The sequence below is a fragment of the Manihot esculenta genome, chromosome 16 (genome assembly GCF_001659605.2).
Source record: "Manihot esculenta cultivar AM560-2 chromosome 16, M.esculenta_v8, whole genome shotgun sequence".
In the NCBI taxonomy this organism is placed as follows: Eukaryota; Viridiplantae; Streptophyta; class Magnoliopsida; order Malpighiales; family Euphorbiaceae; genus Manihot; species Manihot esculenta.
Genome location: NC_035176.2, coordinates 6,966,406 through 7,031,781, shown reverse-complemented (window position 1 = coordinate 7,031,781; position 65,376 = coordinate 6,966,406). Strand labels below are relative to the sequence as shown.

Genomic DNA, 65,376 nt, shown 5'->3' with positions numbered 1-65,376 from the left:
TTCTCTTTTTATACTATAAGAAGGTGGTAATGAATATGAAATTTTTCAATAATTTGACGGTAATGTAGTCGACTACTTGATAAGAGATATCGTCAGCTAATAAGTTGGTAATTTTGCGATTACAAGCGTAATGGGATATGTCGGGTCGTGCTTGATAACGGTAATTTCATGCCATAACTCGCCTTATCATGGGAAGGGAGGGCCTCAAAAAATGAACTGAACATTAAAGTGTTCGAGTTTTCCTTTCCCCGGACTGGTCCGTATTTTTCTACTTATCAGGTTTTTACCACATGATTCTGTCTTAACTTACCTAGGGCAATTGTTATATAGCATCAGAGGTTTTCCTCCGATTTTTTATTATTCCTATTCGAAGGGGATAGCTGTTCTCGAGGTTTGGGACATACAGCCTCCTGAACTTGCCATTATTTTTACTAAGTATTTATATGCTCTGCAAATAATCTCTTTAAAATATTTCTCAAGGGGTTAACATCCAATCGTGATGCCTAGTTATTAGCTCAACTAGTGGCCATGAAATAAATAACTTAGTAAATTTACAGAATGGGACTAACACCCAAGCACGTGGTATGGCGGATGCCCGCTGATAGCGGTTGTCGAAGCCATCAAAAATAAAACCTATTAAACAATCAACAATTAACTTGTAGATAGTGGCAATAGGGTCAAACCACAGGGATTTGACACCAAAGATCTTCCTAATAATGACTAAGGCAAATAAATGACAAATAAATAAAAGATGGGGGTTTGTTTTGATGAATTAAATCTAAAGAGCAAGAGAAAGTAATAACTTAAATAAATGAGAATTTCAATGGGAAAAAGATTCTAGTTGAAGTATGGATCTATTTCAGCTTGTTTAGAATTAATCATTGATTATTTAATACTCTTATTTTAATTCAATAAATTAGTTTTGGTTGTGGAAGACGCTTCTCACAACCAAATTCCTCCTTAGTTCTAGTTTGATTAGGAAACATTCGCTAATCAAACACTAGTCAACGAGTTGCCAAGGAACGTCCTTAGGGCTTTTAGTATCGAACAACTGTTGACTGCATTAAGACTTAGAGAAACCTAATTCTAACCTTGCCAACCGCGTGGTCAAGTTTAGATTATGCAACTGACTACACTTGAGTTTAAACAACCTAAGCAATTACGGACTTAAATCATTCAAACAATATATTACTCAAGCAATTAAAAGCAATAGGCCTAAATTGATTCCAAAAGCAAAGCAATAATTATAGAAAGATCAAGTTGCATAAATATTGAAAGCAAATAAGAGTTCAATGTAATACCCGGCTAGACTCCGGTATCGGAATTCCTACCGTCCGGTGGAATCTCGGATGTCGGAAGCCTCTGGTAGGGTAGAAACATGTTTTCATAAAATGTTTTAAAGTATTTCATGGTTTTAAATATGAAAATTTAATGAGTTTTACATGAAAAGTCTTTGGAGGAAAACCCAGGTTCGGCCGCCGAAAGTGAAGTTCGGCCGCCGAACATGCATGCGTTTTGGAGGCACGTTAGGCCCCCGAAAGCATGAGTGAGGGAAGTTCAGGTTCGGCCGCCGAAGGTCAAGTTCGGCCGCCGAACATGGCATGCATGCGGAGGCAAGTTCGGCCCCCGAACGTGGCCTGGCCAGCCACTATAAAAGGGTCACTTGGCCGAAATGGGCGAGCTTTCTCCCATTTTCGGCCACAGCTAGCTTCCGACCTCCCTCTTCCAAATCTAGTGTTCTTCCTTCAAATCCCCACCATTTTTCTTGAGTTTTAAGCTTGCATTGAAGGTTTTGAACTTTTGAAACAAGTTTTGGAGCTTTGGGAACTCAGAAGCTCATTTTCGTGGATCTCCAAGTTTAGGTCGTCTCCCTCTCGATCTTCAAGAGGTAAGAGCCGATCTTAAGCTCCTTATATGTTTTAAAGAAGTTTTAAGAAGTTTTATGGGGTAGAAATGCATGTTTAAGTTAGTTGAGCTATGTTAGGTTTTATGTGATTTTTGAGCAATGAGGCATGTTTGAGTATGTTTGAAGTGTTGTAGTTGGGGTATTTGTTGTTTTGAGGCCCCTAGGAACTTGTATGCTTGTTTTGGTTGAGATATATGCATGATTGGTGAGTTTGGAGGCAAAAATGCACAAAGGAACCGAGTTTCTGCCCTTTGGCAGAAACCAGGTTCGGCAGCCGAAGGCACTTTCGGCCGCAGAACATGGCTGGGGAGGCAGGCCTTTCGGCTGCCGAAGTTGCCCCCGAAAAGAGACTTTCGTCTCTGTCTGGGACTTTCGGCCGCCGAAGGTGCCGCCGAACCTACCTGAGTTTCGTCTCTGTTCAGGACTTTCGGCCGTCGAAGGTGCTGCCGAAAGTGCCCTGTTCAGCCACTTCATGCATATCTCTATGTGATATTTTCAGGATGTTTTAGGGGGTTTTTGGGGAATGTATTAGAGTTATGTTTATGTATGTTTGGTGCCTCATTGGAGTCCACCTGTGTAGGTTCGGACCTGAGGAACCAAGGACCCCAGCAGTGAGCCAGCTGCTACAGAGTTTGTCAGAGTCAGCCAGAGGTGAGTGGAACTAAACTTAACCTTTTAAATTGAGAAATGAAATGCTTTTATCATGCTTCATGCATCATGATCATATTATAGGTTGTTTGCATTAGAATTCACGACTATGCCGCATTGTATTGTTGTGATAGATGATAGTGGATGGACATTAGGATGATTCATTAGCCTTCTAAATACGAAGTCTTGTGGTGCCCATAATAGGGCCGGGCAATACGAAGTCCTGTGGTGCCCATAATAGGGCCGGGCAATAACTCCGAGTACGAAGTCCTGTGGTGCCCATAATAGGGCCGGGCAATACGAAGTCCTGTGGTGCCCATAATAGGGCCGGGCATGGAGTTGAGGGATTTTTGAATCAGTCCATCCGTGGTGTGATTTATTTGTGCAGTGACGCATTTCATGATAGCATGTTTTAAATATTCTTTTTACAGTTCTACTCACTGGGCTTTGTAGCTCACCCCTCTCCCCTAACCCCCAGGTTTGCAGGTACGGGATAGATAGAGAAGGCAAGAAGAAAAAGTCATATGTATGTAATAGTTAGTTTGTGGACATGACAATTGTATTATGATGAAATGTAAAAATATTCAGGATGTTATGTAATGAGGTCATTGAGGATAGAGTTGTGCTTGACCATAATATATTGTTAATCCCTTTTGTATATACATGATCTTATGTTATGATGTTTATGTAAACTAACTCAACACAGGTTGTTTTGCCTAAGGCTTGATGAGATCCCACAGAGGGACTATGTTACGTATATGTTCAGAGTATGCACAGGTTGAGTTAGTTGATGACAGTATGTATGAAGAAAAGTTTAAATTTTTATGCATGTTGTTGATCATGTATGGGATTATACAGGTTTACAGGTTTTATGTCAGGCTTGCTACGGGTCCCGGCGGCCTTAAGTCGACCCGGATCCTAGCGCCGGTAGCGGTCCGATTTTCGGGCTGTTACAGAATGGTATCAGAGCCCTAGGTTCATATGGTCGGACCTAGGGTGTCGGGCTCATAGATGTTATAGAAGGTCAAGCACAATAGGAAAGTCATGTCCACTAGGATAGGATGTTGAGTCCTGTCTTGCATGATGATGTGAAATGCCATGATTTTGTGCATGTGCATTAATGATATGCTATGCTATGTGATGTATGTGATGAGGGCTCATGTGTGCCCACATGAACCATATGATGCTAATGTTTGTATGATGTGTACTGTTTTTCAGAAAAACAGAATGAGGGGAACTCGTCGATCTGCACGATTGACTGGAGTGCCACCTGAGGATGAGGGCACGAGCGCCCGTCCTCCTACATTGCCTAGGGTAATGTCTTGTAGAGCCAACAGAGATAGAGTGTCAAGGGACCCTAGAAGGTCTTTTGATGCTAGCAGAAGGGGGACTGATAGAGGAGGAAGTTCTTCAGATGTGAGGGAGGTTATGGAAGAGGATCAGAGGAGGGATGGGAACCTGGATGTGAGCATGCAGGAAGAAGGGACAGGGGAGTCTCAGGGAGGCGTCCAGGCCTCGGGGTATGGTTTTCCACCCCATTATCCACCCTTCCCACAGGGTTCAGGGTATCCGATGGGAGGCACATCGGATTACTCCAGCTTTAACCCCTACCCTACCTACATGCCTTATCCACCTTTCTACCCACCCTACACACAGTACCCAGCTTATCCACCCTCACCTTTCTATCCAAACCCGGCAAACCCCACCTCGGGGAATGCTGCACCTCCACCTCCACCACCTACAGAACCAGCAGCCCCAGTTACTCAACCTCCTAGACCTAGCTCAACAGATGGGAGCAAGGTAAAGATGACAGATTACCTCAAGCTGGATGCTCCCAAATACAAGTCAGGGGATGACCCCTTCGAGTATCTGAGAGTAGTGAAGACAATAACTGATGAGCTAGGGGCAAGCGACAACAGGGCCATTCAGATGGCAGGGTTCACTTTAAAGTGCAAGAAGGCACGGGAATGGTTCAAGTGTTATGTGGACCCAAGACTAGAAGGGATGACATGGGAAGAATTTGCGAATGAGTTCGCTGGATGGGCTTTTCCAGACAGTTCTAGAGAACTGAAGATGATTGAGTTTGAACAACTGAGGCAGTCAGAGCACATGGGTGTAGAGGAGTTCACGGATAAATTCTTGGAGCTATTGCCTTTTTCAGGGCAAGCTCTAGATTCAGATACGAAGAAAGCCAAGAAATATGTTATGAAGCTGCATTCCAGGTACTCCTTGTTGGTTCAGTCAGCTGAGAGAGAAAGTTTCCACACTGTGGTGGATATGGCTCGAAGAATGGAGGCAAGTGCTATAGTTGAGGGGTCAGTGAAGCAGTCAGTGACCCAGTCTTCAGGGGTTAAGACCCCAGCAGAGGAGGACCAGGTTTCTCTTCTCAGAGCTCAGGTAAGAAGAGGTGGGATAGCACCACCAAGAAGCCGAAGAAGAATAAGTTTTGGAACAAGTTGAAATCCGGTCTGGGATTCGGCGGTGGCTCGAGCTCAGGCTCAGATGGTACAGAATGCCAGAGATGTGGAAGACCGCACAGGGGAGTGTGTCGAGCTGGGACTAATGCATGTTTCAGATGTGGACAGGAGGGACACATAGCTCGGGATTGTCCTAGAGCACCTTTTATGGGCCAGCCCCAGCAGACAGCTTCTGGTAGTGTGGCACAGCCAGCAGTTCCAGCCACGACTTAGGGCAGTGGCAGAGGTAGAGGGAGAGGGGCAGCCTCTTCTTCTGGTTCCCGAGGTGAAGGTCCATCAGCTCCAGCCAGGATCTTCACCATGACACAGCAGGAGGCTAACACATCCAACACCGTGGTGTCAGGTAATCTCGTCATAGGGTGTTCTGATGTGTATGCATTAATGGACCCGGGTGCATCTCATTCATTTATTGCTCCAAGAGCCGTTGAGAGGTTAGGTCTGATAGTCTCTGGTTTAGAGTGTCCCCTATGGGTCAGTGGACCCAAGTGTGACCCGTCAGTGGCAGTGTCAGTCTGCCAGTACAGTCCAGTTTTTGTTGAGGGAAGATGCCTCTCCGCCGACCTTGTGGTTCTAGATTTGACAGACTTTGACGTCATTCTAGGGATGGATTGGCTATCTACCCATGGTGCTACCTTGGACTGCAGGGACAAGGTAGTCAGGTTCAGAGATCAGGACGGGTCAGAGGTCGTCTTCAGAGGAGACAAGAGGGGTACGCCTAGAGGTCTGATATCAGCTCTTCAGGCTCGTAGGTTGCTTAGGAAGGGATGTCAGGGGTACTTAGCTCATGTGAGAGAGCTAGACAGTCAGGTCAGGGAGCCGGCCTCGGTGCCAGTTGTCAGAGAGTTTCAGGATGTCTTTCCTGATGAGCTTCCAGGTTTACCACCTGCTAGGGAGATAGAGTTCGAGATAGAGTTGGTGCCTGGCACTAGACCGATCTCTATCCCTCCCTACAGGATGGCTCCAGCCGAGTTGAAGGAGTTGAAAGAGCAATTGCAAGAGCTGGTAGAAAAGGGTTTCATCCGACAGAGTACCTCACCTTGGGGTGCTCCGGTCTTGTTTGTGAGGAAGAAGGATGGATCCCTTAGACTTTGTATCGACTACAGGCAGTTGAACAAAGTCACTACCAAGAATAGGTACCCATTGCCTAGGATCGATGATCTATTCGACCAGCTAGCCGGAGCGGGTTGTTTCTCCAAAATAGATCTAAGATCGGGGTACCATCAGCTAAGGATAAGGGATGAGGATGTGCCAAAGACGGCTTTCAGGACCAGATATGGGCATTTTGAGTTCCTTGTGATGCCGTTCGGGTTAACTAACGCCCCTGCAGCATTCATGGATCTCATGAACAGAGTGTTTAGCCAGTACCTGGATCACTTTGTTATTGTCTTCATAGATGATATCTTAGTGTATTCCAGGAATGCAGAGGAGCATGCCCATCATCTGCGGTTGGTCTTGCAGACTTTGAGGGAACATGGCTTGTATGCCAAGTTCTCTAAATGTGAGTTCTGGCTGAGGAGCATTTCGTTCTTGGGGCATGTAGTGTCAGAGAATGGTATTGAGGTAGATCCCAAGAAGACAGAAACTGTGGCTAACTGGCCTAGACCCACTTCAGTGACGGAGATCAGGAGTTTCTTGGGTTTGGCAGGTTACTACAGGAGGTTCGTTCAGGACTTCTCAAAGATAGCAGCTCCTCTGACCAGACTAACCAGGAAGAATCAGAAGTTTCTGTGGACCGACCAGTGCGAGGAGAGTTTCGAAGAGCTTAAGAAGAGGTTGACTTCAGCACCAGTGTTAGCTCTGCCATCTAGAGATGAGGACTTTACAGTCTTTTGTGATGCGTCCCGTGTGGGACTGGGTTGTGTACTGATGCAGAATGAGAAGGTGATTGCTTATGCTTCTAGACAGCTGAAGAAGCATGACTTGAATTACCCCACGCATGACCTAGAGATGGCAGCAGTAATCTTTGCACTCAAGATGTGGAGGCACTACCTCTATGGGGTTAAATGTGAGATCTTCACGGATCATAAAAGCCTGCAGTACATCTTGAGTCAGAGGGATTTGAACCTGAGACAGAGGAGATGGGTAGAGCTGCTGAGTGACTATGATTGCAAGATTCAGTATCATCCGGGTAAGGCGAATGTCGTGGCAGACGCCCTAAGCCGGAAGTCACTAGGCAGTTTATCCCACATATCGGCAGAAAGGAGACCAGTGGTGAAGGAGTTTTACAAGCTTATTGAGGAAGGTCTACAGATGGAGTTGTCTGGTACAGGAGCCTTGGTGGCCCAGATGAGAGTGGCACCCGTGTTTCTGGAGCAGGTGGCTCAGAAACAACATGAGGACCCGGAGTTAGTGAAGATTGCCAGGACTGTTCAGTCAGGCAATGATAGCAAGTACAGATTCGACAGTAAGGGGATCCTCCGCTATGGGAGCAGACTATGTGTACCAGATGACATTGGGCTAAAAGGAGACATTATGAGAGAGGCTCATAATGCAAGATACAGCATTCACCCCGGAGCCACCAAGATGTATCAAGATTTGAAGAAAGTTTATTGGTGGCCAGCGATGAAGAAAGAAGTGGCACAGTTTGTGTCCGCCTGCGAAGTATGTCAGAGGGTGAAGCTGGAACATCAGAAGCCGGCTGGAATGCTTAACCCGCTACCTATCCCAGAATGGAAATGGGAGAATATAGCTATGGATTTCGTAGTGGGGTTACCGGCGGCGTCCAACAGAGTGGACTCCATATGGGTGATTGTGGACAGACTCACCAAATCTGCTCACTTCATTCCTGTCAGGAGTGGCTACTCTGTGGACAAGTTGGCGCAGGTGTATGTGGATGAGATTGTCAGGCTGCATGGGGTTCCTGTTTCGATAGTGTCAGATAGAGGGCCCCAGTTCACCTCCAGGTTTTGGCGGAGTCTGCAGAATGCCATGGGTACTAGGTTGGATTTCAGTACTGCCTTCCACCCCCAGACTGATGGACAGTCAGAAAGGACCATCCAGACTATCGAGGATATGCTCAGAATGTGTGTGCTAGACTTTGGCGGTTCTTGGAGGCAACATCTACCTTTGGTGGAGTTTGCCTACAACAACAGCCATCATGCTAGCATCGGGATGGCTCCATATGAAGCTTTGTATGGAAGGAAGTGCAGATCACCTGTTTGCTGGGAGGAAGTTTGAGAAAAGGCCTTGGCAGGGCCTGAGTTAGTAGAGATCACCAGCAGGGTGGTACCCATAATCAGAGAGAGAATCAAGACTGCTGCAAGCAGACAGAAGAGCTATGCAGACGTCCGTAGAAGACAGTTAGAGTTTCAGGAGGGGGATCTGGTATTGCTCAAGGTGTCTCCAATGAAGGGAGTGGTTCGCTTCGGGAAGAAAGGTAAACTAGCCCCACGATACATCGGACCCTTTGAAATCTTGCAAAAGATTGGAAATGTGTCGTACAAGCTGGATTTACCTGCTTCGATGGAAAGAATCCATCCGGTTTTCCATGTTTCGATGTTGAGGAAGTTTGTGTCAGATCCGAGCAAGGTTCTTAGTGAGCCTGATGTGGAGATCCAAGAGGATCTCACCTATGTTGAACAGCCAGTACGGATCATAGACACCCAGATCAGAAAGTTAAGAAACAAGGAAATCCCGATGGTGAAAGTCCTGTGGAACCACCACAACTTGGAAGAATGCACTTGGGAGACACGGGAGTCTATGCTCCAGCAGTACCCTCATCTCTTTTAAGGTTGGATCTCTTTGTGTTTATGTGCTATGTATGTATGTTATGTTTTATGCCATGCTATGTGTGCTAGTTGAGGTACATTCGGGGACGAATGTTCTTAAGGGGGGGAGAATGTAATACCCGGCTAGACTCCGGTATCGGAATTCCTACCGTCCGGTGGAATCTCGGATGTCGGAAGCCTCTGGTAGGGTAGAAACATGTTTTCATAAAATGTTTTAAAGTATTTCATGGTTTTAAATATGAAAATTTAATGAGTTTTACATGAAAAGTCTTTGGAGGAAAACCCAGGTTCGGCCGCCGAAAGTGAAGTTCGGCCGCCGAACATGCATGCGTTTTGGAGGCACGTTAGGCCCCCGAAAGCATGAGTGAGGGAAGTTCAGGTTCGGCCGCCGAAGGTCAAGTTCGGCCGCCGAACATGGCATGCATGCGGAGGCAAGTTCGGCCCCCGAACGTGGCCTGGCCAGCCACTATAAAAGGGTCACTTGGCCGAAATGGGCGAGCTTTCTCCCATTTTCGGCCACAGCTAGCTTCCGACCTCCCTCTTCCAAATCTTGTGTTCTTCCTTCAAATCCCCACCATTTTTCTTGAGTTTTAAGCTTGCATTGAAGGTTTTGAATTTTTGAAACAAGTTTTGGAGCTTTGGGAACTCAAAAGCTCATTTTCGTGGATCTCCAAGTTTAGGTCGTCTCCCTCTCAATCTTCAAGAGGTAAGAGCCGATCTTAAGCTCCTTATATGTTTTAAAGAAGTTTTAAGAAGTTTTATGGGGTAGAAATGCATGTTTAAGTTAGTTGAGCTATGTTAGGTTTTATGTGATTTTTGAGCAATGAGACATGTTTGAGTATGTTTGAAGTGTCGTAGTTGGGGTATTTGTTGTTTTGAGGCCCCTAGGAACTTGTATGCTTGTTTTGGTTGAGATATATGCATGATTGGTGAGTTTGGAGGCAAAAATGCACAAAGGAACCGAGTTTCTGCCCTTTGGCAGAAACCAGGTTCGGCAGCCGAAGGCACTTTCGGCCGCCGAACATGGCTGGGGAGGCAGGCCTTTCGGCTGCCGAAGTTGCCCCCGAAAAGAGACTTTCGTCTCTGTCTAGGACTTTCGGCCGCCGAAGGTGCTGCCGAACCTACCTGAGTTTCGTCTCTGTCCAGGACTTTCGGCCGCCGAAGGTGCTGCCGAAAGTGCCCTGTTCAGCCACTTCATGCATATCTCTATGTGATATTTTCAGGATGTTTTAGGGGGTTTTTGGGGAATGTATTAGAGTTATGTTTATGTATGTTTGGTCCCTCATTGGAGTCCACCTGTGTAGGTTCGGACCCGAGGAACCAAGGACCCCAGCAGTGAGCCAACTGCTACAGAGTTTGTCAGAGTCAGCCAGAGGTGAGTGGAACTAAACTTAACCTTTTAAATTGAGAAATGAAATGCTTTTATCATGCTTCATGCATCATGATCATATTATAGGTTGTTTGCATTAGAATTCACGACTATGCCGCATTGTATTGTTGTGATAGATGATAGTGGATGGACATTAGGATGATTCATTAGCCTTCTAAATACGAAGTCCTGTGGTGCCCATAATAGGGCCGGGCAATACGAAGTCCTGTGGTGCCCATAATAGGGCCGGGCAATAACTCCGAGTACGAAGTCCTGTGGTGCCCATAATAGGGCCGGGCAATACGAAGTCCTGTGGTGCCCATAATAGGGCCGGGCATGGAGTTGAGGGATTTTTAAATCAGTCCATCCGTGGTGTGATTTATTTGTGCAGTGACGCATTTCATGATAGCATGTTTTAAATATTCTTTTTACAGTTCTACTCACTGGGCTTTGTAGCTCACCCCTCTCCCCTAACCCCCAGGTTTGCAGGTACGGGATAGATAGAGAAGGCAAGAAGAAAAAGTCATATGTATGTAATAGTTAGTTTGTGGACATGACAATTGTATTATGATGAAATGTAAAAATATTCAGGATGTTATGTAATGAGGTCATTGAGGATAGAGTTGTGCTTGACCATAATATATTGTTAATCCCTTTTGTATATACATGATCTTATGTTATGATGTTTATGTAAACTAACTCAACACAGGTTGTTTTGCCTAAGGCTTGATGAGATCCCACAGAGGGACTATGTTATGTATATGTTCAGAGTATGCACAGGTTGAGTTAGTTGATGACAGTATGTATGAAGAAAAGTTTAAATTTTTATGCATGTTGTTGATCATGTATGGGATTATACAGGTTTACAGGTTTTATGTCAGGCTTGCTACGGGTCCCGGCGGCCTTAAGTCGACCCGGATCCTAGCGCCGGTAGCGGTCCGATTTTCGGGCTGTTACATTCAATAATGGAGTTTTAAATCTCCCAATTCATCACAAATCTGAATTTCCCCAATTTCAACTAGAAAAGAATGAATTTAGCCACTCATGGTGGACAAAAATACACAAAGGAAAGAAGAAGGAAGAGAAGAAGAGTGTTGTAATTCTGCAGAATTTCCGAGGAGGAGAAGATGCCTTTGCTGGTTTAGAAGCTGCTCTTTTATAGCTTGAGAATCCCATCCATTTAGGGTTTTGAAATCCTATTTTGGCTTGACCTTTTGTGGTCTTTGATTCCTCTTTGGATCTCTCTTTGGATCTTGTATTTAATTATAAATGGAATTCCTTAAGTGAGAGACTTTCTTGTGGCTCTTGGAACTGTGATGGCAGTGTTTGAAGTGGATTTGGACTTCTCTAAATTTGAATTTTGGTTTGCTGCACTTTTTCCCGCTTTTGTTGTTTTTCTGTGTCAAAGTGATTTGGGCGAGTGATTTGGGCAGATCACTTGCCCAAATCACTTCTGAGAATTCACTTCCAGGTTTTTCTGCCTCAGCTTGATTTCTCTGCTTCCTCTGTTTGATTTGGCCAAATTGCTCTGACCCAATCACTTTCCTGTGAGATAGTTCTAGGTTTTTGCTTCAACTCGATTTGGGCAGTGATTTGGCCAAATCACTTTGATCCAATCACTTTTCCAGCTTTTTCTGCACTTTTTCTCCAATTTTTCATTTTCTTCCTTTTCTGTAAAAACAAGACAAAAACCATAAATTAAGCTGAAAAATGTGTAATTAAACAATAATAAAGATAATAAAAATGTGGCTAAATTATGTTTGGTCACCCGCCCTGTAGCTTGAGACTGTAATACCCGGCTAGATTCCGGCATCAAAATCCCTTCTTTCCGGAGGAATCTTTGTTGGAATCTGGAATTCTGAGGATGCCAGAGTCTTCTAGAGGGGTAAAATGTGTTTTCTAAAATGTTTTCACATGATTTTATGGTTTTAAAAGGAAAAGAAATTGAGTTTTGAAAGGAATAGGCTAAGGAGACATTTGCCAGGTTCGGCCGCCGAATATGGAGTTGTTTCGGGAGTGCTTTAGGCTTCCGAAAGAGTGAGGATAGAAACCAGGTTCGGCCGCCGAATCTCAAGTTCGGCCGCCGAACATGCATGGGTTTAGGAGGCACATTAGACGTCCGAAGGTGGCTTCCTTTCGGCCGCCGAACCCCAAGTTCGGCCGCCGAACGTAGTGAAGTTTTGCCAGCAGCTTTGGCCGCCGAAGGAGGTTTAGCCGGCCACCTATAAAAGGCCCTCAGACCGAAAATGGGCGAGTTTTTTCCCCATTCTCGAGCTCAGGTGTGTTCATGTCCTCCTTGGGTCGTTTTCATGCTTTTTCTTCAATCCTTCACGTTTTTATAAGTTACATAGTTGTTTTGAAGAGTTTTAAAGCTTGGATCAAGGTTTTGAGAGCTTGGAGACTCTTAGAGCTTGGGTTCTCCATATCTCTAGCTTTGGGTCGCACCAACCCTCGATCTTCAAGAGGTAAGTGTAGATCCTTGCTTTCCTTGTGTTTTAAGGAAGTTTTATGAAGTTTTAATGCTTGAGTATGGGTAGATATGCATGTTTAGGTTTATGTGGGTTTTATGACCAATGTATGTTTATATGATGTTATGTTGAGGAGTTTAAGTTAGTTTATGTCCCTTTATGCTTGTGGGAGTGTGTATGCATGTTTGGGAGAGAGTATGAGAGGTTTTGGTTTGTTTTGGAGGGTTGGGAGGCTTGTATGCACAAGGGCTGAGTTCTGGATGAACTCAGGTTCGGCCGCCGAAAGTGATTCGGCCGCCGAACCTGCCTATGGATGCATGGTTTGGCCGCCTAACCTTGCCCCCGAAAGTTGAGTTTCGGATCTGGAGCAGACTTTTGAACCCCGAAGGTACCGCCAAAAGTGCCTGACTTTCGGATCTGGAGTGAGGGTTCGGCCGCCGAAAGTGCTCCCGAACCTACATGGCTTTCGGCTCTGGAAAGGACCTTCAGCCACCGAAAGTGCAGCCGAAAGTGCCCTGTCCAGCCCTTTCATAGGTATTTTCTGTGCATGATTTGAGGATGTTTGAGGGGGTTTTTGGGGAGTTATTTATGAGTTGTTTACAGTGTGTTTGGCACCTCATTCGATCCACTTATGTAGGATCGGACCCGAGGGATCGAGGAGGCCAGCAGTGTTAGCGGTTGCAGAGTCAGTCCAACGTCTGCCAGAGGTGAGTAGAACTAACTAATCAAATGTTTTAAGCATGTTTCACGCATCATGAATGCCATGTATATGTAGCAGGTTGCTTGCATTAGAAATCACGAATATGTCGCATTGCATTACTTGTTGTTGATGTGGATGGACCAAGGCGACTTCAATAGCCCATAGATCTGTCATTATTGAAACTCCTGTGTGAGCTCCTTCGGGGGCCGGGCACCATGTTATGTAATGAAAGTCCTGTGTGAGCTCCTTCGGGGGGTCGGGCACCGACAGAGGGAGTTTTGAGGTCATGTCCAATCTGTTATGTGAAATGTTTGTGCTGTGACGCATTCCATGATAGCATGTTTTATTATATTGTTTATTGTTCTACTCACTGGGCTTTTTAGCTCACCCCTCTCCCTAACCCCCAAGTTTGCAGGTTTGAAGACGATTAGGAAGTCTCAAGGGTTAAGGTCATGATTATGTTATGGATTAGTGCTTTAGAGTGGACATGTAATGTAAGTAAATTGATATAATGAATTGTAAGATAATGAAATGTAATGTAACGTAAAGTAGAGTTATGTTATGTATTAGAATTGTGCTTGGTCTTAAGACTTGGTTAGTCCCTTCTTAGTACATGATGTATATAATGTTTAGTGATGAGTTGTGTTTGAACCAAACTTGTGGCATGTGTTGTTTACCACGCTAGAGTATTTGATGAGGACTCTAGTGGAGGTTTTATGTGTATAGTTTGGATGCATGCACAGGTTAAGATCATGATACATCCTGCATACAGGTTAGCCAACTCATTGGTGTGTTTTATCCACTACCAGGAGCGGAAGAAATGATAGCGCCTTTATCGATAGTAACCTTAGCAGCAACTTGTGAATTGATGGTTATTTTGAGAGAAAGAAAAGAAAGATTTCTTTTAAGAGAAAAGGGACCTATATGAATAGAGACAATTCAATGGAACTCCTAGTGCGGAATCAAATGATGTTGTTAAAACCAAAATGATGATGTGGCTTTAACGGGACTATGTTGTGATTAGCTAATCCTACAAAAAAGAGAAAGTGAGATGGTGGATGCTTATGACAGCCACTCCGATATTCAAGTTAGTAAATTGAAGAATATGGAGAATGTAAAACTTGAGTGTAGTTGTATAAGAGAATTGTGTATCTTTTACCTCTCTAATTCTTCTCCTTTTATATTGTAAGAAAATAGAGATACATATGATATTTTCTGATAACCTGGTCATGATGTGGCTGACTGCTTGATAAGAGATCTTGCCAGCTAATAGGTTTGTGATCCCGCGATTACAAGCGTATGGGAATATATTCAACTGTATCTGATAATGATAACTTTATGCCAAGACTCGACCTATCTAGGGGTGGACGAGTCTTGATGAAGAATCGGGTGTTTAAGGTGTTCGGATATTTTTTCCTCAAGTGAAACTGCGTTACCCACTTGTCAGATTCTTGCCACGTGACCCTATTTTGCAATGACAGCTCATGCCTTCTGTGAGCAATTCTTGTGTAGTATCAATTTTATTATTAAAAAATATCATGACTTATTTGCTCCTTAAATAAAAGTTCAGAAATTTAATTGGATAAAAAAAATTAAATTCAATTTATTTGACTTTGAATAAAAGTATAAAGGTTTAGTTAAACTCATTTCATTTGTGAAAAAATTAAATTCAATTTATTAGTTAAACTCATTTTATTTGTTTATTATTTGTAAAAAACTTTTATCATTTGTGAATTAGGGAAATTAAGAGACATGAACTCAAAAGTAAATCAGGCAGTTCTGTCTTTGTTACTGAGTTAGGCTAATTAACCAAAATCAGACTGAAAATTAAAATAATTATAATATATAGTGTTTAATTTATAAAAAGTAGACTTAATATAAATAATTATATTTAGGGATTATTTTATAAAATATAAGAGCATATTCAGTTTGATCAAGTAGTTGCATGCTCTTGGGATCCAAATCGTTCCCTAATTCATAATCTGAGCACATTAAAAATTCAGCTTGGAGAGTGGAATAGGACTCAGTTCGGTAATATCTTTGATAACAAGAGAAGGCTTTTACGCAGGTTAGGTGGTGTTCAGAGAGATCTTGCTGAAAGCCGGTCAATGAGCCTTGTAAAGCTTGAATTTAAATTGAAACGCAGATTGGAAGAGATTCTACGCCAAGAGGAGATGTACTGGTTTCAAAAATCAAAAGAGGAATGGATAGCGAACGGCGAACGGAATACTCATTTCTATCATCTAACAGCTACTATCAAAAGGAAAAAATTCTGTATTTCTGCTTTAAAGAATGATTTGGAGGAGGTTGTTACTGATCCGTCGGTTCTTAAAGGTATGGCCATCAATTTTTTCCGCAATTTGTATACTTCTGATTTGGGTGAGCTTTTGGATATTTCTTTCCAATATGCCCATCCTGTGCTCTCCACGACACAAATTACAGAACTTGATAGACCATTTTCTCCAGAGGAGGTTAAGCTAGCATTGGACCAGATGGCGAGTGGTAAAGCGGCTGGTGACGATGGTTTTACTGTTGAATTTTATAAGAAGGCTTGGCCAATATTTAGGACTCAGGTGATTGATTTTGTTCTTTTTTGTTTACAAGGCAATGAGCTCCCAAGCATGATTAATGAGACGGTTTTGGTATTGATATCGAAGGTGGCTATCCCTGAATTTATTACTCAATTTCGGCAAATTAGCCTCTGTAATGTGCTTTATAAGCTTATTACGAAGGTCTTGGTGAATAGATTACAACAAGTCCTTACTTCTTTAATTGGACCAGAGCAGAATAGTTTTGTTCCGAGTCGGCAAATCACGGATAATGTAGTCATTTACCAAGAGGCTCTTCACACTATGGGAAAAATGAATGGTGGCAATGGATTTATGGCTTTGAAAATTGATTTAGAAAAAGCCTATGATAGGCTAAAATGGAGCTTTATTGATTGGAGATTGGAGAAAGCTAATTTTTCCAGTTTATGGAGAACGAATGTGAGACATTGTGTTCATTCTGCTTCTATGTTAGTTCTTTGGAACCATGAGAAGTTGGAGTCTTTTTTGCCCACTCGCGGGGTTCAGCAAGGCGACCCTTTATCATCCTATCTTTTTGTGCTTTGTGTGGAGCAACTTTCCAATATTATTAAACATTCAGTGGAACAAGGGACGTGGCATCCACTTCCTATTTCCAACAATGGTCCGTTGGTTTCACATCTCATGTTCGCCGACGATATGGTATTGTTTGCTGAAGCTACGGAAGAACAGCTGGATGTTATTATTAATTGTTTAACTGTCTTTTGTAATGCTTCTGGACAAAAGGTGAATTTTTTAAAGTCAAGCCTTTTTGTTTCTCCGAATGTGAGTACATATACAGCCTCTCGTTTATCCTCTAAATTAGGAATTCCTTTGGTCTCTGACCTTGGGCGTTATTTGGGTGTACCATCTCTTCATGGTAGAGTATCTTAGGTACAATTTCGTGGATTGGTTGATGATATGCGAATCCGGCTTGCTGGTTGGAAGGTGGTTGCACTTTCTAGAGCAGGGAGAATAACGCTGGTCCAATCAGTCTTGAACTCCATTCCTATTTATACTATGCAATCTATTAAATTGACGGTGTCTATTTGTAAGGAAATGGAGCGGCTTTGCTATAATTTTATTTGGCATGGTAACAGTGGGGATTCTGCTGTTCATATGATTAATTGGCAAACTTTGCAATATCCAAAGCAAAATGGTGGGTTGGGCATTCGGAATTTTGGATTAATGAATCAAGCTATGATGGGTAAATTATGTTGGCGGGCATTTATGAACCCATCTGACTTATGGATCTCATGTCTTCTTTGGAAATATAATAATGGTAGAATTTCTTAGAATCTTCGAGTACCTCCTGGTGCCTCTATGAATTGGAAGGCTTTATGCTGGGGCCTCCAATTAGTTTCTAGCGGTGTTTCTATTGACGTTCGTAGTGGTACTGATGTTAAGTTTTAGCAAGATGATTGGCTTTCGTTTGGACCTCTTTTCCGATTGGTTTCTGCTCCTATTAATCCTTTGGAATTAGAGGTGGTTGTGAGATATTATTGGATCCCTAGATATGGATGGGATTGGAATCGGTTGTCTTTATGGCTACCTGATTTCGTTTTAGCATTTTTACTCCCCATTTGCCTACATGATGATGTTAACTCAAGGGATGGAATAATATGAAGACATTCCATTAGTGGACAGTATTCAGTTAAAACGGGGTACTCTCTTCTAGTGGAGAAATGTGGTTTACCAGTTGCCTTACCATTATGGAAGCTTATTTGGAAAGCACCTGGCACGCAGAGGATGCGGGTTTTTCTGTGGAAAGTTGCCCATGAGAAAATTATGGTTAATGTTCAGCGGTTTCGGAGAGGATGGATTAATTCAGACTTGTGTATGAGTTGTGGTACTCAGTCTGAGTCGGTGCTACATGTTTTAAGAGATTGCAACTTTATTAAGAGTTGCTGACTTAATTTATTACCTGCTAGTGAAGTCCAAACCTTTTTTGGCTTCATTGATATCTGGGAATGGTTGTCTTGGTGTCTTAAAAGCTCTTTTTGTATTGGTGAGCTTCCCTGGCCTGTGGTTTTTATGGTTACAGTTTGGTGGGCATGGAAATTTCGCAATGAACGGTCCTTCAATCTTGGGGTCCAAAGATCAGTTCTTTGCCCACTAATCTTGGGCAAGGCTAAGGAAATATATCAAGCATGGAATAATTATTTTCCTTCTTCTATTCAATGTCAATGTCGAGTGATTAGAGTGGCCTGGACACCAGCAACTATGGGGTGGATTACAATCAACACATATGGTAGTGTGCGTCAAAATTCAGGAGCTGCAAGTTGTGTGGGTTCTTTTCGAGACAGTTTTGGTAAATGGCTACTTGGTTTTCATTGTGTGTTGGGAGTTTGTGGTGTGGTTGAGGCAGAATTATGGGCCATATATCATGTTTTGAATGTGGCTTGGAGTAGGGGATGGCGGAAAATTGTTATCCAAACTGATTCTCAAGTTGCTGTTCAGCTTCTTCAAGGTCAAGGCAGTGGTGTTTATAGACTGCAGTCTTTAGTTATTAATTGCAGAGTTCTTATCCGGCGGGAATGGGAGGTTAAGGTCGTGCAAATATATAGGGAAGCTAATATGGTAGCGGATTATCTTGCGAATAGTGCGCATGGTGGAGTTTTTGGTATGAATCTTATTGATTTGCCTTCATCTAGTATTAAGCTCCTCTTGGATGCTGACTGTATAAATGTTTTTCATGATTGTATAATAAATTAAAGGGCTCTATCCCTCCTTTTCAAAAAAAAAATATATATATATAAGAGCATATTTATAGATATTTGTAATCTTTAAAGATCAATTTGTAAAAAAATATGGGTCTATTTATAAATAATTAAAATAATTATGGAGTGTAGTAACTTGTAAAATATAAGTGCCTATTCATAAATAATTATAACATTTAAGAATTAATTTATAAAATATAAAATCTTATTTGTAAATAAATATAATATTTAAGGGTTAATTTTATAATAATATAAGTACTTATTTGTAAATACTTATAATATGCATAAATCAATTTGAAAAATGTTAAATTGAATTATAAAAAATATAAAATTTAAATTAATGGCTGAACTGTGGATTTTATTAAATTTAAAAATTTATTTTTTATATTAAAAATATAATAAAGGAAATTTTAGTATTTTTCTAGAATTAGTACTAGTTTAATGTAATACTAAGGATAGGAACCGATTTATAGGTTTATTTAAATATTAAAGCTTCAAAAGTTTAGTTTTAAAAACAGAGATTTCGTTAAAGACTAAACAGCATTTTCCTCTTAAATTTTAATAAAATTAGAATTAATTAAAAAACATAAAATTTAAATTAAAAAACTAAATTATAAATTTTAGATATTTTATTATTTTAAATAGAAAAAATATACTAAATGAGTATGATTATTTTTATTAGAATTGGCCGCAGGTTAGCTGTATTGGGATCTAATTTGTAGTTCAAAGATCAAGGATTTAACAGTAAAATTTTTAAAAATATGAGACTAAAGTTTACATTTCTCCAAATTATAGTGATTAAAATGTAATTTCATTACAAAACATTCACTTTTTTTTTTTTTTTTTTTTTTTTTTTTTTTTTTTTCAAATAAAACCATAATCCGGTCGTTATTTTACTGTAAAACGAGAAGAATTAGTTGTATAGATATCTGAGAGCAGCACGGAAACTCCAATGGCAATCGACAAAGGGTGACGCCTTTATACCCCAATCCCCAATTCCCTTCATCAGCCCAATCACTATTGCCTTCTTCCCTAAACCCTATTCCCTGTTGGCTCAGCTTTCTTCATCACAAATTGCTTTTTCTTTTGTTATATGCCGAATTTCTCTTCTTTCCTTGCACGGTATGGCGGGTAACTCTCTAAATCTCAAACCTCATCATGAAGTTGAAGGAATTGAGCATTTGGAGAATAGGGTTTCCAATTTTCTCCCGGTAATTTTGTCCCCTTGCTCATGGATTATATTTTGAATTGAATGTTTATTTTCTTTGGTTGGTTTGCGTGCTTTTGTGTTTTAGGTTTGATTTGAATGATTTCTCTCTCTCTCGCTCTCTGCTCAGAAGTCTTGATAATTCATTTGCTGGTTCTGTCATTTTTGGATTGTTTATTATAATTTTGAGCTGATTATCGCAATGAAAGCAATGTTAGACCTTAATTACACAATGGAAAATTCTGGGTATAAGTTAATTTGTACACGGAAAAGTGAGAATTTCATATTAATATGTGGGCTTAATAAAATTTCTTTTAATTTTAAATTGTGGTGTCATAATTCTATTGGAAGGATGTACACAGCCGGTTCGTGGTAGAATTTCCCATCACACAATCAATAACATCAACTCTGTTGTTTAGTTCAGCGATTTTCCGCCTTAAATGGCCTTGGAACCTCACTGGTTTGATATAAATTTGAGACTTTTCATCTCCAGTGAAGAGAAAAGATTATCTATCCGTGAAAATGTTAAATTCAATTCGGATGATTCTTCTGATGCACTTCTATCTATGCAATTGGATCCATGAGAACCATTTCTCTGTCCGTCGAACTTATGGGTGTTTCTGTATCCTAAAATAACACCATAGCATCACTTAAATTGTCTACTCTAGATTCTTTTATGCAATCAAATTCGCTAATGCTGATTTCCTAGACATCATCAGAACCAAGAACTAGCACATAAATGGCACTCGTTTTCTTGGCAGGAACTAGAATAATTGCATCCTGAGAATGAGAAGAGAATTGAACAAAGACCTGGAATGATATGTTATTATCTCCTTTCTGCTATTATTCATGCTCCTCTCTTCTTATTTCTAATTGATAATTTGCTTTAGTTATATTCCGATAGCAGGATAATGGGGGACTTGAAAGTTCTACAGATTTCTACAATTCTGCAGCATCCATTGGAACCCATAGAGTTCCTACATTTGGAGAAGTTGATCCTAGGAACAGTGAGAAGAAAGAACATGCCAGTGAGCAAAATCTAGGGAAATACTTCTTTTATGACTCACCACTTTCTGAAGAAACTGGGGTTTGGATACCTGTTTCAGTCCCACCAATGTTGGAAAATAATCATGAAGAGTGGAGCAGAGGTTTTCATTCGAATGGTGGTTATTTTCCTGAGGGTGACATAGGTTGGAACCAGGTCATTGGACAAGAGAAGGATTTGACCATGTGGGATGTAATAGTGGAAATGTTACTTGCAGCTCGTGGAAAAGTGAGTGCTATTGCTTCAGGTGATATTCATAGTTGTAATTTTTCATGGATGTCAAGCCATCTACTAGAGCAAGCTTGGCAAGAGATGGCTCAAACTCTTACAGAAGCCAATTTTGGTAATGTGAGGGAGATTCTTGAAGCTGAGCCTCCAAAATGGTTGGCTGATAGTTCTGCCTCTGCTTGCATGCTGTGTGGTGTACGATTTCATCCAATTATGTGCTCCAGGCATCATTGCAGGTTTTGTGGCGGAATATTTTGTGGCGAGTGCTCTAAAGGAAGGAGTTTATTGCCAGTAAAGTTCCGTGTTGCAGATCCTCAACGAGTTTGTGATGTATGTTGTGTGCGTCTTGAGACTGTCCAGCCATACCTGATGGACCAAGTAAGCCATGCTGCTCAATTGCCAACCCATGACTTGACAGACCTTAGTACTTTGAGATCTTGGGTTAATTTTCCATGGGGACAATCCATGGAATATGAGATTTATAAGGCAACAAACACAATTCAGGGTTATAACAAGGTTAGGCTTCAGACTCAAATTTCAAGTCTCTCTCATTTTTGTAACTTGACAAATTATATACAAGTAATTACGTGGATAGGCTATTCAATCAAGAAGGCTTATTATTTAGGACTTGTATTAGCCTAAAGGACCTACATTTTTCTTCTATCATGTAAACATAAAGGGGCAGGTAATATGATAAAAGTAAGGTGCAGGTGATATGTGTAGCCATAGAACTTTCCTGCAATAACTGTGGTTGCTTTGTTGAATTCTGACTTGATGTGTTTCCGTTGTCAGGCAGTTTGTCTAAAACCTGAGAAATCAATTCCAGATGCCATTCTAAAACAAGCAAAAGGCCTTGCAATAATCACAGTTGTCAAAGTTGGGGTCATGGTCACTTATAATGTTGGAACTGGGCTTGTAATTGCCTGCAGAGAAGATGGCTCATGGTCTCCACCTTCTGCTGTATCTTCATTTGGCATGGGTTGGGGAGCTCAGGTTATTAGTCTCTTTTAACATTGATTGCAACATATAAACAGTATGCACTAATTGTAATGGAAAATGGAACCGTTTTACTGCTGTATCACTTGTTAAATTAGTTGGTCATTCAATGTTTGTAGATTGAAATTAACAGACGAACATGATTATTTGTTGAGTACTATATTGTATAGGTCATTTAGAAAGCCATGTAGTTGATGCTTGGTCAGAGAATTTTCTGATGCTTGATTTTTGGTTTAGTTTCCAATTATTTATGAAGTGCCTCATGCTGTTTTTTTTTTTTTTTTTTTTTAATTCTCAACACTATATTTTGGGAATTCTTTTAGGGAGATGTTTGGTTCTATTTTTAAAGGGCTGGTTTTAATGCAGGCTGGAGGGGAATTGACAGATTTCATAATTGTATTGAGAACAAATGATGCTGTGAAGACATTTTGCGGCAATGCACATGTTTCATTGGGTGCTGGTTTAAGTGCAGCAGTTGGTGTTGTTGGACGAGCAGCTGAAGCTGATCTGAGAGCTGGTGATGGTGGTTATGCTGCTTGTTATACATACAGCTGCAGTAAAGGTATTTGTTATGACTCAGTTAATATTTTGTTTCTGTTAAAACAAGTTTTTTGGTTTTTTTTTTAAAGTTTTCATATATGTCGTTCTGGATGTAATGATATTTAACCCGAGGTTAATCTCTTGTTTTAATTTCAGTCATGGGTATTTTATTCTCCCCCCCCTCTAATTTTGTGGCTGCCCTCTCCTCTCTTTTTTATTGGATCTCGTTTCATCTTCAATACTGGTCATGTAAATTGTTGAATATGCAGGAGCATTTGTTGGATGTTCACTTAAAGGGAGTGTTGTCATGACACGGTCAAAAGAGAATTCCAGATTCTATGGGAGCCAGTCAATAACTGCATCAGATATACTTCTCGGCTCACTACCACAGCCACCAGCCGCAGCAATTCTTTATCGTGCACTTGGCGACCTATCTCAAAAGCTTGGTAGGTAATAAGTTGGGGTTCAGTATCAATCTCACTTGTTACTTATTTGTACATTAACCTGTAAGGTTTGTTCACAATCATTCCTTGCCCGGTTGCAATTGAAGTGTACAAATGGCTTGCTCGGAGAGCATATCCCTTCAGATTATCCCTTGGCTGTATATAATGACAGATACAATGGATGAACTACTGGGAGATTTCTGGACATAAATACAATCCTTCATTAAAATTTATTTGAAACCTTTATATAAAGTTTTAGCCTTTTCGCAAAATTCCTCAGCCTTGAGGCTATTATGTTAACCAAAGCAAGAATGCTTTCTTTGTTTAAGTGCTTGTTCCGACCTTACTTAGTGTTGATGCTAGGGCAAAGATAAGATGATTTAGGCATTATTTGGTTGGAGTTAACTTAGGATTTTAAGTTCCCAAAAAGTTAATGTATTCCGTTTGGTTGGTTGGTTGGAATTTTATTCCAACTTTCCAGGAATTCAAGGAAGTTACTTAAGGTCTTGTTTGGCCGGGGGAGTTTGAATCAAACAAGGTCTTAGTATTTAATAGGACTCATTGCAGCTCAAACTCATATTCAACTTGTTTGCTCGAACTTCGATTTGATAAAAATTCGATCGAATTCAACTTGATTTCTAAATGAGTCAAATTCGAATTTAATTTTTAGCCTCCGTTAAACTTGAGTTCTATAGTATTTGACTGGTTAAAACTCGTAATTTCAACTCATTTTTTAGTTTATAAATAGATTCGTTAAGCATACTAAAATTAATATTATAAAAAAAAATAAATTCAAATTCTGTATATACTTTTATGGATCAAATTTAAATTTTTTAAAATTCAGCTTTATATAGTTATATTATATCCTTAATAAAACTCGTATATATTTGGATCGTTAAAATTGAAGAGCATATATTTATAAATTTACGAGTTAATTTATATATATATTTATTTAATTAAAATTATTTAATTTTAAATTTATTATTTTTAAATTAAAATTTATATGTAAAGTAAAATTCATTGTACATGTAAATAAATTGAACTATTGTAAACTATTTGATATTAAATTTGATAAATACTCGATTCGTCTAAACTTATTTATTAAATCATGCAAATTTAAATTTATTAATACACTGTTCGAGTTTTATCAATACACTGCTTGAATTTGAAATGAATAAAGTTAGTTTGGTTTGAATTTGAAAAAATTTTAACGAACCAATTTTGAACTATTCAAAATTCGATTTGGTTAGACTCAGTTTGTTTACTCCCGTAACCAGTACACTGAATTCACAGACATTGTTTCCTGCAAATAATGTCTTTTTTCATTCACCATAATTCTACTCGAGCCTTTGGCAATGAAAGGCTTTTCTAATCCATATTTCTCATGCACTGAATTCACAGACATTGTTCCCGCAAATAATGTCTTTTTTCATTCACCACAATTCTACCCGAGTCTTGGCAATGAAAGGCTTTTCTAATCCATATTTCTCATTTTATTTATTTTAATCCTGTATGTGGTTCTCATTCTTGTTTGGGTTTCATATGATTTCATTATGGAAGAGAGGAATCAATTGAGAGCATTGCATGTGTGGTATATGAAGATTCCCATTGTGAATGAAACTTTATCTAGTTGCTTTGAAATGGATTTAGAGATCGAAAATAAGAAAGTAGAATGATTGGGAGGCATGGGGAGATTGGAGTGAGAGGGAAACAGGTTAAAAGCACAGGTACGTCAAAATGTGTTTTGCAGCTAAAGCAAGACGCCGAAAGTCATAACAAGAATGTAATGGCAGACACCAAAGCACTTGCGGTATCATCACCACCATCACCATCACCGTCATTCCAAAAGCACTTTAACTGCACAGTTAAATAGCTTCTCCCACGCATCAACGGGCAAAACCCATTCCCTAATCATTATTGTTTTAAGCCATTTTCTGAACCATCCCCACTTCTAAGTTACTAGGCCTAGGAGTTTTCAAGACCAGCCTCCATTGAAGAGCAAGTCTAGTTCATACACGGTAACCACTGGAGAGGGTTGAGAAATTTAAGATTCAGTTTCCTGCACTGCTCCATTATTCGATGCCATAAATATAGCTATAACCTTGACATGATAAAACTTGTTCATAGACAATTCATGCTCTTCATTATCACCCAAACAGATAGACAATTCATGCTCTTCGTTATCACCTAAACAGATAGTATGCAAGATCCTAAAACCTCAGGGACAAGATTCCACTGCTCAATGCAGCACTTATTAGATGTTTTCAGAGTCATTTTCTGTTCCAGCGGTTATAATTTTCAGCTCATAAAGGTCTTGGTGATAAATTTCCCGCCTCTACAAAATTTTCCAGCCAAAGCCTTATCTATTTCTATACTTTCATGATTAGTCACATGCGTACAGCAGTCAGCAGATATGCAGGTCAAATGAAAATGAAATATTGCAGTACACATGAACACGAATTAAAAAAGATACAAGAATATTGTCAGAACTAATCAGTTGATCTTGAAATCCAAACTCCCTTTCAATGGCAAATAATCACACCAAACAAATATGAATGTTGCAACCGAAACTTCTCTTTCCTCCCCCCACAACAAAAGAAAGAAAAAAAGAAAAAGAAAAAGGATTAGAAAATGAAAAATTAAGGAATAATGAATTGAACTGAAGGTGCAAATTAGACACCAACATGAACTATTTATAATTTAATTTTTCAGTTTTTCTTCTTTTAAAAAACAAAAAAAGAAAAAGAAAAAAGGAATCGATGCTCCTATTCACTGTACTTCTATCTCAGCTCCCTACCAACTGAAGCATGAACAACATGAAGTCATTGACACGAAGGCATAAAGGAAAGGAAGAAGCCAAATCAAGAGATCCAAGGATAATCATTTTCACCCTTTCTATCAGTTCTCCCCTATCTGCATCAAGATATCAAATCATTACAAGCAAACTAGAAGGATTTGTAAAACAGGCTACAGTTTCTGCTTTGGTTGTTCTCTTTTACCTGGTCTTGGAGTTTCCAAGTGTAAGCTCAAGATCATCTGGTACACATTCCTCATGGATCCTTTCTCCTTCCCAGGCTTTCACTAGCCATGTTGTGTGATTTCCAAAAGCAAACTCAGCTGCCATACTGTCTGGCATTGGAACATCTGCTGTCTGGTCAGCACCTGCAGGAACAGCAGGAGAGCATGTCCCACTTTGCCCAGGCGTCCACATTCGTGATCCGGTACCTGATAAAGGCTCATCCCTAAAGCCAAATGGGTTCCGTGACACGAGGCTAAATGTGGGTGATGACGGTCCACTTTGGGGAATTTCAATACCAGCTAGCCATCCTGAATCAGGAATGACCTGACGGCCAGGACTTGGTGGGGTAGATGAGGGCATAGATGAGGGGAACGGATAATTCTGACCTGCCCAGGATGGACCACCAGCCGGGTCATCCCAGTCATTTTTGGTGCGGGGAGTTCGGGCAGTTGGGGAGCTCAATGGAGGGGTGACTGGAGCACTTATGGAGCCACTGTGAATGAAGAGATGGTGAGGATGCTTGGATGACACTGAGACAGACGAGAGGTTTTTAAGCCATGGAATGAGGGAATTTGCATCAGCATTACCATTAGTATTCGCAGTGTACCGAGATGAAACAGGACTAGGGAAAGAAGATGATCCCGGACTTGGATTGTAAGATGCACATGGACTTGGGTGGTAGGATGAGCACGGACTTGCTGATGCAGACCCTCCGATAATGTCCATGCGTTCGACAGGTTTGCAGCCCTGTACAAATGAATATAGTGAGCAAGACATTATTCATACTTCTCATGAGAACAAATACAGGGAGATATCCCACGTATGCAAAACAAGAACTAGTATATATATATATAGGCACTAGCCATTTTCATGCTATACCCCCCCATAGATTCAGCTAATTTTTTAGCTTTTCCTAACTAAGAATGTTACTCATTCAACTTACACCTCGGAGGTTTTAGTATCAACTTCAGATTCTAGCTAGGCTTATACAATGAGCTCAGCTTACCTCGCCTAAATATGATCCATGATGAAATCCTAACTCTCCAAAGGTCACCATTCTTGTCAAGTGAATTTGATTAAAATGTAATCAGAACTCTAACATTATCCATTATACGCGTTTGAGTTTTCACGCACTCCATTTACAACACCCAAAAGATAATGCCTCAAAATGCATTGTTTGCGCTTTGAAGTGCATGAAAGCGCTTCAAATACAATCCCACAAACATGTTCTATAAGGGATACATTTGATTTGAAAATGGATCAACCACGGGACCGATTTAGCGTTTAGATGTCACCTCCTAAGCTGAAATTTTTTTAAGTGTATCTTGTCCACAATGGTAGGACTCGAGCATTATCAAATTATTGAGAGTCCCATAAGAGAGCCCCACCTCATTGGTAAGCTCAGTTCAGGGTGGATCATGTCACATAAGAATTTCTCCAGATAGGACAAATGACAGGCACTGTCATAATTCAACTTCTTAAATGACATCGTATCGCCAACAAGTCTCCGAAATTATCTCGTATACTCACACTTGTCATGACCCTGCTATAACGGGCCCACTGGACATAACTATTGAAACAGTCGTTGCTTAACTTGATAATGCCCTTCCTTTAAAAAAAAAAAAAAAAAAAAAAACTTGATAATGCCCTCTCAATTTCACATGGTACATCCCATCACCACCATTAAGAATTAACGTAAGACCTACTTCAAACTCCATTTTACCTCGCAGTTAAAATGTTAAATCTCTTAAAAGTTTTGAACCAATTATAGAAAAAGATATAGTTATATCAATCTCTACAGTGGGTATAGACTTTCATTCGATTGGACACCAGTGTGACTGTGAACCTATTATCTTTTTCCCTTCCTTTCGGCCAAGCAAATTACGCGGAACCATATGAACTGATTACACAGCATACCATGTGCTACTGCGTGACCCATTGAGCCACCACTTCCACACGCTTCATCCAAAGTACCCTTCAATCAAAGCAATGGACAAAAAGACAGGAGGGCAACATGGTAATTGAAACCCGACAAAAACTTTGTTAAAGCAGGAATTAATGTCAAACAATAGCGTTATCAAAATATTGCACTTCACGACACGCCATCGCCCCTCCAACATGTTCCTACACTAATCAAACACTCTCCCCACACGCTTTACTCCTTTTAAAATATTCCTCAAATTAGAGTATTTCATAAAAGGGAATCCAAGGATTCAATCTCTACCCTCCTTTCTCCATAATTAATTCAATTTAAACCACAATTTTCCAACTTTATCACCTCCGAAACGCTATATGCCTGCACTAACAGTAAAATTTTTTTAAAAAAATAATAATAAACTTTTAATATTATCCGTGAATATTGGGGTAAATCACATTTACACCCAATTTTTTTTCACGGAATGAGAATGACAAAAATGACTACTGCATTTCATGACTCAACGAAAGAAAACTAGAAAGAGATTGGTCACAGAAAATTGCAACAATGTCCGAAGCTCAGAAATAATAAAAGGAAGTAAAAAAGAAAATTGAAGCAGGGAGTGAAAAAAAAACATCAGACTTGCGTTAAAGCATGCAAAGCGAAAATTCAATCTAGAAGACGGATTGTGCTCAGCAATGACGAAACCACCCTTTGAATATACCGAACTTTAGTGTCTCCCGATGACAGAGAAACGGATTTGTTCGTCTGAAAAAAGTGTCTGCGCCATATCAGCGTTACTGTTTACCGTGTTTGCATATAAGGATCGAAACCAGACCGAATCTTCAGAGGTGTTTCGTGCGTTGAAAAAGAAAAACAACAGAAAATCAAAAAGCGAAAAAGAGGAAACAAACCAGTACGATCTAACGTCACGCGAAACCAACCAAAACCAATCCCAACCGTCAATCAGTATGCGTTACTTTCTTTTTTTTATTATTTTTCTGTTGTTTTTGCTGGCAATGATTTATGCATCGCTATCATACGCAAATATTTTACCGGCGCATGTTAGCAAGTGCAAACAAGCAAGCTGCCTGCCCCGATAAACATTCATTTCGCAACTCAGGTCATCGGAAAAAATTTCCGATTATCTTTTTCAAATAGAAATGCAAACTTCAGATCTACTACAGCTACGTAAAACGGCGTTAATCATAAATTAGAAAATAAAAAATCTAACGTTCGCATGCTCACCAGCTCGCAGCAAGCTAAAACCACTTAATGTACAGATGCGTAATCGAATTAACATACACATAATTTTTTAAAATTTGTTGGTTTTGAAGGTACCTTTCTGTAAGTGGTGCCGTCTTCTTCAACTGTCCAACCGGCCTCACTGCAGAGAGCTTTAAGGACTTCATTATTATCGCAGTGCTTAGGGAGCTTGTAGTTTCCGTACATTCGGAGTCCAGCGTAGATCTTAGCGGCGATCGCCCTTCGTCTCCTCTCTCTTCTCTTATTATTCTCTCTTTCCTTCCACGTCGGCGTTCTGGTTCCCGACGTCATTTTCCGAAGCTACCTCTCAACAGTACTACTGAAAGGAAAGCTAATAGATAGAAACTCCTCTCTGGATAATAAAGAATAGAAGACTTGTCTCGATTACAAACAGAGTGTTACCGAAACTGAACCGGAATTTGGCGGTTTCTATTTTTTTTTTTTAGGGTCAAGACTCAAGGGGGTAGTAGTTAACTACTAAAGGTTTAAATACAGATTGGAGAAGTGGGTTGGGGAAGGTGAACTAAACACAAAGAGGTAAAGAAGTTGACCACGAAAAGTTTAGTAAATAACGAGAATGCCACTAGGGGGTTGAGGCCGTAGTCCGGAATCGCGATGTTGAGGCACGTGCTTGGGCTTTTTGTACAGGCCTGTAGAGAAGTGGTGAGGTCTAGTGGAATGTGCCGTTAACAATTAAAGAAACGATGTCGTATAAAATGGTCAGGGTATTATACTAAGGTTAAATTATAATTGCATTCGTGAGATAGACAAAAATTAACGTATATATCCCTTTATTTTTAAAATTTTATATTTTTGTATTTATATTTTAAGTCCATTACATTAAATTTCCCTTGTGAAAATAAATCTTTTTTAATTGAATAACATTAAAACACAAGAACTAAGTAATTTATTATTGAAAAATCAAAGGTATAGTACGTAGAATTTAAAACATATACTCTGATATTAAGATAAATTTTATTAAAAAATGAAGAGGAAGTAACGTTTATTACATAATATTATATAATATAATTTTGATCTTACACAATTTGGTATCGCTTGAAATTAAAGTTTCTCTTATGTGTTCTTTTAACTTAGTACAAATAGAAATTTTGGAGTATACTCTCTTCCTTTGTCTACATGCACGTGTCACTTGATTTCTTAATCCTTGCTCTTATAAGCTTGATATTATTGAATTTTCAAGTTTTACAGTATAATGGGAGACGCTTTGAAATTATTTCTAGCGAAAATCGGACTATGTGGCTATTATGCGACTTATTTATCTTACTCTTTAAAATATATTAAAGGCACATAATAAAAGAATATTTAAATTTGTTTCTCCATATTCCTCTTTTACTTCATCTTGCATTCTTTTTAATCATATCAAATTTTAGCAGTATGGCATTTTTGCTGCTCCATCATGTCTAGTCAGTTTAGGTAAAAAGTCTAATTGTCTCCTTCTTCTGGAATTTTCTTGCAAGGATCAGTTCTTTCCTATTGCCATTGCTGTAGTGGTTAGGAAGACTAATGGTGTATTGTTATATAGAGTGACTAGATGTGTTAAGTGCTACTTTTCTTTGACTACAGAATTCGTGTTGTACTTAAAACTCTTCAATTAGTTTTAGTTAGAGAATCTCAATTGCTTATTTGTTCTATGGATATAGAAGCTCTCTTCTTAGCGTTGACTCAGTCTAGTTTTTCACCACTTTCAGACATTATGACTATTATTGCAGACATTATGACTATTATTGCTGCTATTATAGTTTTGCAATTTCAATTATCTAATCTCTCGTTTAAACTTGTATATCAATAAGATGATAGAGTTGCTGATCTAGTGGCTAAATTTTATTTGAAAAATATTTTCCCTCATGACCGGATTGTGACTAATCCTTCAACGCTAGCCTTTATTTTGTAATTTTTACCATATTTTTAGTAGTCATGCAATACAATGAAAAAAAAAAAGCAACAAAGAAAATTTATAGGATAGATAAAAAAAAAAAATCATAAATTCAAAGTACAAATATATTCAAAATAAACAAAAGCTGCTGAAATGTATAAATTTGAATTGGTGTAAGCTGTTTTAAACACCACATGCTATTAACATATATAAATGTTAATATCAATATAACTAAAGGATTAAAAAAAGCTATATATCTGAGGGATAATTAACTGGAAATTAGATGGAGAGTACTTTGATTTACAGAGTGAAACTAAAATATTAAATTCTAGAACAAAAGATAAATTATAATTTTTTATATAATTCATACATATAAAAATAATTTACCCTTACAAAAAATAAAGTTTTAGATTCATATAAGAAAAGAGCTGATAAGTATTTTATGAATTGAATTTTTTCTCAGTTTTATTTTGGAGTTTATTAATCGTAAAATGGATCTCCAAATTAATTTTATATTGCTAAATTATTTATAACTATAAATAGTATAAATTAATAATAAAGAAATAATTGTAATTTTTATTGTTATATGATAATATTATTAATTATACACAAGTTAATAATGAGATAGAATGATATAACAATTAGCAGCTGGACACCTTATTGAACCCTTATAATATATCAATTGCAATTATTCTTGAATCTCTATCTAATTGTTCAGAGTATCGTTAAAAATTTTTTTAATTATTTAAGCTCGTTTGTTCCATGAAAAATAATTTATATTTAAAAAATATTTTTTATAAAAAATAAAAAAATATTTTTTAATAAAATAATTTATTTTTTATTATTTAATTTTAATTTAAAAAATAAAATTTATTAAAAAATTTATATATAAAAATTTTAATATAAATGTGAAGGCAAAAACAATGATTTCCTCTTTTCAAAAGAGGAAATCATTTTTTTTATCTGAAAAATAGTTTTTATTTCTTAAATTTTTTAAATGTATCAAATACCAAAAAATTATAGAAAATATAAAAATATTTTCTATATAAAACAATTAGAGCTTCAGAGGTATTCACTTTTAATGTGAAAATATGTAAGGTTAATTTACGTCATGTAATCTATTGGTTGGACTTAGTTACAATCAAGCTAAAGAAAATTACTCGTTTATATATTCTATAAAACTTAACTATTTTTTATTAAAAAATCATTAATTATTTTAAATATTTATATTATTTAGTTACTATAATTTAATTATATTCATTGATATAGTTAAAACCAAATTGATGATATGGCCGGAATAATACTGTGATGTGATTTGCTAGAACCTGCAAGAAATGAAGTGGCGGTAAGTGCTTACAACAACTACTTGGACACTCAAGTTAATATTTTGAAGAAGGAAAACATAATGAATTATTGAGAGTTTGAGTGGCGTTCAGATAATGTACCTTTACCTCTGAAATCGTTCTCTTTTTATACTGTAAGAGAATGAAAATAATTATAGTGTCTCCTGAAAATCCGGCGATGATCTAGCTGGTTACCCGATAATAGACATCACCAGCTAATAGATTGGCAATCCTGCTATTTATTGCAAAGTGGTATTATGCCTGATAACAGTAACTTTGTGCCAAGACTTGACTTATTCGGGGAGGGCGAGTCTTGACTATAGTTCGAGTGTTAAAGTGTTCAGAAGAATATGGCAAAGTGGTATTATGCCTGATAACAATAACTTTGTACCAAGATTCGGCCTATTCGGGGAGGACGAGTCTTGACTATAGTCCGAGTGTTAAAGTGTTCATATCTTCTTCTTCTATAGTGGACTGCATTTTCTACTTGTCAGATCCTTGCCACATGACTCCTATTTCGTGGTGACGATTCATAGTATTCTTTGGGCAAATGTTACGAGGTCCCTTGCTGGTCTTCGACTCTTTAGATTCGAAGGTGGCCATTTGCCTTTCCTGTTTAGGACACATGGTGTGATCTCGGACGTGAGAATCGCTTCGCTTGCCTATGGCCGTCTTATTTTCTGTGCCACATTCAAAGCTTTATCGGCTATTTCGCTATATAAGAATCCTTCTTTCTTCTTTTTAGGCTCACAACAAATTCTCGTGGAAGAGAGAAGTGGAGGTCCTTCTTCTTCTGTTCTTAAGGGTAACTAAATCTATATGGAGGATATCATCATAATCTTCAAAGAGCAACTGCAGGCGGGTCTTCATGAAGGTGAAGCATACTGCTCAACTTTGTGCATTGGCTGAGGACTGCAACAAGTCCGATTATAATGGTTTTTCAGTGTCACGACCCTTGGGGGGCTTGTGCGAGATTGACTCCAAGGGCAAGGCCAAGAAGGTAGTTGGGGGGACAACTCTTCTCTTAGTCTTTCAAATGGCTTGCTCAATTTCGATGTAATAGAGACTATCAAGCAATAGAGACTTTTGATGAAATTGAGACTTTTTGATGTAATAGAAACTTTTATTCAAGTCCCATTTTTAACTCTTTATAATCTTTTGAAATGGAAATATATGTTTTATAGGCTTTTGTAGGCTTCCTTTTTTGCCACCATTCTCTCCGAGTGAAGGGGACTAAAGCGTATTCTCTTTAACGCCCGCTTAGTCATAATAATTTTACTTTATTTACTGAAAAATAAGATTGATACATGGGCCTATGGTTTGACGGACTTCTGTTTTTTCATCATAAAACGCCTTGAGGGGATAAGTGTAACGACCCGAAAATCGGACCGCTACCGGCGCTAGGATCCAGATCGGCTTAAGGCCGCCGGGACCCGTAGCCAGCCAAACCTTCATCCTGTGAACCTGTTTAATCCCATACATGATCAACAACATACATAAAAATTTTGAACTTTTCTTTCCATTCAATCACCAAACTCAACCTGTGCATGCACTATTCATAAACATAAACATTAACCCTACCTTGGAGTCCTCATCAATGCTCCAATGGGGTGACATAACATAAATTAAGTTTGGTTTACAATAATCATCATTAAACATTAAGATCATGTACTAGAAAGGGATTAACATAATACTATGGTCAAGCACAACTCTAAACTTCCATAAGCATCAATACATAACATTTCAATACTTTACTTTTACATTACAACATATTCATATCCACATCTAGCTATTACATAACATAACTCTACTCCTGCTGACCTCCTGGTCTACCCTGTACCTGCAAACCTGGGGTTTAAGGGAGAGGGGTGAGCTATAAAGCCCAGTGAGCAGAATAATTAAACATTCACTTTAAATTTCATGCTTTCATGAGATGCAACACATCACAAACAATTCACATCAAGGATGGTATTGTCACCAATAGTCCTCTACATTTCAAGGTGGCGGGACGTAGAATGGGTCAACCGGTCTTTCTCTTAAATATAACATATCATAACACTCCAACGTGCCGGGACGTAGAATGGGTCAATCGGTCTTTCTCTTACATAGTGCCGGGACGTAGAATGGATCAATCGGACTTCCATACCATATCATACCGTATCATATTACATCGTATCATATTGAGGACTAAGGATCATCCAACATCCATCCACATCATCATCAAATTATGCAATGTAACATATTCGTGAATTCTAATGCAAACAACCTAGAATATCACATGGCATTCGTGATGCATGAACATGCTCAAATCTATATTTATTTGCTTTAAAACATAAGTGTTTATTCCACTCACCTCTGGCTGAAGCTCTAATGACTCTGAAGCGACTGACTCAATGCTGGGGTCCTCGGTTCCTCGGGTCCGAACCTACACAGGTGGACTCAAATGAGGGACCTAACATACATAAACATGACTCTAAAATACTCCCCAAAAACCCCTTAAAACACCTTAAAACAATCACATAAATCATGCAAAGAAGGGCTGAACAGGGCACTTTCAGCAGCAGGTTCGGTGGCCGAAAGGCCCTCCAGAGCCGAAAGTCATGCAACTGTAACGATCCCAAAATGGACCGTCACCGGCGCTAGGATTCAGGTCGGCTTAAGGCCGCCAGAACCTGTAGCAAGCCTGCTATACTCTCTGGGTACCCGTAGCAACCCTCTATGGGCCCGACACTTTCTCTATAGGTCCGATCATATGAATCTTGGGCTCTGAAACCAATATGTAACGACCCCAAAATGGACCGTCACCGGCGCTAGGATTCAGGTCGGCTTAAGGCCGCCAGAACCCGTAACAAGCCTGCTATACTCTCTGGGTACCTATAAATCTCATACATGATCATACATTTCCTGTGAAAATAAAAAACTTTTCTCTGGACCAAGGCTTAACCTGTGCATGCACTATCTCTGTACTCTGTACCCCTGACTAGAGCTTGCTCTAGATGGGTTAACTCATACCTGTTAAGCCTGGTTTTTCACATGCTCATAAAACTGTTATACAAACAGACCATGTACACAAAAGATTTACAATACAACTGAATCAAGCACAACTCTAACTCTATACACCAGTTACATCTCTTTACATTATAACATGTCCACACTAAAGAAGGACAGGGTCACACCTCAAAAAGTGAAAGAAACAGGCGATCCTTATCCTTTCAACCGACTGAGAGCCTTTTATAGGTGGCTGGCCAGACCACCTTCGGCGGCCTAACATGAAACCACAAGCCATGCATGTTCGGTGACCGAATGTCACCTTCAGCGGCCGAACCTGGCTTTTCTGCCTTGGTTCTTTTCTCTCAAAAACTCGGTACTTTAAAACATTAAAACATACTACATTACTTTAGAAAAACATACATCTTACCCTTCTAGATTATTCCGACATCCTGGATTCCACTGGACGACAGGAATTTCGATGTCAGACTCTAGCCGGGTATTACATTCTCCCCCCCTTAAGAACATTCGTCCGCGAATGTTCCTAGAACAAACAAATAAACACATAAAAAGGAGGAAACTAACCTCAAAACAGATATGGATACTGCTGGAGCATAGACTTCCGCGTCTCCCAGGTGCACTCTTCTAGGTTATGGTGGTTCCACAGGACTTTCACCATCGGAATTTCCTTATTCCTTAGCTGTCTGATCTGCGTGTCTAAGATCCACACTGGTTGCTCTGTATAGGTGAGATCACTAAGAATCTCCACATCAGGCTCACTAAGAACCTGATTCGGATCTGACACAAATTGCCGCAGCATCGAAACATGAAAGACTGGGTGAATTCTCTCCATAGAAACAGGTAAATCCAGCTTATACGACACATTCCCGATCTTCTACAAGATCTCAAAGGGTCCAATGTACCGTGGAGCTAGCTTACCCTTCTTTCCAAAATGAACCACTCCTTTCATTGGAGACACCTTCAGCAATACCATATTCCCCTCCTAAAACTCTATCTGTTTCCTGCGAACGTCTGCATAGCTTTTCTGCCTACTCTGAGCTGTTCTGATTCTCTCTCTGATCATGGGCACCGCTTTACTGGTAATTTCTACTAATTCTGGCCCTGCAAGAGCCTTCTCTCCTACCTCTTCCCAGCAAACAGGTGATCTGCATTCCTCCCATACAAAGCTTCATAAGGAGCCATCCCTATGCTAGCATGATGGCTGTTATTGTAGGCAAACTCCACCAGAGGTAGATGCTGCCTCCAAGAACCGCCAAAGTCTAATATACACATTCTGAGCATATCCTCTGGCCAGACCACCTTCGGCGGCCTAACGTGAAACCACAAGCCATGCATGTTCGGCGGCCGAATGTCACCTTCGGCGGCCGAACCTGGCTTTTCTGCCTTGGTTCTTTTCTCTCAAAAACTCGGTACTTTAAAACATTAAAACATACTACATTACTTTAGAAAAACATACATCTTACCCTTCTAGATCATTCCGACATCCTGGATTCCACCGAACGACAGGAATTCCGATGTCAGATTCTAGCCGGGTATTACACACCTTTGGCGGCACTTTCGGCGGCCGAAGGTTCCCTCCAGAGACGAAACTCATGCATGTTCGACGGCACCTTCGGCGGCCGAAAGTCCCTTCCAGAGCCTAAAGTCTACTTTCGGGGGCAGGGTTCGGCAGCCAAAAGTTGGCCTCCACAGGCAGGTTCGGCTGCCGAAAAAGCCTTCGGCTGCCGAACCTGAGTTCTTCCTAAAGGGCAGAAACTCAGCTCAACATGCATAAACGCCTCCCAACTCATTCAATCATGCATTTTCCTATTTTACAACATGCATACTCAAGCATACAAGCTCCTAGGGGCTTCAAATTATCCTAAACCCCAACTACAACACATCAAACATGCATATCCAACATACATTGTTCATAAATGTACAGTAAACCCATAAACTCCACATAAACCTACACATGCATTTCTACCCCAAGAAACTTCATAAAGCTTACTTAAAACATTAAAGGAACTATGGATCTACTCTTACCTCATGAAGAACGAGAGGAGAGACGATCCAACTTGGAGATGGGAGAGATCTCAACTCTTTGGTCTCTAAGCTTCCAAAACTCGCTCTTTTGTTCAAATATCTTCAAATCAATGTAAAACTTGTTAAAACATGAAAGATCGAAGGAAAAACATCTAAAATGAACCATGGGAGAGCAAGAACTCACCGTGGCCGAAAATGGGGAGAAAACTCGCCCGTTTCGGCCATGGAGCTCTTATATAGGGACTGGCAGACCACCTTTCGGCAGCCTAAAGTACCTCCAAAACTCATGCAAGTTCGGCGGCCGAACCTTTGAAACTTTCGGAAGCCTAACTTGTCCCCCTAAACCATCCCACGTTCGGCGGCCAAACTTGAGGTTCGGCGGCCGAACTTGAGGTTCGGCGGCCGAACCTGGAAATGTCTCCTTGGTCTTTTTCATTTAAAACTCAATTTCCTTTTTGCTTAAAACCATAAAATACATTAAAACATTTATAAAAATATGCTTTTACCCTTCTAGAGGTTTCCGACATCCGAGATTCCACCGGACGGTAGGAATTCCGATACCGGAGTCTAGCCGGGTATTACAATAAGGATCTTTCACCCAATCTAGCTCTTTGTTTGACACCTCCCTCCTTTGTCTTTTCGGGGATTGGTATATCTATCTTTCCAATTTTCTGGCACAGACGACTCGTTTTAATAGGACCAATGCTTATGCTCTTAGCCTGGTGAAAATTGTCTTATGGCCTCGCTTAGTGGGACCAATGCCTAAATAGCCTAGCGAAAGCAGCCTTATGGCCTGGCTTAGCAAAAAGTTGTCTGGTGGCCTTAATTCATAGTACTAACGTTTAGGTGGTCTGGCGAAAGCTGCCTTGTGACCCGGCCTAGCGAATACTGCTTTATAGTCTTAATTCGTGGGACCAACCCCCGAGTGGTCTAGCGGGAACCACCTTGTGACCTGACCTGGCGAATACCACTTTATGGTCTTAATTCGTGGGACCAGCGCTCAAGTGGTCTGGTGGGAACCTCCTTGTGACCTGGCTTGGTGAATATTGCCTTATGGTCTTAATTTGTGGGACCAACGCCCGAGTGGTTTAGCGGGACCTGGCTTGTGCTCTAGCCTGGCGAATACTGCCTTTTGGTCTTAATTCGTGGGACTAACGCCAGAGTGGTCTAGCAAGAACCGCCTTATGACCTAGCCTGACGAAAACTGCCTTATGGCCTTAATTCGTGGGACCAATGCCTAAGTGGTCTAGCGGAAACTGCCTTGTGACCTGGTCTGGCGAATACCATCTTATGACCTTAATTTGTGGGACCAATACCCGAATGGTATGGCGGAAACCACCTTGTGACCTAGTTTGGCAAAAACTGCCTTATGGCCTTAATTCATGGGACCAACGCTCGAGTGGTCTGGCGAGAACTGCCCTTTGACCTAGCCTAACGAATATCGTCTTATGGCCTTAATTCATGGGATCAAGGCCCGATTGGTCTGGTGGGAACCATCTTATGACCTGGCCTAGCGAAAGTTGCCTTATGGCCTGAATTTGTGGGATCAACACTCGAATGGCCTGGTGAAAGCTGCCTTATAGCTTGGCTTAGTCTCTCTTCGGCGGAGGTAATCCCATCACTCCTTGTTGCTGAAGAATCATCATATGTAAAAATACTTTGTTAATTTGTTATTGATAAAACTTTCTCAAATTACAGATGTTCCAGGAGTGGGGAATGACTTGGCCATTTAACTTGGCCAGCTTATATTACCCTAAGTGAATAACCTTCGAGACCCTGAACGGTCTTTTCTAATTTTTGTCCAACTTATTGGACCCACGTTGCCACCCGTTACATCTGTTCTTTTGAGGACCAGATCCCCTACATTGAAGATGCGTGACCTAACCTTACTATTGAACATTCTGGATATCTTATTTCTATAAACTACCATTGTAATTATGGACTTTTCTCGTAAGAATTCTGCTTGGTCCAAATTGAAATGCATTTCTTCAAAATTTTCTGATATCTCAGGGTATTGTGTCTTGAAGCTACCTACTTGGATTTCTACAGGAATGACTACCTCAGCCCGTTATATAAGAGAAAAGGGTATCTCTCCTGTAACTGTCCTAAGGGTGGTTTTATATGCCCATACTATATGGAGTAACTCTTCAAACCAGTTGCCCTTAGCTTGGTCGAGTCTTTTCTTCAAACCTTGTAGGATAGTCTTATTAGTCACCTCAGTCATATCATTGGTCTAGGAGTGATAGGCCGAGCTAAACTTTAATTTCTTGCAGAAGTCTTTGAACCTGGAGCGTGCAAACTAAGTTTCATTATCGGTGATTACTATCTTTGATATTTCGAATCAAGTGAATATGTTGCTGACGAAGTAAATTGCTTGTTCGGTGGCAATGGACTGTACTGCCTCAGGTTCTGTCCACTTACTGAAATGATCTATCGCTACAATTATGAACTTTCTTGACCCAGTTGCCTTAGGGAATGGGCCAAGGATGTCATCCCCCACTGAAAGAAAGGCCAAGGACTTTCTATAGTCGCTTGCATTTCTCTCGATGTCTTTGGGATGTTTGTATGTACTTGGCATCTTTGACACCTCTAGACAAGCTGTTTTGTGTCTTTCATGATCATCGGCCAATAATATCCTTGTCTAAATGCTTTCTGAGCGATTGTTCGGGCTCCTTCGTGACTCCCGCAATTACCTTCATGGATATCCCTCAAGATTTTCTGGCCTTCCTCTTCAGTAACACACTATAGCCATGGATGTGTCGAGGACCTCCTGTACAACCAACCATCAATTAGTGCATATTTAGAAGACTTCCTTATTATCTATTCGGCTGATAATTAATCTGCTGAAAGATCATCTTATGTCAAGAATTTGTACATTAGCGTCATCCATGATTCTCCTTCTTCTATGGGAAAGGACTCTTCCACTGTCATTGCTGGAGTGTGCAATTCTTCGAATTGAAACGGTTGGGTCAAGTGCTGTTTTCCTGCCACTGCCATCTTGGCTAGGAAATTCGCATTTTCATTATTGCCTCTAGCCACCTAGTAGAGCTCGCAGCTGTCCCACCCATCTTTAATCATGTCCATCAAGGACCGAACAGTCTCTTCGTATTTGACAAGGTTCGGTCCTCGAACTCTGAATTGTCCCTGATATTGATTAACAACCAATTGTGAGTCAGTAAAAATAATGAATTTGTATATACCTAATTCCTAGATAATTCTTAGAGCCATTATCATAGCCTCGTATTAGGCTATATTGTTAGTGCCATTGAAGGCGAGTTTGGCCGCATATCAAAGCTTTATCCCTTTCTGACAATGTAACAGAATCTCGATTCCTGAACACTCGGCTCTGCAAGCTTCATCTGTCCATACCTTCCATTCCTCTGTACTCTCTTCTGAAGGTCCTGAAGGTTCTAATGGTAGAGTCATCTCTGCAACAAAGTTGGCTAGTACCTAGGCTTTCATGGCCTTCCTTGTGACGTACCTAATATTATAGGCTGACAATATTACCACCTAGGTGGATAACCGCCCTGACAACTCCGGCCTGTGTAAAATCTTCCACAAAGGGTAATCTGTTCTGACTTTGATAGTATGTGACTCGAAGCATGGTCATAGCTTTGTGGCTAACATTAGAACTGCGAACGTCAACTTTTTCAAAGGAGGGTAGTTTAACTCTGCCCCCTTCAACACCTGGCTGGCATAGTGTACTGGACTTTACTCCCCATTGTTTTCACGGACAAGTACCGAGCAAACTGTTTTCTTTGTCACAAATAAGTATAGAAACAAAATTTTGCCTTCAACAGGCAAGCTTAGCAGCGGAGATGATGATAAAAAGGCCTTTAGACTTTCAAATGTCTCTTCACACTCTTCTCCCCATTCAAACTTGCCTTTACCTTTTAAAGCCTTGAAGAGCAGGAGGTACCTTCTAGTTGAACATGAGATGAAACAACCCAAGGCAGTGACCTGCCCATTAAGTCTTTGTTCCTCATTAATGGTTTTGGGTGCTTCCATATTTTGGATGGCGCTGATCTTCTCAAGTTTCACCTCTATACCTCTTTCAGAGATTATATATGCTAGGAACTTCCCAGCTTTTACTCCGATGGTATACTTTTTTGGGTTCAATTTCATGCCTGCCTTATCTAGGACATCAAAAACTTTTTGAATATCTTCTGGATGGTCTTCCAAGGATCGGCTCTTCACTATCATATAATCTACATACACTTCAACTGTTGATCCCACCATTTCCTTGAAGATTCCCAATACCAGCCTTTGGTATATGGCCTCGACATTTTTCAATCCGAAAGGCATTACTTTGTAGTAGTAAACTCCTCCATTTCTTATGAACACTGTCTTTTCTGCATCCTCAGTATTCATCATGTTTTGGTGGTATCCTGAAATGGTATCAAGAGAGGAGATCACTACATGCCCCGAGGTCGAGTCCACTAATATGTCAATGGATGGTAATGGGTAGTGATCTTTCGGACATGCTTTATTTAGGTCAGTAAAATCCATGCACATCCTCCAATTTCTATTAGCTTTCTTTACTAGGACTAAATTGGCTAGCTATGTAGGATACTAGACTTGCTTTATCAACCCTGCACTAAAAAGCTTATCAACCTCTTCTTTGATCACCTGCTGCCTCTTTAATGCGAACTTCCTTTTTTTTTTTTGGATTGGTTTGATGGTCTTATTAATAGATAACTTATAGGTGATGAGAGCCGGGTCTACACTTGTTACATCTTTTGGAGACTAAGTAAAAGTGGTTACTCTTCTCTTCAACAAATATATTAAACAAACCTTCATTTTCGCGGTTAACACAGTGCCAAACCATTCATTTTGCTCCTTTTCTACTTGGACGTCTTCTACTAGATTTACGGGTTCTGGTTTTTTGTGAGATTTTGGCTTCTCCAGTAAGTCGATGGCATGGTTGCTTTTCTAAAACTTTTTATAAGGTATCCGTAATCTGCTTTGGCTGATCTCAGACTGCCTTGGACCACGACTATTCCCCTGGGAGCTGAAAGCTTAAGACACATAGCTGAAATGTTAATAAATATATCGTGGCGGTTCAGGACTAGACAACCGAATATCACATTGTATGCAAATGGAATGTCCACCATCATGAACTTTACATACAACTCTACCTCTACTTTTCATCTCCGAGTACCATGAAGGTTGATGGTGCCTAGTACCCTCCTTACCTCATACTGGTTTAGGAGGATCTTAACGACTAGCGAGTCATTTTGGAAGGATCCGATCGCCTTATCTGCAAGGCTGAACCTTACCTCTTGCTTGGTCCACAATTCTTGATGGATAGATAAGACATCCTCTACTACCCGCTTATTTTTCCTACTACCCTTATTAGGTCCTCCAGTGATAACATGTACAATTCTGACCATTTTCAGGATCAGGGAAGAAAATTTCCTTCTTTAGAGAGTTTCCTGACAACAGAACTAAAAGATATAGTTGAAAATAGATTGATAACGTGGCCGGAACAATACTGTAATGTAATTTGCTAGAACCTGCAAGAAATGAAGCGTAAGGTGGCGATAGGTACCCACGGCAGCCACTTCGACGCTCAAGTTAGTATCTTGAAGAATAAAGAGAACGTAATGAATTATTGAGAGCTTGAGTGGTGTTTAGATAACGTACCTTTGCCTCTGGATTGTTCTCCTTTTATACTGTAAGAGGATGAAGATAAATATAGTGTCTCCTGAAAATTCAGTGATGATCTGGCCGACTGCTCGATAATGTACATCGCCAGCTAATAGGTTGGCAATCCCGCAATCTATTGCAAAATGAGAATATGCCTGATAATGGTAACTCTGTGCCAAGATTCGGCTTATTTGAGGAGGGCAAGTCTTGACGATAGTCCGAGTGTTAAAGTGTGTGAGTCTCTTTTTTCTGTAGCGAAACTGCATTTTTTACTTATCAAATTCTTGTCATGTGACCTCTATTTTATTATGACAACTCATAGCATTTTTTGAATGATTGTTACGTAATATCATTCATTATTTAGTCTTTCTAACTAAGATAAAAATAAGTTAACTAATAATTATTTTTGATTAAAAAAAATTATTTTTGATAAAATGGCTAAAGAGTTGGATTCTATAAAATATAAAAATATAATAATTTGTAAATAGGAATGAAGTAATGAATTTTCTTAAAATGTTAAAGATTTTATAATAATTCTTAAAAAAATCGCTATTATTTGAAATTTATATTTATTGAATAAAAAAGTGAAAATATTTGCATTAATTTACATTTGTATTTAAAATTTTTAGCCAAACTTTTTAAATTTATGTTTGTTGGATAAAAAAAGTCCAATTGTTTGTATCAATTTATATTTATATATTTATATTTAAAATTTAAAATTTTAAATAATATAGCCAACTTTTTAAATTTAATATGATTATAGTGTGATGATTAAATCGAATTTTGAAAAGTTATTAATAAATTATAATAAAGTCACTAAAATTTTATTTAAATAATAAAATAATTTTTAAAATAATTTATTTTATTTTAATAATATTTTTTTATCAATTCCATTATTTACCTCTTATTCCATTTATATATATCATTTATGAAAATTTAAAATATTAAACAGAACAACACTTTATATACTAATGTGTATGATATTTTTATTATACTTAATATCATTGATATGAAATAAATTGTTCATATTTAAGTAATATACAGATAATTTTTAATAATATTAAATATAAACATTTAATATAACACTTTAATATATAAACTTTATAGAAGTTTATTTGTAATTAATATTTATTAAATTAATATATTTACTATTATACATGGTAAATATAAAATACGTTTACTTTTGTCAAAAATGAAATAAAACATATGATTTTATTGATATTTTATTTTATAATCTATAGTTTATTTCAATGATTTAATTTTGTATCAAAATAATATATTGTAGTATTATACCGTTAATAAGTAATAATAATTTTTAAATTTTATATCAATATAAAATTTATATTATGAGATATTATTTTAATATAAAATTGAATCATAAATTATAAAATAAATCATAGATTCTGAATTAAAAATTAATGAAATTATGTGATATTTTTTTATATTTTTTCTTATTAATAAAATTTTAAAAATTTTATTATAATTTATTATTATATTTTTTAAATTTAGTTTAATCTTATTAATTATGGTTATAATAAATTCAAAAGGTTTAGTCTTCGTGGCTCATAGCATCTGAAAAATTTTAAATTGTGTAGAGATATTTAAATAGTTTTATATATAGTAAAAAGAAATTATCATTAGATTTTTATATATTTAAAAAATTTATTAATTATTTTTTAAATTACTTAATTAAATAATTTTATATTTTATAAAATTAAACTTTTTTAATTTTTTTATCAAACAAATCTTTATTCATCTTCCATACTATTTAATTGATTTAATTTTAGTTATTTATTTTATTTTATTTCTTTTATTTTCTATTTTTTTCAATTCAAAAAATTTATTTGTTATTTTTAAAATTTCAACTTCAATACAAATTTTTTTAAATTATCCATTTATTGTGTAATTTAATTTTATATGTTATTTTTATTATTAAAAAATAATTATCTTAATTAATTAATTTTTAATCTATTTATATAATTGAAATTATTTATTAAATTATTTAAATTTAGAGAAATAAATTTTAAATTTTTATAAATAAAAATATTTTATGAATAATATTTTATTATTTAATGAGTTTCATGAACTATTTAAATTTAAAAAATAATTTAAGTTCAAAAAATTCAAATTTAAATTTAAACTTTAAATATAAATTTAATAGGTGATAGGTTAAGTAATTTAAATTTAAAAATACTTAAATATAAATAAGTATTATTTTTATAGATAATAAGTGAGATTATTTAAATTAAAAAAATAAAATGAAAATATTCTTTCTATAGGGTATTTAAATTTAAATATACTTAAAAAAATTATAGTAAATATTATATTAAATTAATATTATTTTAACAATATTATTTTGAATTTGCAAGTTACAATCATATAGAAAGAGTTTTATTTACAATAAATAGTATTAAAAATCAGTTTCATAATAGAATCAGAAATAGAGCGCTTCATTAGTCGATTATTGACTTATATTAAAAAAATATATATTTATAAACATTAAAAATAAAATTATTATTAATTTATTTTAATTAATAAAAATAAATAAATTATAATTTAATTATAATATTTAATTAACTTTTTATAAATTTTTTAAATATATATTTATTTATTTACCTTTCACTCTGAATAAAATTTAATTTAAATCCGTCACTGATCACACGTGGTTAATAAATATATAAAAATAATAAAAATTAAATATGTCATACCATTAGTATAAATACACGTTTCCCTATTTTTAAATTTAATAAAGTTACGAAAAAGTCCCATTTCAAAAAAATAATAATAATAAAGTTACTAAAAAGTTTTAGATATAGGTTATGGTACCAAAAATAAGAAAAAAATTGAAATTAAATAGCTGAAGTTCACAAAGGTTTTGCTTTTTTATGCTAATATTGTCAAAAAAATTGTCAAAAATCAAATTTCATTTGTGAGAAGGCCTGAGCATGTTACAAGATAAGAGACCAAAAGGCCAGTGAAAGGACTACAGGCACACTCACTAAGCTGAGGTAAAAATTACACAAGATCCAAACAAAACCCAAGTATGAAAACCATTCAAGGCTGCCTATTCCAAAACAGAGGCCGAGGGCTACAACCCATTCCAACCCATGGACCCAACTGGAAATAGAATGGCTAGGTTCCTAGCAAAACCACCGACCAGCCACCAAATATTCTGTGCGCCACCAAGAAACCAGAGAAGATGAATAACATCAAATATCATAGAGGAACTCAAAGAAGTAAACAACAGAAGTCTACGTACATAGTGGGTATTCCTAATAAGCACGTTATCCATGGATGGTGAGAACAGCCGAGAGAAAAATTCAGAACCAAGGTAGCGAGTACGGCTGCTGAAGTCAAGGGAAATGACGAACGATGAGGCATAGATCTCTTGCATAGTTCAGCCTTGAGATATTGGGTATCGATAGGAGTGGCAACAATAAGGTCCTCAACAGTTACCTCACCAAACTAAAACCAAAACACCCATTAGATCCAAGGTCAGCACTCCTGGCTTCAACACAGTAAAGAAAAAATGCTGGTCGATACCATCAAAAGCACGCATGGCTTCAACCCAGAATAAATTCATCACCTATGAACCCAACAACCTGCGAATCTCATCATTCAAGCACCAGAAAGGCAGATCAAGAAGGATCCCTCTCACATAGCACAAATCTGCTACCAAACAGAACATTCTTATTTACACACAACCCTGCTTGGAAGTGAAGAGGGACATACCCACTCTCTAGACTTGGGAGAGGAAGGTCGTCCCCTATCTGAAGGGGGTAGGAGGTGGTCGTGCAACCGGAAAAAATAAACGGACTTATACCACAGGAGAAAAGCAAGGATGATGGGAGAGAGTCTCTGCTCAGGATCACCGGTACTATTCGGTTAAAATAAAAAAATTTATGTAATCGAATTAATTTGATTTAGATAAAAAATTTATTAGAATTAAATTAATTTAAAATTTTAATTTGAATTTTTATTTATTTTAATTTAATTTAATTTTTAATTTTAAAAATTTTAATTATTTTGATTTTTTTTATTTTAATTATAAAAAAATTAAAAAAAATTAAATCAAATCAATTAATAATAATAATATATTATTTTTAATAATATATAGAGATTATATTATATTAAAATTAAAATATTTTAATTAAATTTTAAATTATTAAAAATAAAAGAAAAAAATAAAAAAATTATTAAAAATTTAAATTGATCAAACTGAATTGAATTAAATTGAATTAAATCGATTCAGTTTGATTTAATTTTTAACTAAAACTAATTTATTTTAATTTTTATAAATATTAAAATTTTAATTTTTAATTTATTCTATTATATTCAATTTTAAAGTAAACCGATTGAATCCCCCGTAATATAATTGTGCTGATATTTTCATAAGGCTTATATAGTTATATTTGTATATGGATTAAAAAATTATATAGTTAATATATTTTTAAAATAATAAGTTTTAATTTTTTTAATATACTTGTAATATTCCACTAACGGTCATATTATTATATCATTGCAACTAATAAATTTTATTTTTTCAATATATATATAATTAATAATTAATAAACAGACTATTATATATATATATATATATATATATATATATGAATAAAAAAAGAAAAATAAATAAATCCTTATAAAATTGAAGGGAAATTATTGGTACATTTCACCTTCGTTTATTTTAAGAAAAAAATCTGAAAAAGTATGCTAAAAAAATTTTTTTTAATAAAAAAATAGTTTTTCATGTTACTGAAAAAATTAATTCATTTTAAATGGAAATAATTTTTCTTTTTAAAAATAAATTTATTTTATAAATTTTAAAAATTTTTTAATGCTATACTGGAGGAAGCAAATAGTATTAAATCTATTTTCAATATCTATGCGGCTATTTCTGGATAAGTAGTGAATTTCAACATATCTGGTATTTTCTTTAGTCCCAATGTAGTATTTTCTGTAAGGTCTAATATCAGTAATATCCTGCATATTCATTCACTATTGAGTCATAGTGTATATCTGGGAAGGGGTATTAATTGGCTAGCGTGAGAGCAGATGTGTAGTAGGAAGAAGGTGGGGGGTATGGGGTTTCCTTTTACTTTAGAAGTTTTAATTTGTTTTTAGTGGGCAAACAACTGTGGAGGTTCTTAATAAATCCTAATACTCTTTGTTATAGAATGTTTAAAGCAAAGTACTTCCCGAATGTTGATTTATTTTCTGCCAATATAAGTAATGGTGCTAGCTTTGTTTGGAAAAGTGTGATGACATCAAGAGAGTTGATTCAAATGGGTACAAGGTGGAGGGTGGGTAACGAAGAGAAGATTTTAGTAGCTTCAGCTCTCTGGATTCCTAAGGAGGATACCTTTTTTTGCAAATGATGGTCCTGTTTTTATTGAACCACATTTGCGTGTTTGTGATCTTTTTGAAAGTAATGGGAGGGTTTGGAATATTGCTCTTTTAATGGAGCTTTTTTCTTCAAGAGATATCAGGATTATTATTAGTATTCCTATTAGTATTACAAATAAGGAAGATTCATTCTTGTGGTACTTTAATAAAAGAGGTGTGTATACGGTGAAGTCCACATATTTTGTGTGTATGGACTTATTAGGAAGATCATCTTTTAATGTGGGGGTGAGTTGTGAACTAGTTTGTGGAATGTTTATGTTGCAGAGCTTAGAAATATATTGCCTACAAAAGATAACTTAAGGCAAAAGGGTGTGGATGTGGATGCTATATGTCTTTGATGCCATGAAGATGAAAGTTTGCATTGTCCTGTGTTCAAAGAAGTTTGGAGGTTAGGAGGAGTGAGAGATTTGCAGCCTAATGATAATTTTTTACTACAGATTTTGAAGTTCCAAGACAAGGTTCGAAAACCCTTTGCAATGGTCTGTGCATGGAGATTATAGTCAACAAGGAACTCATTATTATGGAATCAGGTGCAAAATTCAGCAGCTCACCTTGTGGAATAAGTCATGCATCATATCTTGGATTGAAAAGCTGCTCAACGTGCTGGTGCTTTGCATGGAAATACCACTGCTACTTTATATCAGGGTAGAAATTTATTTTATTCCTCCAACCCTACTCGTGATCCTGAAGCCAATCATCTCCAAATTCGTGCTTCATCTTCAAGATTGGACAATTTAAGTTGGCTTCATCCTGAAGCCCACTTTCCTCAAGCTCACCAATGATAACAGAACCTCCAAACTTGTCAACAGCATAAATCCAGAACAAAGAAACAACGAAAATCAAACAGAATAAAAACATAACTACATAGGATCCATAAAACCCCACAAGAAGAAATACACAATCTGAGTAAGCAAGCTCCTAGATCCTTCATGCAAGGGAACCCTCAATCTGTAAGCACCGATTTGTGTAAAGCCAAGAGGAAAAGCAAAATCAAAAGAAACAAAAATACAACCCCACTCGATGAGGAGAGGGTTAACCTACAATCTAAGCAGAGAGAAGGAGGCTCCTCTCTGTCCAATAACGCAAGAGAGGAGTCGAACGTTGTCGACAGAAAAAAGAAGAAGCTACTCCTAAAAAAAAAAACCAGAGTTGAGAGCAAAAAAGATATATCTGAAGAACGAAGTGCTTAAATCTAGTCGATTATGAACATAATACATGTGAATTTTATATAATTTTTACATGTACAAATTTATATGTTTATTTTTTAGTTAATAATAAACCGAATTTACATAAATTTACACGTATTACATAATTTATCTCCTATATCCAATGAGAAAATGGAATAGCGAAGCTAGTAGAGGTAGGCAATTAGGAATCTGCCCTATGGAAGCGCGGAAACCATCGTGCAGAGAGGGTGTCTGGTAGGGATGTGGCGGTGGTGGCCGATGCTGGGTGGCCCAATATTTTAAATGGAATAAATTATATTTTAATTTTTAAATTTTATTGTAATTAATAAATTAATTTATATATTTTTAAAATTAAATATTTAAATTTTTTTGTAATTCGTATATTTAAATGTGAGTTTATTCTATTCATAATTTTGTTAATCAATAAATTTAAAAGATAATAGATATTCAAATACCTAAAATATTCTTATGAACACATTCCGATAGTCAATGGGTCTAAAGAAAAATAAATATTTTAAATATTTAAAATACCTTTATAAACACTTAAATTCTTATTAAGCATTTTATATTATATAAATTACACTTTAATCCTTAAATTTTAGTATAATTAACATATTAATCCTTATATTTTTAAAACTAAATTCTTGAATCTTCCTATATTTAATCCATTCAAAATTACAGTTTTTTCATCCATTATAAACATTAGTTTAAAGCTAATGAGTGGTAAAATTTCTAAAAATACAATTTCTTCTTAAAATGCTTTTTGTAAAAATCTGTAATATATTTAAAAATTACTTGATAGTACTTAAAAATGACTGAAGTTGTAAATATTTTCTGAAAGTTTTAAAATTATCAAGTATTGGAGTATTTTAATAAACGGTAATTGAAGAACAAAAAATGTTAAAATTTAGTTGAATATGATCATCTGAATAAAAGTTAAATGAGCTTAATTGTTCTTTCAAATGAAAAAGAAATGATCAAAATATTTAAATTTTAATAGATATGAGAAAATAAATGAAATTCTAACTTCTTAATATTTTTAATTTAAAAATGGGACAATAAAAGTATTTTTATACTTTTAATTGCAAGAAATGAATGTGAAGATTAAAATCCAAACAGACTGATCATAGAAGGATTTAAGTGTTCGATTTTAAAAATATAGGACCGATCTATTAATTATACTAAAATTTAAGAATTAATATGTAATTTACCTATTTATAAGGGATAATAATGAAATTTTTATACTTTTAACGGTAAAAATGGATGGAAAGACATCTCATTTAGACAGACTGATTATACAGAAATTTAAGTGTTCAGTTTAAAACATGTAGAGATGAATCTATTAATTATACTAAAATTTAAAAACTAAAAATATAATTTATCCTAATATTTTCTTCCTTTTCCCATTCCTGTTTTCTTCCTATATGTTTGATGCAATGATATGTTTAATCTTTGTTGAAAAACTTTCCCATTTTCACGTGTTAATGCCCCACAAACACTGCAGTTTTATCCTTTGTTTGGGACAGATTTTTCAAAGTAATTGTGGTTTTTTCAAGGGATAAAATTTTGAGATTTGATTGGAAAAACTTAACACTTTAAAGTTTTTTAAAAAATAAAAAAAAATTCCTTCTAAATAATAAAAACTATAATTATTTAAAAATCATAAAATGTTTTATTATATAAAATTCTTCATTATCTTATACTTCATTCCAATATTTTGAGAAGCAAGAGAGTTGCATCAATTATTAGAGGTAGAAAAGCTGAATTTGCTCCAGAATTATATAAGAGTAAAAAATATTAAATTTAATTTTTAAATTTAAAAGTGGCTTTAAATTATTAATAAAATGTTAAACTATAAAATTATTATTTATCAGAAACTGAAAATGCGAATTATATTATATTTATTATTTAACAGTAATTTAATATATTTGACTTTTAATAATAATTTTAAAATATTTTTTAATATAAAATAAAATTTAATATTTTTAATTGTCGAGGATAAATTTGATTTTTGAACTAAAATCAAATGGAGGTCAGTTTCATTTCACAGGGGAAATTGGACAAACGTATCCGTGCTTTTTCTTTTTTCTTATTTTAATGCTTATTTATTTTACCGACTGCTGGCTCTCTAGCATGAACCAGTGTTTTTTTTTTTTAAAAAAATTATTATTATTATTATTATTATTATTATTATTATTATTATTATAAAATTTAAAAAAATTGAATAGTAATTATAATAATTTTTAAATATATTTAATAGTGAAAAAGAATAACTTAATAATTTTATAAGTTTTCAACTATACAAATAACATTAGGATACATTTGGTCAGATATTAAAATAACAGAGTTTAATTGACAAAAAAATAAACATATAGAGTGAAATTGCAATAAAAATAAAATATAGAATTTTTTTTACAATTAATTTTAAACTTTGTTGACGTGGTATGGTAAATAGCATTGACGTAGTAAATGACATGACAATTTTATTAATTTTTTAATGACACAAATAACGGCAGAATATAATTGGAGCAATCTTAAAAGTCAGCTTTTAATCGACAAAAAAATATAAAATGTAATTATAATAAAATTAAAAGTACATAATTTTTTTAATAATTAATTCATAAATAAACAAAAAAATTAAAAATAAAGAAGCATGCAACAACTTCGTCTTCATCTCATTAAACTCTTCCCAAGTGGCTTTTGTGGGAGACAAGTCTTGCCAATGAACCAAGACCTCTTGTTTCTTTCTCCTCACTCTACTATCCCAAATAGCTTCAAGTTGTAGGGAAAGCTCACCATCCTCATCCGTGAAAGGCAATTGTAGCTGCACAATAAATTTGATCCCAATTTTCTTTATTAGAAGAGACACATGAAATATAGGATGTACCTTCACATCCTTTGGTAATTCTAATTTATAAACAACTGTCTCAATTCTCTTTAACACCTTGAAAGGTCCATATGCTGCCAGCTTGAAATTTTTATGAAATGTAAGTGAATGTTGTTTGTAAAGATGCAACTTAAGGAAAACCATGTCACCAACATCAAACTCCCTTTATTGATGCTTTGCATCATACACTCACTTCATTCAATTTTAGGCCTGCTGAATTTTTTCTTTAAGTTTCTTAGTCATGGTGTCTTTTTCAATCAGTTATTGCTCCACAGCTACAACTTTAGCTATCCCTGGAACAAAAGAGAGAAGAGTAGGCGGTGTTGAAGCACAAAATACAAATAAGTCATAGTTTGTTATTCTGTTGTATTTTGATATACATGTAGTATTTTGTATCTGTAAATCTTATCCTTTGTAACCACTCTCTGCTGTATAAATATAGCAGTAAATACTCAATACATATATCAATTGTTCAACAGTTTATTAATATTGTGCGAGTTATTTTATGGTATCAGAGCTAGAAAACTCTTGAGTTTCCACTACAGATCTAGTTTTCTTCCTCTGCGAATCCATCTGTTTTAATGGCTTCTGCTTCGAACACAACCGGTGTTATTCATTCTTCTGGAAAGATGCTAGTCTCTCTTAATGATGCATCACAGTTTCCATTGAAGCTTACGAGAGAAAATTATCCTGCTTGGTTCGCTCAGATCGTGCCGGTGTTGCGTGGGCATAATCTAATGGGTTATGTTGATGGAAGCTTTCCCTGTCCGTCTCAAGGTGTTCAAAAGGAAGGGAAAAAGGTACCTAATTCTGATCATGAGTTTTGGGTCTGCCAAGATCAGTTGATACTGGCAGCGATTATTGCTTCCACTAGTTTCTCTTTTATGCATGTAGTCTCTTCTGCACAGACTTCAGCGGAGGCATGGAATAAAATCAAATCATCGTGTGCTAATAGGAATGCCACGAGAATACTGTCGCTTCGTGAGAAGCTTGCTAATCTGAAACGTGAGAATCGATCTGTATCTAACTATTTACAGATGGTTAAGGCAATTTCAGAAGATTTGGCTATTTCTGGGAGTCCGATACCTAAGATTGATCTTGTTATTCATGTGTTGAATGGTGTGGGGTCTGATTTCAGGGATATTGCTGTTGCGGTTCGAGTTAGAGACACAGTAATTTCGTTTGAAGCACTTCAGGAAAAGCTTCTGTCTCATGAGTTATATTTGAAACGGATTAATTCTATTGATGATCCTGCACCAGTTGTTGCTCATAATGTGCGAAAGAATTCTAATAATCGCCAGAATTTTTCTAATAATCGCGGTGTTAGGCAGGAGTACTCACCGCTCAAAATAGTTCTCGGCAGTATTCTGAACAAACAACAAATAAAAGAGGTTCTGGTGGTTCCTCAATTTTATGTCAAATATGTGAACTTCCTGGCCATGGTGCGAAGCGATGTTTTCGTGCTAAAGAGTTTTTCAAAGACAATTTTCCTCAGCCGCGTGCTAATCAAGTCACTGCTGCTTAACCATAGAATTGGATATTAGATACAGGAGCTTCTCACCATGTCATTCATGATTTGCAGAACTTGTCCATACATGCTCCTTATGAGGGTCTTGATGAGCTTCATCTCACTGACGGTACAGGTTTACGTATAACACATGTTGGTTCTAAATTCATTTCTTTTCCTTCAAAAACTTGTTCTTTGGATAATGTCTTGTGTGTTCCTCATGCTACTGAGAATTTGATCTTTGTTTCTGCATTTTTTCTTGCCAATAATGTCTCGATTGAATTCTTTTTTGATTATTTTCTTGTTAAGGATCTGGTCATGAGGGAGATACTCACAAAGGGCAGAATTAAAGATTCTCTTTATCGTCTTTCTACAGTTCCAAAAGCTCGGTCTCTGTTTGCTGCATATTCCTCTGTTCATGGTTCTTCCTATGTCTGGCATCAACGCCTCGGTCATCCTGCAGCTAGAGTCCGTCGTTATGTTGTGTCCAAATTTAATTTGCCTGAGTCATCTTTTGGTTTTGATTGTGATTCGTGTCTTTGTCATAAGAGTCATCGACTCGCTTTTGGAGTTTCATCTCTTACTAGCTCTCGTCCTTTAGAATTGGTGTATTCTGATTTATGGGGGCCAGCTTCAGTTCCACCTATTGATGGTTTTAAATATTATATTATTTTTGTTGATCATTTTACCAAATACATTTGGTTTTACCGTTTCAAACTTAAGTCTGATGTTGCCGTTATTTTTCCTGTGTTTAAGAAATTAGTTGAGAATATGTTATCAATTGTTCAACACTTTATTAATATTGTGTGAGTTATTTTAGGCGGAGGCCTTCTGTACACCACTTCAAAGGAGTTTTTTCAGTGGTTGAATGAACACTGGTACTGTAACAATACTCTATCCAAGTTAGCCATTTAATCCACAGCTTTGGTTGAGAACTAGTAAAGCACCCGAGATACATCTCTAATGTTCAATTTACCACCTCTATCTGGCCGTCAGTTTAGGAGTGATAAGCTAAACTAAAATTGAATCAAGTGCCATTTAAATTAAATAATTCTCTCTAAAATGATCTGGGGAAGGTAGGGTCACAGTCACAAACAATTATTTTGGCATTCCATGTAACTGAAAAATATGGTCAAAGAAAATTTGAGCAATTATTGCAACAGTATAAGGATGAGAAATAGGTGTAAAATGAGCATATTTAAATAGTCTATCAACAACTACAAATATGGTGGACTTGCCTCTTAAACTCGAAAGATCGTCAATGAAATTTATTGAAATTTCTTTCGAAATTCTATTTGGAATTGATAGAGGTTGAAGGAGGGGGGAAGTTTTCTATACTTTATGCTTTTGGCAAATATCACATTCTCTTATGAAATCATAGAATTTACTCTCAAGTCCTTGTCAATAAAAAGTGGAATATATCCTGTGGAGAGTTTTGAGAAACCCTTCATGAGTGCTATTTTGGAATGCACAATTATATCTTTAATCAAAGATGAATCTTTTGCTAAATTCTCTCTTTAAAGAATAGAATTCCATGTCTGTATTTCCTTGGACCAAGTGCTTCACCATCAAGCACCCTTTCAACTATCTTTTTTATTTCTAGATGGGAGCAAGTTTCTTCCTTAATGGCATGGGGCATGAAATAGCCAAAATTTGGGCCTCCCCATCTCCTTGTTCTTCCCTTCTGGATAGAGCATCAACAACCACCTTTATATTCAATAGTAAAGTCAAATCCCATTAGCTTGAATAATCATTTTTGTTGTGTCGTTGTTGTAATTTTTTGGCTCCATAGATGCTTTAAAGTCTGGTGTTCAGTTCTCACAATGAATTTTTGACCAAGAAGATACGGCCTCCATTTTTGTACTGCAAGAATAAGTGCCAAAATTCCCTTCTCATATGTAGACAAGAGAAGGTGTTTACCATGTAGAGGATGACTATATAAAGCAATTGGCCATTCTTGCATCAATATAACCCCTACACCTGATCCTGAAGCGTCACTTTCAACAATGAATAGTTTGAAAAAATTCGAAAGAGCCAAGATTGGGGCACTAGTCATCACTTCCTTTAATTTGATAAACGCTTCCTCTACCGCTGGTGACCATTTGAATCCATTTTTTAAACATCTTGGTTAATGGACTTGCAATTTTCCCAAAATACTAAATAAAATTTTGATAATAGCTACAAAGATCCAAAAATCCATGTAAAGCTTTTGGGGCAATGGGTTTTGGCCAGCCTTTTATAGATTCAATTTTCTCTAAATCTAAAGCAACTCCACCATTAGTAGTTATATGATCAAAGTACTTAACTTCCCTTTGGCCAAATTGACATTTCTCCACTCTTATAAATAATTGATGAGCTTGCAAAATTGAAAATACAGCTTCTAAATGTTTTATGTGTTCATTCCAAGTTTTGCTATAAATGAGGATGTCGTTAAAAAGTACAACAAGAACAAACTTTCTTAAATAATCTTTAAATACCTTATTCATTAGAGATTGGAATGTTGATGGGGTATTAGTGTGGCCAAACAGCATGACTAGAAATTCATAATGGTCCTGATGTGTGTGGAAAGCAGTCTTCTCAATAACTTTGGGATGAAGTTTGACTTAGTGATAACCAGACCGAAGATCCAATTTGGTGAAGCATTAGGCACCCGTCAAACTCATTAACTAATTCTTTAATAACATATATGTGAAATTTATCTTTCACAATATTTTTATTTAGTTCTCTATAATCGATACACATTTGCTGAAACAGCCCGGCCCAAACTGGCCCAAATAACTTTTGGGCCCACTTTTCACTTGATCCAAAATGGTTAACCCAAGTTATTTAGTAGTTTCGTGCTAACTATTATATACAATTTCAATTTTCCATCATCTTTCGATGTGGGACGGCTTCCACACCGAAAGCAGACAGCTGGCCGTTACACTCGGTCCTGCTAAATTTGCGACGTCCTCGTCGCAACTGAATCAAGTTACAAATGCTAATTAGGACCGGACCTTTGGGTATTGTGGTTCGCTAGTACTTTGGGTGGCTCCACCTCGTCTCTCACAGGTAGTCTTTTCCTCGCAGGTCCATTAGCTCTGCCTAATTTGTCTGACCTAGGGTGGCTTTGATACCAATTGAAACAGCCCGGCCTAAACTGGCCCAAATAACTTTTGGGCCCACTTTTTACTTTGCCCAAAATGGTTAACCTAAGTTATTTAGTAGTTTCGTGCTAGCTATTATATACAATTCTAATTTTCCATCATCTTTCGATGTGGGACGGCTTCCGCATCAGAAGCAGGCAACTGGCCATTACACTCGGTCCAGCTAAATTTGCAACATCCTCGTCGCAACTGAATCGGTCACAAATACTAATCAGGACCGGACCTTTGGGTATTGTGATTCACTAGTACCTCGGATGGCTCCACCTCGTCTCTCACGGGTAGCCCTTTCCTCGCAGGTCCACTAGCTCTGTATGATTTGTCTGACCCAGGGTGGCTATGATATCAATTGAAACAACCCAGCCCAAACTAGTCCAAATAACTTTTGGACCCACTTTTCACTTGGCCCAAAATGGTTAACCCAAGTTATTTAGTAGTTTCGTGCTAGCTATTATATACAATTCCAATTTTCTATCATCTTTCGATGTGAGACGGCTTTCGCACCGGAAGCAGGTAGCTTGCTGTTACACTTGCCATGACCCATCATGCTTCTTAACTAACGGAATAGGAGCAGAAAATGGACTCTGACTTGGTCGTATTATTCCTACGGTTAATATTTCTGACACTATCTTTTCAATTTCTGACATTTTATAGTGCGGGTAATGATACGGCTTCACTAAAAATGGTTCTGATTTTTTCAAGGTTATTTTGTGGTCAAGGATTTGTTGAGGTGGCAGCTCGACTGGTTTAGCTAATGATACTCTGAATTTCTCTAACAAACTTTATACTTGAGGATGCAGCACGAGTTCCTTCTAATGGTTGGACATATTACTTAAAATTTGAAGCACAAATCTGGTTTTTTTCAGCTTAACCATGTGTTCTATTTGGTACACACTTAGAAGCTGATTTTCTAAAATTGTGGTGCCCTGCAAGGTTGCTTCTTTTCCATCTAACTCAAATATCATTAAAATTTTTACAAAATCCCAAAAAAATTGGTTCCAATGTTCGCAACATTGAGTTCCCAAAACAGCATCATAGCCTTCCAATGGTAAAATGTACAAATCAACAATTATAGGAACTCCTTGAATAATCAATTGAGTTTGCATACATTTACTTGAATTTGCCAATTTTTCTCCTGAAGCAATAACCACCTCTAATATCTTTCCCTTCATTGGTAATAACCCAACTTTCTTTGCAAATCTCTCACTTACAAAGTTGAGTTCTTCTTGAATCCACTAGAATTGTGGCAAACATATTTGATAATTTGCAGTGAAGCTGTCTCTCGGCCTTCAAAGCCAGAAAGCGCATGTAAGGATATTGTTAGTAATATGCTCTACAACTAATCTACTGGTTATTGTTGGATATTATTTTTTATGTATTTTAAGTATTTAAATATATTATACAAAGGCTGTTATTTATTTTTAATGTTAATTGAATTGAATATCAAGTAAAGATAAAGTCCATGAGACTATATTACTATGCAAAAAAAATTATAATGTGATTATAAATGTGAGATTCCTATTGCATTTAAGTAATATCTTCAAATGTTTCTGGTCGACGTTTTTATCATGATTGGATAATGATTAGAACTGTTAAGACTAGTACATATTATGCTCTTTCCTTTTAGAAAAAGCAACTGATATCATAGGTTGAGATATATGAGATATCTAGAACTAATATGTAAGTACTTATTTTATATAAAATAAATAATATGGGTATATATTAAGTTATTTTTTGTTGAAATAGAAAAACTATTAATTAATTATACAACATATATAATAAATAAAATATAACTTATTCATGTAACAATTAATTTAAAATTAAAAAAGAACATAATAAATAATAAATTCTAAAAGATAAATTTCATTTAAATAGAAAAAATAAAGTCAAATAAGCTACAGGCTCATAAGAATTAAGAAGGACATTATACTTAGAGTCAAATTAAAATGCAGCTGATAGCTACTGGCTCAACATTTTTTATGTTCTTGTTTATGTATCCTTTTTCTTGCTTCTTTATATTTAATATTTAATTGTAGATGCTCTAAAAGCAAGAAAAGTTTGTCCAAAAATAATTTCACTGTCTCTCCTCATGTGGTGACTGAACCTAAAGGTGGGTTATATAACTATCTTTTGCATCATCAACTAATGAGAAATGAAAGGCCCTTAGCTTAATATGTTCTTCGAAAACTCATTATGTCTCATATTGGAGCATGCAATACGGAACTCAAGCATCTATGAGGATCTTCCGTTTCACGTCCTCAAAAGATAAGGAGTAGATAAATCAATAATGACTTTAGCTTAAGTGTTGCATTTATTTCTTAATAGTTGATACAAAGTGGTTGGAAATCAACATCATTGTTGACATCATTGATTGCTTACTTATTAGCAATATTTTTCTCAATGACAAATTCATTAGAAGAATTGTTTGGGTTAGATATTGTTTCTTCTGTGCCCATGATTTGTTCCCTCGACAGCAACCAATACCTCTTTGTTAGTCTTAGAGGATGAAACATTTTTATATCTCGATTTGATCTCTTTTCTCAACCTCCTCACGGTTTTCTCGATTCCTTGTTTGAAGTTGAGTCTACCCAAAGGATTAGAATGTGCCATTCAAAAGAATTACTAAAATAATTAAAATTATATCTTAGCAATAGCGCTAAGATTTAGTAGGTGTCGAGGCCACCAAAAATAAATTTCTACTTTTCTAAATCAAAAAAAATTGCGATAGTTGTGAGTAGGGTTTGTCCTATAGAGATTGGAAGGAAGTTAATTCACCTGAAAGACAAAACAAAAATAAAAATAAAATGGGAGTTTTAAAAAGCAAGGAATTAAAAATTACTTCAATGAGAATTAACCTAAAACAATTAAAAGAAGTAAAGTAATTAGATTTAAGTGAGAAAATCAATATGAGATTAATTCAATGAATGTTTAATCTCAGTTTTAGTCTTATTGGTTGATCATAGATGCAAAAATAATTTCTAATTATTTATAGATAAAATAGTTATAGATGTCGAAGAAGCTTTAGTCACTCAATCTTAATTTTTAAACTAGTTAAGAGATGTTCGTTAACTTGCTTTAGCTTTTGAAAAGTAGTAGGAGACGCTACTAATAATTTAATCCAATTACTACATTAGGAATTAAAAGACCTGATTCTAACTAATAACACAAAAGCTCGATTCATTTTAGTTTGATTATTTTGTTCCTTAGGAGGGCTTTACTTAAACTAATTCACCACTAATTTCGTATTAAACTAAAATAATTATGAATTTAATCGACTTGAATAATAATATATTATCCTATTAATTGAGCAATGACACCTTAATGCTACAATCAATAGAACAATAATAAATAATAGGTACAAAAACAATATAAATACCAAGAAACATTAAGAAAATAATAAAACCAATTAGATCTCACAACTAAATGAACTAAAACTTCAATTATCCTTCAACTAAAAAGAGAATTTAGCTACATATGTTCATGGTTGAAATGCAATAAGAAAAATGTTTTCAGCCTCTCAAAATTAATCAAGAGTAAAAGATGATGTTGTATATCAAAATAGCATCTTTATATAGTACTAAAAATCCTAGTTTAGCCTAAATACAAGTAATCAAAATTAGATGGAAAAGTGTATTTAGGTATATCCATGATTTCACTTACATTTTGTGCTTTATTTTTCCTAAAACAATTGAGTTTGATATGTTTTTGCGGATAAGGATCATTAAATTGTGTGTCAAATATGGAATTAGACTCTGGTTTCTTTCGTTAGATATGTTATGCCCATAACATAGTGCATCTGAGACTTAGAGTTTAAGCAAGACTTTGTTCCTTATTTCCTTGTGTCTTTCATTACGCCCATGACTCCCTTAATTTCAGAATTCAGAGTCTAGACATAATTTTTCTCTTTTTATTCTTCAATCCTTTATTATCTTACTAAAACATCAAAAGTGAAAAAAATCAATTTGTTTAAGTCTTTCTCCAGCAAATAATCTTTAGCTTTAAGAATTACATGAGAAATTATCTACATGTCATCATAACCACAACATGAGATATGGATGATATAACACATGGTACATTTTGGGAATCTATTTTTAGCTTAGAACATTCAACGTTTCCAAATACAGAGGTTCTAAAAAAATTGCTTAATACCAAATATATAAAATATTATTAGTATTTAGTTAAATTTGGTAAATTTTAGCCTTATAAAGCAGCATATAGAATGATAAATCAATTCATCATTGTAAAATCTTTATTAAAAATAAAAGAAGGAAGGAAGCAAAAAAAAAATAATGGATACTAAAATAATCTTCTCAATTGTATCTCTATTGTTCATAAATTTCTCTCTTGTTCAAGCACAGCCAGCTGTTTTTGATATAACAAAATTTGGTGCAGCACCTGATGGAAAAGCAGATGCAAGTAAGGTATAAACATATAATTCACCCATGAATATTAGGATATTAGCTAAACTTAAAATTCTTACCTTTCTCTTTCCTTTATCTTTAGGCTATAGCGGATGCTTGGAAAGAGGCTTGTGCAGCAGCAGGATCTAGCAAAATATTGATTCCAGCAGGGACATTCTTGGCAGGTATAGTGAATGTTACAGGTCCTTGCAAAGGGGCAATAGAGGTAGAAGTTCAGGCAACCGTGAAAGCCCCACCAGAGCTTGCAGGGGGGGATGGTTGGTTTAATTTTAACCATATTGATCAATTCACACTATCTGGAAAAGGAACTTTAGATGGTCAAGGAGAAGTTGCATGGAAGGGAGTATCTTGTGACAAAGATCCAAAAAATTGCAAGAAACATCCTATGGTATTTTTTTTTAGTTTACATGAAATTACAAAATGTTACTAATTTAAATTTACCATAAATTGTAATTACGTACCAAAACTTTTCTAAAATGCTTTTATTGCTTTACATTTTTCATCAGAATATAAGGTTTAACTTCATTACCAAAGGCTTAGTTCGTGACATAACGTCTCTTAATAGCAAGTACTTTCACGTCAATGTATTGGGATGTGAGGACTTCACATTTGAAGGCTTCAAAGTCAGTACACCTGAAGGTAGCCTTAATACAGATGGAATTCATATTGGGCGATCAAAGGGAGTGACTATATCTAATGCCAAAATAGGCACGGGTGATGATTGTATCTCTATTGGTGATGGAACCGAAAATCTCAAAATCACAAAAGTGGCATGTGGACCTGGTCATGGCATCAGCATAGGGAGCTTGGGGAAGTATGAGAATGAAGATCCTGTTTCCGGAATTACCGTTTCCGATTGCACCCTCACCGGTACAACTAATGGTGTTAGAATTAAGACTTGGCCTGCAATGTTTCCTAATACTGCAACTAATATTCATTTCCAAGATATTACTATGGAAAATGTCTCCAATCCTATTATTGTAGATCAAATGTATTGTCCATGGAATAAATGCAATAAAAAGGTGAAAACTGTTCCAAAACAATATATTATTATATGACAATTACTTATTGTTTGTATAAATAATTATTTCTTCTCTCTTTTTTTTTTTTTCCAGGAGCCATCTAAAGTGAAGATTAGTGATGTTAGCTTCAAAAATATAAAGGGAACTTCTGCAACTCCTCTTACCGTTCAACTTATATGCAGCAGTGGAGTCCCATGTGAAAAAGTGGAACTTGCGAACATTGACTTGACATATAGTGGTCCTGAAGGCCCAGCAAAATCTGAATGCATTGATGTTAAGCCAACAATTGTAGGGAAGATTCCAGAGGGATGCAAATAGAAAGTCACATCTGCTGTTACATATTTTTTTTGTAGTTAATTATATATAGAGGAACATTAAGAGGTCTCCTACTATTAATATCAGACAATTATAGAGAAAAAAATTATTTATTATTTTTTTAATCATATCCTGTTGTTGCAATTTTTTTAACTGATAAAAAAATGAATCAAATATTGCTATTTTTTTTAAAAAAATTTGCTAATATATTTTGTTATGCGGTATTCTATTTTACGTAGCAAAATTATGGTTAATTTTATCCGTTGTTTGAAGTTAATAATATAACCTATTATCATATATGGTGTTGATGCCAATTTAAATAAAATTAGTAGTTCAAAATAAAATAGAAAGTTTATTACTATTTAAATTTTGTTTTAAAAGTTTTAAGTAGAATTTTTATGAGAAAAAATTATTTAAAGAGTTTAAGTGAAACTTATTTTTAACTAATAGTCAATTTCAAAAGGAGAAGAATCAACGGAAAGAGGGTAGCATGCAGTTAGACTAAATTGTGAATGGTTGAGTTGAGTGAATTTTGAGAGAGAGAGGAAAAATAATTAGTGGCTATAAATTGTTTTTTATTTTATAGTTGACTTATATTGAATACGTTATTTTACAGAAAATTACACTTACACTACTATATTAGTTCATATTAGAAATAAGTTCAAGTAAGTTCATATACTTTTCCTTAAGACCAAATAAGCACAATTCAAAATTTAGGACCAATTAAGTCCTTGAATTTTCGTTGCGGGCTAAATAAGTCCTAACAATATAATAAAATATTATGTTTTAATAATAAAATATTTTTTTATAATTTAAAAATATTAAAATTAGTTTTTTAATTACCATAAAATTTAAAAAATATTAAGACACAATAAATAATTTTTAAAATTAAAAAAATGAATTTTTATCATACAAAAAATATTATTATTAAAAAATATTTTGTTATTTAAAAATAATATTATATTAAATGATGGCTTATTTGATCCTTGCATAATAGTACAGAGGCTAAATTGACCTAAAATTTTAAATTTGACTTATTTGGTTCTCAAGTAAAAGTGTAAAGACTTACTTGAACTCATATCTATTTCATATTTGCCCGTTAAATACTTTAAATACTTGAAATATAATTGTAATCTATTGAACCCTTAATCTTACAAAAACTGCAAAAATTAAATATAAATTAATCATATAATGGATTATTTATAAAAAGAGGTCAGAAATAGTTTCACTTATTGCTAACTTAATCATATAATGGATTATTTATAAAAAGATGTCAGAAATAGTTTCACTTATTGTTAACTGTACTTGAAAATTAGCTAATTGGACTATAAATTTTCATTAAAATGATAACATTATATTCTTCTAACTTTATCAACTTATAAAAATTTATAACACTTTTAGCAAAAATTAGTGCACAACCAACAAAATGTATGATCAATTTTACTTTTTTTTTTTTTTTTTATAAATTATCAATAATATGACTTATTTGTATTTAATTATTATGATTTTTATAAGTTTAGGTGTAGAATAGATTGCAATTTTAGTGAAGGTATTCAATAAGTTAATCTCAATTAGTATAGAGATATAAGTGTATATTGAGATATCAAGAGACAATGTTTGTTCATATGTCTTTTATGATATATAGAAAAGAAATATTCTCTATATTGAAGTGAAAAAATAGACTAAAAATATATATTTTCTCTACAAAATTAAATAATACTATATTAATGGGATTAATCGAGTTAAATTGTATTAAGAATAGAATTGAAGGACTAATACTATATGTAGCAGTTTTATAAGAGAATAAGGGTATATTTGATTTAATTGTTAAATATAACTTCTAGTTGTTTCCAAAACGTTAATTCTCAATACAACATGCCAAATTATCAAATGTTTTGAAAATTTTATTATAATACAAATGATATTTTATAATTTCTTAAATCTCATTCAAAACTCTTATATCTCCTTTTATGTTGAAGCCTGAATTCCCTACGCCATAGTATACTCATCAAATAAGAAACAAAGTATGTAAGCTCACCTTCTGCCAAGAGGCAAGATTTTAATATTCTATAATCTCCGATAGAAAAATACTAATATATACACTATTTTTATTTATTTTTTCCTAGAATTTTTTTTTTAAAAAAATGTATTAGAAAAGAAAATTTTGACATCCGAGATTTTTAATATGAAAAATTATAACAACATCCTTTGGTTAAAAATTACTAAAACGATTGAAAATTTGGTCTGCCGTGCCACAAAATAAAATTTTAGATTAAATTATAAAATGGGGTAGAATGTTTGGATTTTCATATCAACAAGCCTATTTAGA

The 65,376-nt window shown here is 36.1% G+C and overlaps 2 protein-coding genes and 1 long non-coding RNA gene across 6 annotated transcripts; 1 reads left to right on the top strand and 2 right to left on the bottom strand.

The window, feature by feature from the left end:
- The first annotated feature begins 19,483 nt into the window (after positions 1-19,483).
- LOC110603985 (SH3 domain-containing protein PJ696.02) lies at positions 19,484-23,311 on the top strand. Of its 3 annotated transcripts, none has more exons than XM_021741996.2 (5): positions 19,484-19,791; positions 20,695-21,576; positions 21,853-22,053; positions 22,423-22,618; positions 22,866-23,311. In XM_021741996.2, exons 1-5 carry the CDS (start codon positions 19,705-19,707, stop codon positions 23,048-23,050), a joined length of 1,551 nt encoding a protein of 516 aa, XP_021597688.1. In that variant the 5' UTR covers positions 19,484-19,704; the 3' UTR covers positions 23,051-23,311. The 3 variants fall into 3 exon arrangements, with proteins under 3 accessions (XP_021597688.1, XP_021597687.1, XP_021597691.1); XM_021741995.2 differs by having other exon boundaries at positions 20,692-21,576; XM_021741999.2 differs by having other exon boundaries at positions 20,678-21,576.
- Positions 23,312-25,519: 2,208 nt separating this feature from the next.
- LOC110602867 (BES1/BZR1 homolog protein 4) lies at positions 25,520-29,708 on the bottom strand. Of its 2 annotated transcripts, XM_021740451.1 has the most exons (3): positions 29,315-29,707; positions 26,039-26,805; positions 25,520-25,952 (listed from the first exon to the last, which is right to left on the bottom strand). In XM_021740451.1, the coding sequence occupies exons 1-3, from the start codon at positions 29,528-29,530 to the stop codon at positions 25,949-25,951; spliced, it is 987 nt and encodes a 328-aa protein (XP_021596143.1). In that variant the 5' UTR covers positions 29,531-29,707; the 3' UTR covers positions 25,520-25,948. The 2 variants fall into 2 exon arrangements, with proteins under 2 accessions (XP_021596143.1, XP_021596144.1); XM_021740452.1 differs by having other exon boundaries at positions 25,520-26,805; positions 29,315-29,708.
- A 16,357-nt stretch (positions 29,709-46,065) lies between these two features.
- On the bottom strand, positions 46,066-46,977 carry LOC110603505. The gene is made up of 2 exons (XR_002486135.2): positions 46,419-46,977; positions 46,066-46,331 (listed from the first exon to the last, which is right to left on the bottom strand). It is a non-coding gene; the product is annotated as an uncharacterized LOC110603505 (long non-coding RNA).
- Positions 46,978-65,376: the final 18,399 nt, after the last annotated feature.

Excerpts from the sequence above, each read along its gene's own strand:
- LOC110603985 (XM_021741995.2), top strand. The coding sequence starts at position 19,705 with ATGGCGGGTAACTCTCTAAATCTCAAACCTCATCATGAAGTTGAAGGA. Across the intron at positions 22,054-22,422 it reads GCATGGGTTGGGGAGCTCAG|GCTGGAGGGGAATTGACAGA; the intron begins GTTATTAGTCTC and ends GTTTTAATGCAG. Across the intron at positions 22,619-22,865 it reads TACATACAGCTGCAGTAAAG|GAGCATTTGTTGGATGTTCA; the intron begins GTATTTGTTATG and ends TTGAATATGCAG.
- LOC110602867 (XM_021740452.1), bottom strand. The coding sequence starts at position 29,530 with ATGACGTCGGGAACCAGAACGCCGACGTGGAAGGAAAGAGAGAATAAT. Across the intron at positions 26,806-29,314 it reads ACGGCACCACTTACAGAAAG|GGCTGCAAACCTGTCGAACG; the intron begins GTACCTTCAAAA and ends TCATTTGTACAG.